The 72,089-nt window shown below is 46.1% G+C and overlaps 1 protein-coding gene and 1 non-coding gene across 2 annotated transcripts; both read right to left on the bottom strand.

Annotated features, from left to right (window-relative positions):
* Positions 1-13,772: 13,772 nt before the first annotated feature.
* LOC135394409 (beta-1,3-galactosyltransferase 1-like) lies at positions 13,773-60,471 on the bottom strand. The gene is made up of 2 exons (XM_064625138.1): positions 60,381-60,471; positions 13,773-18,337 (listed from the first exon to the last, which is right to left on the bottom strand). The coding sequence occupies exons 1-2, from the start codon at positions 60,388-60,390 to the stop codon at positions 17,274-17,276; spliced, it is 1,074 nt and encodes a 357-aa protein (XP_064481208.1). The 5' UTR covers positions 60,391-60,471; the 3' UTR covers positions 13,773-17,273.
* Trnas-gga (transfer RNA serine (anticodon GGA)) lies at positions 16,193-16,264 on the bottom strand. The gene has a single exon. It is a non-coding gene; the product is annotated as a tRNA-Ser (tRNA).
* Positions 60,472-72,089: the final 11,618 nt, after the last annotated feature.

Raw genomic sequence — 72,089 nt, 5'->3', positions numbered from 1 at the left:
ACCATGGAATTTACCCTGCATGCACCATACCATGTCCAAACACGAACAACTGCTAGAGAGCAGCATGTACTGTTTCCGTATAGCACTTATGGCTTGCGTCCTGTGATCGGAAACAGTGGTGTCTTTTTTCTGCTACAACCAGTAAACTACAGTAAAGATTTAGAAATACTGTGTCATACCATAAAGCACTATGGGAAATGGCAGTTTGAAAAACTGGAGAAGACTGTCATTAGAATGGGGGACATGGTCTACGGTGAAATTTTGTAGAGTGTGTGCTGTACCACGTAATGCACTGCAGGCCTACCACAGTATGGTAACGCTCTGAATACTGATTTGCTCAAAAAAGGAATGTGTGCGTTTCTTGTACTAACTTTTCCTTATGCAAGGTTGTAGAAAAAATTTTTCAGCTAATGGGGGAGGGAGAGGACATCATTCTGGAGTCTCTTTGACCTACAATGTGTCGTGTGTGAATGTCATTTTGAAGAGTGTAGGTGGTACAAGACTGTGTTCCCACATTCTTGGGAGTGTTGACTAATAACCATAATAAAGTAGAGGGTACATTTGTTGCTTCATATATTTGTGTCATGGCAAAGTATGTAGAGATACATCTGTCTCAACATGCAGGTGACAAAACTGCTTTTTATGCCTAAACTATGACAAATAGTTGTCTGTTCAGCACCACTAATCATGTGCCGGCCTCCATGACATGTCTGTGATATTCCGAATTGATTAACATGTTCTATAGACATGTGCAATGCTGAAGATGACTGTGTACCTTCTATGGATTCTTGATTCAAGAAAAGTGGTGTGTGATTTGCTAACAGCGCCTGGCTGTACCTTCACAATTCTACATAAAAATATGTAAAGTTTGCCGAAGGAAACATCATGAAGGTCCATAGCGAAAAACCCTGAGACGAGGTATAGGAAGGGACACACACAATGTCTTAACATAGCGTGTTTATGTCCCTTCTTGTATCTCCTCTTCAGGTCTCGCCATCATGGACACTATCACCAGCTCGCTTGCTGTTGAACCGTTCTTTCAACGATAAGGGTCACTTTCATGGACTGGATGGCAGCCAACATTCTGTCAATAAAAAGAATAATGGAAGGAGCTCAATATAATCCTTGGGCTGTGCGTGGTCATTGCTTTCTGACAAATGGTGACTTAGAATTTCACGACAGTGCCTGCAGTGGTAGTATTCTTGTGTTCTCACCCTTGACGCCCATTGTGTGTCATCGGTCACCTGCAATCAACTAATATGCACATAGCTAAAACAAAGTATATATATATTTCTTTGAATACAGTTGGTACAGCACATTGTTTTTTACATGTTCTTTGGAAAATATAAATAAAAAATTCTCTACTCTGCAAGTCTCCTGTCAGCTCTACAGAGCAGCTTGGAATTTCACTAGAAGCCACGTGTGAAACCTAGACCAAACGAGTGGTGAAGGTCCATATAGGTCATAGATAGATACCATTATTATTATTAGATCATAGGTCAGGCTTAGGTCCTGGTTGGTAGCAACGCATTTGAATCTTATTAAAAATTGGTGCAGGAGGTGACCAACATAACTCAGTCGACCCCCGTTTATCCGGACGGTGCCGTTCCCGGCGAAATCGTCCGGATACCGGGGCATCCGGATAAATGAAACGACCGAATAAAAACGTCCTACAGAGCAAGGTTTAATTGAAACGTAGAAATCTCGTCAATGACAGCTGTTACATAGTAGCGTAGGCACTCGATTCCTGCAAACTTTTGCTAATTCCATAGAGTTGAGCCACGCTGTTGCGCTGCTCGAAGAACATCAGTGCGGTCGCAAAGTGTCGATGTCCGAGCCTTGTTTCTCACTGCGTCATCGGCACCGTCTTGCTGCACATCATCGGAGGCAACAGCAGCAATCACACCGTCATCAGTCATAGCTGCACACGCGTCATCATCCTTTTCAACGTCAACGTAGTCAGAAACCGCAGCATCATCTACGGCAGTCGCAGTGCGCCTCTGCACCAGGGATCGCAGCTGAGCTAGGGGAATGTCTTCATCGGCCAACGGGCCATAAGCAGCAGGTTGGAGTTTTCCCCTCTAGAACCGGACAGTTGCTCGAGATATTTTCAAATGACTCGACTGGTCAACGTGACCCAATGCACACAAGTAGAAAAGGGGATCATCGTGCACGGTTGTCTCCCCTATGGAGGAATGTATGTCCCTGACGTGTGACGGGAATAACCCCAACACAGCAAAAAGGGTGACGAAGCGGGGTCAGCGTCCCCTCTTACTCACGGTAGTCCGGATAACTGAAGCTGGATTACAAGAGTTTTCGACTTTCATTCCCTGGAATTTTTGTCCGAGTGCGGAAGCTGAAGTCCGGATAAACGAGAACAAAATACATGCAGGAAAATCCGTTCCCGTGCCTTTTGTCCGGATACCGCGGGATCCGGATAAATGAAGTCCGGATAAACCGGTGTCGACTGTACATGCACCAACTGACTCTCACAAATTTTGTGGTGTTATACTTTTGAAACAACATTAATACGCTGCAGTGGTCTTTTCTCCTTTGTTCCTTTTAACCTAGAAATATTAGGTCTTCGGCATCACCAGCCTTAGTTGCTGAGCATGCAGTTATTTACGTTGAGCACTGCAGTTCCATATTTGTTTCTCTGGACAAGCAAGCCCGCTTCCCCATTTTGATAAGAGTCTTTCAGCTTTGACAGGGCATTTGTGGACAAGGAAAACATTTGAACTATTGTGTAGTTTGCTATGAAGTGCACCGTACAAGGCAGAGGACACCATCAACCATTTCCACCAAGGTTATTTACTCTAATGAGCACTTTCATATAACCGACGAATGGTTCAACGAATGCAGTTCGATGATGATGATGATGATTAGGATTTTCATGGCGCATCGACAACTATGGCCATAATGCGCCAAATGCTGGTGAGTGCATAAAACTGAGTTAAAAATATACTGATGTAATTAAACAAAGACTATGTTTGTAAATAAAACAAGCTGTGGCAGTCTAAAATGGACAAGTTAAAACCTCAAAGCTTATTGAGAATATTAATGTCTTCTAAAAAGTGCAACACTTTTTGGAAAGGCACAGCTGGTTCGTCACCGATTAGCAGGGTCGGGTGGAAAGGCAGGCAATACTTATAAAAGTGTTGAAAGTGTTTCTTGCCTTGCTCCTCAAAAAAAGGACATGTACAGAGAATGTGTAATATGGTCAGCTGGACACCACACTGCACACATATAGGAGGGTCCTCACGTCGAAGTAAGAAGCCATGTGTCAAGTACGTGTGTCGAATTCTCAATCGGGAGGCTAATGTATCTTGTAAACGGTTTGATGGACTTGACCCGGGACTTCTCACATAGGGTTTTATCACGTGCAACTTGTTATCCTTTTGTGTGGTCCAAAATTCCTGCCACTTATGATTGATCGCCCTCCTCAGCAGGGGTCTCAAATCCTGATGAGCGAAGGCAGTAGGGGTGATCTCACCCGACGCCGCGGCCTCTGCAGCAGCCCGGTCAGCTTTTTCATTCCCCTGTATGCCTACATGGCTGGGCATCCAACAAAGGGTCAGGCGATAACCCCTGTTGAGAACTGTGTTGGCAAGATATCGCGCTTGCTGGACAAGAGTGTTTTTTGTTCGTTGCAGTCCACAAATAGCATACAGAGCGCTGAGCGAATCTGTGTAGACCAGTGTTTCCCAAAGTGTGGTCCGCGGACCCCTGGGGGTCCGCGAGAGTGTCCGTGGGGGTCCGCGACCGTCTCTCACATTTCAGTGAGGATTTTTGTCCCCACAAACACGCGCTCGTACATGCTGCCCGATTTCCAAACACCCAGAACTTCCAAAATTGCTGTCTTCAATCGAACCTGACATCAGTGCCCTTGTAGAATCCAGCAAGCAGCACCATCCTTCACACTGAACGCGGTGTTGGAAGTCAACTTCGCTTCTGTCTAGACAGTCATTTGACCATGTTTATGCTTGCACCAATGTAATTTCGTTCCTTGTTATACCCTGTCGCGCATATTAAACGCGGTCTGCAATGCAGTGTACACAGCGCGTATCCCGGTATATTTGTGTGTGTGTGGGAGGGGGGAGGGGGGGTCCGTGAATTGGTTCTCATCGCTTCCGGGGTCCGTCACCGCCAAAAGTTTGGGAAACGCTGGTGTAGACTACGGATAATTTAATTCCATTTTCAAGGATGAAGCGCAATGGAGCGCAAGGATAAAGCGCATCAGGCCAATGATCTCAGCGCTGAAAATTGAATATTTCTGTTGTAAGCGGCTAGCCCTTGTGACGTTCTCCGTTACCATAGCGCACGATACACCGGCTTCACTCTTTGATCCATCTGTATAGAAGGCAGTATGGTCGCCGAAGCTTTCCCTCAAAGTCTCAAACTCCTGCTTCAAAACTACAGTGTTTGTGTTTCTCTTGTTGTACCTTGTTAAGGAAACGTTTGACGGTATAACTAGCTGCCAAGGTGGTATTCTTTCATTACATTTTGAAATTGAAGAATAATCGAGTGTAAAACTGTACAATTCCGCATTTTGCCGTGTTCGCAAGCTAAATGGGCGAATTACTCTTGGCTTCTTCAAGAACATTTGCTGAAAACGAGTCTCCGTAACACATGAGAGTGCAGCGTGCTCTGTGCAGCTAGAAATTTTTATTGCATAGAGGATTCCAAGGTAGGCCCGTCGTCTCTCGAGAGACCACTCATTGCATTGCACATAGAGACTTTGCACAGGCGATGTTCGGAATGCTCCAAGGATTAATCGCAATGCGTGGTGGTGAACAGGATCTATGCATTTCAGAGCAGATTGTCGGGCTGACCCGTACACTATGCACCCATAGTCAAGTTTAGCCCTGACAACACAGTTGTAGATGCGGTGCAGCGTTTCACGGTCTGCACCCCAGGATCTGTGGGCGATAATCTTAAGAATGTTCAATGCCCTCACACATCTAGTTTTCAAGTCCTTGATGTGGGGAACAAATGTAAGCTTTTTGCCAAAGATGACACCAAGGAATTTGTGTTCGCTCTTCACAACAAGTTCTTGACGGTTCATTCTAAGCGAGGGATCGGGGAACATCCCTCTGACTCTCGAAAATGGGACACAGACAGTTTTTTCAGCTGAGAATTTGAAGCCGTTCTCATTAGCCCATTTTACGAGATTATTGATGGTGATTTGAAGTTGTCTTTCACATCTCGATATGCTAGCAGAAGAGCATGAAATTTGAACATCATCCACATATAGCGAGTATGTAACCGAAGGGGGAATGACATTTGCAATGGAATTCATTTTAAGAATAAACAGAGTGACACTGAGCACAGATCCCTGCGGGACGCCATTTTCTTGTACAAATGGGCGTGACAGTGTTGTGCCAAGTTTGACCTTGAAGGTGCGTCCCCGAAGGAAGTCAGTGATACATTGCAACAGTTTACCACGTATTCCAACAGAGTACAAATCCCGAAGGATACCATACCGCCAAGTGGTATCGTAAGCCTTCCGCAGATCGAAGAAAACTGACATGCAGTGCTGCCTTCTTACAAAGGCTTCTCTGATGGATGTTTCCAATCGAATAAGATGGTCAACAGTGGAACACCCCGCTCTGAACCCACACTGGTATTTGTCTAATAACCCATTTTGTTCGAGGTAGTGTACCAGACGATGGTTGACAATTCGCTCAAACGTTTTCCCTAAGCAACTTGTGAGGGCTACAGGTCTGTAATTGGATGGGTTTGAGGGATCTTTGCCTTGTTTCAGCAATGGGATAACTGTAGCCATCTTCCATGATGATGGCATCTGCCCCTTGTCCCAGATCTTATTGAAGAGTTTGAGCAGACCTTGTTTTGATCCTTCTGACAGGTGCATAAGCATGGAATATGTGATACGGTCTAATCCAGGAGCACTGATTTTTACTGAAGACAGTGCTCGCAGGAGTTCCACCATTGTAAGAGGCTGGTTATACGAATGTCTCTCCCCACCTTTGACTGGAAAAACGTGTCTTTCGGATTGTTGCTTCACGAGCAGAAAGTTCTTGCTGTACTGAGAACTACTTGATACATCATGAAAATGTTGACCAAGCACGTCAGCCTGCTCACCCAAGTTACTACATGGAATACCATTGACCTCAAGCAGAGGAACTGAAAAGCCATTGTAGTCTCCTTTAATCTTTCGAAGCCTATCCCATACTATTTTAGATGGAGTTCTTTGTGTCAAAGAGGAAACAAAGCTACACCAGGACGATCGCTTCGCCTGCTTTCTGGTCCATTTGGCCTTTGCACGTGCCTTCTTAAATGAAAGAAGGTTTGCTGGTGTTGGGTATCGACGAAAGATGTCCCATGCACGGTTTTGTTCCTTGCGTGTTTCCTTGCATTCATGAGTCCACCAAGGCTTGGGGTGTTTGGGAAGACATCCAGATGTTTGTGGAATGGCTCGCTCAGCAGCGCCTATAATTATTTGGGTGACAAGATTATTTGATTCCTCGATCGACATTATCTCAAAAGACAAGGGCGCCAAATTGGCTTCTTCTCTGAACACATTCCAGTCTGCCTCCGACAGTTTCCACCGTGGTGGTCGTGTCATGAGACTGTTTGTAGGGCCTCGGAAATGTAAGACTACAGGGAAGTGATCACTCCCCCGAGGATTCTGTTCGACTGTCCAGTCAAGAAACTGGAAAATGGATGGGCTGCATAGTGAAATGTCTATGCAAGAAAAATTTTGTGTTGAAGAGTTCACATAAGTAGGTAGCCCAGTATTCAGAAGACAGAGTGACCCCGAAAGGAGGACCCTCTCCAACATTTTCCCCCGTGCATCTAGTTTTGAACTTCCCCACAAAGGATTGTGGGCATTCAAGTCGCCTAAAATCATAAACGGCTGGGGAAGTTGATTGCATAAGTCTTCGAAATCTCTTTGCTCTCTTATCACTGATGGGGGCAGGTACAGTGAACATACCGTGAGAGTCCTGTCGAGGCGCACTTCGACTGCTACTGCTTCCAAGTCTGTAACGAGTGGAAAGTGTTTTGCAGGTATGCACTGTGGAAGGACTACAGCCACACCACCGGATGCACGTGCGCTGTCTGTCCGGTTCTTCCTGAAAATATTATGTCTGCGGAAAGGATTTAAGTGTTTTTCGTGTAAGTATGTTTCTTGTAGGCAGAAACAGACAGCTCTGTACTTTTCAAAAAGATCGTGTACATCATCAATGTTACTGTAGAGGCCTCGACAGTTCCACTGAAGGAATACCTGTCCCATAATTAGAATGGAAATTGGAAAGAGCAGAGGGACTCTGTACATTGTGTGTTAAGGGGGTGTGACCCTTGGCGGGGGGGGGGGGGGGCTCTGTTTATCCTTTGACTTGCCTCTACCTCGACCTCCATGTTTTTCTCTTTGCTCCTTCCCTTGGGAAGGAGCTCTCTGACCAGTGTACTTGGAAGACTTGACGATGATTTCTGCGACATGCAGTCATCATCGTCAAGCTCCATTGAGTGTGTGGCAGTCCAGGATGAGCTCCCAGTGAGCCCATCCCAGACTGAAAACGTGCCATCAACCTCCGTAGAGATTGTGGCGGGAGCCGGCGGAGGCGAACTCTCCGCAGACATTTCTTGTGTATGGGGAGTGTGGAGTGGAGGCCCACAAGTTTGGGTCTCCACGGATACTCTGAGTGGTGCCACTCCCCTACGCACCACCTCAGAAAGTCCAGCTGTGCTCTTGCTGCCTTGTACGTCAGTTTTTGTTCGGTCCTGATTCGAAGTATATCTTTTTCGTCTTTCCAGCGTGGGCATGACCTCGAATATGCCGGATGGCTGCCTTGACAATTGACACAGTGAAATTCTTTGCTACATGACTCCGGCGTGTGGTCATTACCGGCACACTTTGGGCAAGCTTGTTGTCGGCGACATATCTGGGAGCTGTGGCCGAAACGTTGACATTTAAAGCATCGTCTGGGGTTTGGAATGAATGGTCGTACACGACAGTTAATGTAGCCAGCTTTGATCTCTGACGGGAGTGTGTGTAGCTGAAAAGAGAGTATTACGTGCTTTGTTTGGACTTCCTTACCATCCCTTCTTATTACAATGCGCTTTGCACATACAACCCTTTGATCCTTCAATCCTTCCTCGATCTCTGCTTCCGAACAAGAAAGGAGTTCATCCTCGGATATCACACCTTTCACTATGTTTAAGGTGCGGTGTGTTGTGACCGTAACTTTGATGTCACCAACCTGTTTCACTCCTTGGAGTGAGGTACTCTGTTGTTTTGTGTGGACTTCAACCTGAAGATCCCCAGTGTTTAGCTTTTTAGCATTGTAAGACTTGCCTAGAAGTTTCTCTAGTTCCTTTGCTTGATGATGATGAACTGCTTGTCGTATTAGCACCCCATGAAGATGACGCCTCTGTTTCTTACTGCTTTTGATTTGAGATATTCACTTGGCCCATCGAAAGTCGAGCTTATGCACTGCTACACCATTCTGCGTTACCCTTTCCACGAGGCGACATACCGAGATTGGACCAAAGTTAGCAAGAGCTTGGCCTGCCAACCTAGCCGTGCTTGGAAAGTGCTTGGCCAACGAGCTCGTTTTTGGTACGGATCTGTTCCTTGGCCGACGGCTTGCCAAGTATGTCACTCCGCCTACCAGTATGCAACATTGGCCGTCGTAGTCAAAGTATTGGCCGTCAAAGGAGTCGTTGGCCAGCTATCATCCAACTTTTTGCCAACCGTCGGCCATCGGCCATTGCTTGGTTGGGGAGCCTGGCAATCGCACGATGTGCATGGGCAGAAATACGGCATTCTTTCTCTGAAGACCAGCCCTCTATGCTCAAACGATCACCAAGACTCACGTTGTTGCTCAATCGCTCCCATTCCTGCACTTGTAGTAAAAGCAGCAAACGGGTTGACGTGAATGGCAGCTGAGCGGTTGAACTGCGAAGTTCTCGAGCACATCACAATTTCACGCCGAAAATGATGTTGAGGTGAGTTCGCGGTTGTTGTTTCCATCGTTCAATAGTTCTCGGGATTACCTCGGACGAAACGCTCATCGTAGCCGGCGGCCATAACTGGATTTCCTCGCAAACGGGAGAAGACGCCTGGGAAGTCAGAGAAAGCCTCAGCTTTCATCCAATCAGACGCACGATTCTCTATCTACGTAGATGGAGCAGGTTTATCCCATCTACGTCACAAAAATGGCTGCGCCCATGGCTTGTTTTGGTTTCTTTGATGAATTAATTTTCGTAATAGGAAGACAAAATTGAGAAACGAAGGTGCGTTGCGGGGGCAGTTGGATGTGCTCGTTCTGAATATCACAACCGTTTCAACACATCGGGAAATCGGCGTAGCTGACCTTTAAGAAGCAGAACCGATATACGAAGGTGGTGACAGTGACGGCGATGTCATTATGCCACCAAGCGTCACCAACGCACCAACGACACCGCGGGCCAATTTAACATGAAACTATGCAAACAGTTACCAACGTCGACGTGAACGCCGCAAGCACACAGTTTCACTTTTTGGAGCAGGGAATGACGTTGCAGCGCAAGTGTAGGCGATACATCCCCGGCGTTCCCTGTTCGTGATTTAGCATCAACAACAACTTTATTTGATGCAGCGTTTTCTGTGTACTGTAAATCTTCACAAGCAGTAGCATTTAGAAACTTTTGCAGGTTCGCAATAGAAACTCATTGCTATCGAAAAATTGGTTTTCCATGTTTCCATGTCCTTAATGAGAAGCGGGACATTACACCCTTTCTCCATCGTTTTCTTGTTCAAACCAAACAATCAACCTTACGCCTTTGAGCATAACACTCTTGCCAGAGTTCCTTTCTGCCTTAGAACCCACTCCGCAGCAAAATACCGTGTTAGTTTTTCACGCCCAAATACACTGCAAACATATTTTGAAGCTCCGATCATATTACCTCAGTTATGAATTTTTAAAGAAAAATTATGATGCAGATACGTGAAGCACCTTCTCCAGCAAAAACAAAATATAGAAAACAAAGAAAGAAAGGAAAGTGACAAAGTTTGTCCACGATTTTATGACTAAAAATAAGTACACAAAAAGTTGTCATTATCCTGGTATGACTGTCAGGAGCTCTCAAGTGTTTCAAGATATTTCAATTGCGTGTACTGTGTTTGATGAATGCTGAATGTAAGGAAGAGGGGTTCAGTGGAGCCCCGATTAGCCACGACTCAGCAGTGAGAGCGCCTTCTGTCACGTCTTGAGGGAACCCAGCAGGAGGTTATCAAACGTTATCCAACACAGCCGCTATGGAATTTAAGTGGTGGTGTGATGGCGTGTGCCGGCAGGCATTATGCGACGCCAAGCCACATCTTCCAAGCAGAAGTACTTCCGAGGTACAGGAGGCTTTCATCATGACTTCGTCAGGGCTTGTCAGGCTCTTGTCGGGGTTGTCGTCAAGGTCTTGCGTCGTTGGGTGGCACCGTGCACATGGGGATATCCTCATTTTCATTGACCCGCACTTTCTCCGGACTCCAATTTGAACGAGCATATGTGGGGCGTACTCCGATGAGGCGTGAACCACTCATCTGCCTTTGAGGAATGCACACGAGTCGTGCAGAGCGTTGGTGCCACAGCGGTATCGGCCGCCTCAGGAGTTGCTGGATAATCTAGTTAGCAGCATGAGAGCACACAATAAGTAAAGAAAACACACAAACGCCAGATACGACGGGTGTTCAAGTCAAACCGGGACTTTTCATTTTTCGCAAAAGTAAAATGAACTTACAGGCGAGAAATTAGTTTTATTTTTCAACGTATCCAGCTGCACTAATGCACTTGTCCCAGCGTTTCAGGAGGGCTTGGATGCCAGCAGCGTAGAAATACTTACCGGTGCGTAGCAGCCATGATCGGACCGCATTCTTGACCTCGTCGTCGCAGCTGAAGTGGCGACCCCCAAGGAACGCCTTCAGTGGCCCGAAGAGATGGAAATCGCTGGGGGCGAGGTCTGGACTGTAAGGGGGCAGCAACTCCCAGCCAAGTTCCTGTAAGGTGCGTGTCGTGAGATGCGCGGCATGCGGGCGTGCATTGTCCTGTAGGAGGAGGACCCCTTTGGTGATGAGGCCCGGCCGCTTTTGCTTCAGCGCCTTATCCCTGAGAACCTGGCAGTAATATGCACTATTGATGGTGGTACCATTGGGCAGAAAATCAACATGAACAACGCCAGCCTTGTCCCAGAAAACCGTGGCCATGACCTTACCCGCAGACGGGGAGCTTCGGAACTTCTTGGGAGCTGGCGAGCGCGGATGCTTCCACTGTTTTGATGCGCGTTTAGACTCAGGAGTAAAATGGTGCACCCACGTTTCATCGCACGTGATGATCCGATCAAGGAACGGCTGGCCTTCAGTGTCGAAACGGTACCTTAGCTGTTGGGAGATTTCCAGTCTTCTCTGCCGGTCAAACACGGAGAGCTGCCTTCGGACCCAACGGGCACTAACTTCCCGAAACTGAAGGTGTTCATGAATGATAGTGTTCAACGTTTCCACAGAAAGGTCCGTCTATCGAGCCAGTTCGAGACATGTTATCCGTCGGTCCTTGAGGATCAGGCGCTCCACAAGTTGGATGTTCTCAGGAACTCTGACACTGGGCTCTGAGTCGCCCCGGCCGGGATCATCTTGCACTGATGTACGGCCGTCTCGGAACCGTTTGCACCACTCAAACGCTTTGCTGCGGCTAAGTGTATCGTGGCCACACTGAGCCTGAAGTCTTCTGTGAATTTCAGATGACTTTACGCCTTGATTCACGAGAAACTTCATGACAATTCGCTGTTCGATGTGCGCGCTCACCTCGTTGTCGGCCATCTTGTCCAGCACGTGTCTTCTGTTTTGCACAAACTCTGGACCACCACGTAGTGAACGCGGAGGCCTGTCGCGTGTGAAAATGATGAAAAAGAAGTAGCGCGAGCCATTTGTACACTCAGGATACAGAAAGTCCCGGTTTGACTTGAACACCCCTCGTAAAATCGCGTAGATACAGGCAAGCTGGTGAAGGAACTCCATAGTTATAATGACTGTGTTTTGTTCGCGTTGTCTCTGTTTTTGCCCACGCTCCTGCTTAGTCGCTACGAAACAGCACAAGGCCACCTAAGTGTTCATGGTATGCAGATGATCACAAACATAAGAAAATATGTCTGCAAGTTGGCGTGCATTTTATATTGTGTGCTGGTTACTTGAAGGATGGGAAATAGAGCGTTCTTAGACACACAGAGCAATGAGATGCTTGAACGACAGTAGCCGAGAAATGACGGGAAAATATTGCGCTACATTTATTTGGTTGCGCATCGCGTTACTTTCTGAAATTTATAGCTGCGCTAACATTGCGCTGACAGCGCTAGTCTGATACAATAATAATAATAATAATAATACCTTTATTAATGTGCCCAAGAACAGCCGAAGCCTTGGTGTTGGCGCACGCAGACAATACAGTATTTACAAATATATACACACACATATATATACATACATATACAGATTAGGCGAAACATAACATAACATATTCACGAAGAGGAACGTAACAGGAAGATATTCACACTGATACATACAGTACAGACTTAGATATATACAGTACATAGCACAAAAAGGGAAAAAAAACTGTACAACTTCACGTGTTACTGAGTGAACGCAAGAGGAGAGTTTTAAAAACGTTTGAATGGGAGTTAAAGATATCAACAGAAGGGTGAATTGGGCGTTTGTCATTTGTTGAATACGTACGATCGGATTTGCAGGCATGTGGTGGGAAGTACAATATATTCGTGTGTCGGGTTACGTTGACAGCAACGGCGATATGAAGCTGATGTAATAAAGATGGTGTATCGAGAAAACTGTGTAAGATCTTATAACAGAGCATAATATCATGAAAACGGCGTCGCGTTGAGAGTGGTAGGAGGTTAAGAAATGACATTATCTCACTATAGACATACATTCTGAAGTGAGGGCTTTTTCTCAAAAATGCGCTATGTACAATGTGTAGAAATTTCTTCTGGACAGATTCAATCCGTGACGAGTCAGTGCAGGAAAGGGAGTTCCACACTGGAGACGCGTATTCCAGTCGCGGCAAAAATTAAGGAACGGTACAGGTGGAAGAAATACAAAGTGTGTGGAAAAGATTTCGCATGTATATGTGAGCAAGCCAAGAATTTTGAGAGCTGAAGAGCGTACGTAAGAGACATGACCATGAAAACGCAGCTGGGAGTCGAAAACGACCTCCAAATCCTTCAGTACATCGACACGCTTGATGGCATCGGAACACATGTATGTATTGCATATAATGTTAGTTTTTCTTGAGTAAGTCACATGTTTCGTCTTCAATGGATTAATAGTCATCCCATTTTTAGAGCACCATTCAACCACAGAGGAAATGTCAGTTTGTAGCTTATGAACGTCATTTGGGTCGTGGATAACTTTAAATATCTTCACGTCATCGGCGTACTGAAGAACATGAGAATGAGGAATATGCCCAGCTAAGTCATTAATAAAGACATTGAAAAGGAGCGGCCCCGAAATTGAGCCTTGAGGAACACCTGAAGGGGGAAAGTAAGGAGAAGAAAAGGCACCGTGCACCTTTACGACACAGCATCTGTTACTCAGAAACGAAAGGAAGAAAGCAATGAGGGCGTTTCCGAGACCAGTCATATGAAGTTTGTGAAGTAAAATAGTATGGTCCATCATGTCAAATGCTTTTGAAATGTCGAAATAAATTGAATCTACTTGTCCTTGTGCTGAGACACAAGGAGCCACAACGGACATTAAATAATAATAATGATAATAAAATTGGATATTTTTTTTATTCCTTGTGAATCAAATCAAAATACAAAGCAGGTCCGCCTAAGCCGAATGGCTTGAATATTAATAATAATAATAATAATAATAATAATAACATTTATTCACCACTCTCGTGGATGGGAGTTGGGACAAAAAAGCCCAAAGGACTTGACAAAGGTCCCAGCCCCCCGGCAGCATCATAAACACATCAATAATAAACATGTTTACAAGCATATGTACAAGTCATAGGGTACAATCCAAAAAGAACAAAAAGACAGTCCGCAATTACACAAGCAATATAGCCCCAGTATGGTGTCATTCAGACATGCCCAAATGAGTTCATTGTTAATCAAGATTGAGATAGTAATGAAACAAATCCGCTTTCGGTAATAAGCATAGCTCGTTATTGCTATTGAGCAACTTAACTGTATTATATTGTAATGTTTGATGACCATATGATGTTCTAAACTGTGGTATCACGTAACATATTGGGTGACGATAATTGCACGTGTGGCTTTTATAATGTAGATCGATCACAGTTAGAAAATGTGTGAGCTTGTTTTTTACGGCTCTCGTATAAGTTAGTGAGAGTCTGTAGTTGTACAAGTTGTGGATTTTAATTCCTTTGTGCTTTTCAAATAGGCCCCTAGTTGTATGAGTACAATGTATATTCTCTGCGCAGTGCGCAGGAATTTATTCTGAAGCGTTAAAAGATTTCATAGAGATAAAACTCGAGGAGGTACCCAAACCAACAAACAGTGATTCAGGTGGGAGCCAATACATGCATAGTAAAACAATTCTAAAACGTCTGGCGGAAGAAAATATTTACACTTATTAATCGCACCTAAGGCCGAGCATACTTTCCCGCGAACATGATGAATGTGGGCATCCCACGATAACGTGTCAGACAGATAAACGCCCAGTATTTTGACTGTGTCAGTGATTTTAATGATAGCGTCGTTCAAACGTATGTCGATTGGTACTGACAGCCGGCTATTTCTGGGCCTTAATATGACCGCATTAGTTTTGCTTGGATTTAATTTAAGGCAATTTTTACTGGACCATTCTGCGAGTCTGTGCAACACTGCGTTTGCCTTTGCGGCTAGTTCCATAGTGTATTTTCCACTGATAAACATACTTGTATCGTCCGCATATAGAACGAACCTCGTGTCGGGACATATATTGACAATGTCATTCACATAGAGATTAAAAAGGAGTGGACCCAACAGGCTCCCTTGGGGTACGCCACACGTTACACGTTTTAATGATGATTTAGAGTCATTTACAACAATGCACTGTACCCTATTGCTGAGATAAGACTTAAGCAGGGACGAACTTAAGCCCCGGAACCCGAAGTACCAACATTTCTGGAGTAAGATAGCATGGTTTATACAATCAAAGGCCTTGGAAAAATCGACAAAAATGACCAAAGTAAGTAGTTTATTTTCAATGTTCTCTATTATCATCTCCTTCATCTTTAAAAGGGCCATTTCAGTGGATCGTGATTTACCAAAACCATATTGCGCAGGGTTCAAGACCCAGTGCCGATCAAGGAAGCAACTAATTCTAGTATAAATAACCTTTCCAAATACCTTGGGAAAAAACTGGCAATATAGAAATCGGATGGTAATAGGTAAAGATACCGGCAAAGATACCTTAGCTATTTGCATATTAGATGGGAAGACTCCCGCCGAAATGCACAGGTTAAAGATGTAGCATAGCATGGATGCTATATTAGCAGTCACGCGTTTAACAGGTGCGATTTGCATGGCAAATATGTCCGTACTGTTACTATTGTTCAGCGATTGAATGGAGCTGATTACCTCACTTTCATGAACAGGTGCAAAAAAGAACGTTTCAGGGCACCTGTAGGGTTCATAGCTGCGTGCTGATAACGAATTATCGTTCCCGAAAGGTCGATTCACAAAGTAGCTGTTGAAGCTTTCAACCATGTCTGTACCTCGTAACGTTCTACCCTCGTGTGATATACAATCAGTGGTACTTCTATCATTTTTCCGGTCCATTATTTTGTGAATAGTCTGCCACACATTTTTATGTGTGCAACTATAAAACTGCCTAGTAGAGTATACCTGCTTGGTTTTCTTAATCTCCGACGTCACGTAGTTTCTGAACCTCTTATAAGCGCTCAATTTTTCCTGGCTTTTGTCATTCAAGAATAGTCTGTACAATTTGTCCCGATGACGAATGACTTTAAGTAGAGGTCATCCATGACTTACGAAATTTTTATTTTGTTTTCTAGTAACTATGGGGAAACAAGCCTTATACATTTCACGTAATTTCTCGAAGAAACTGTTATATGCGTTTCGGGCTCTCTTATGTTGAAAACGCAGCCCCAATTAGTGTTTTCTATCGTATCGTGGAAACAATCGAGATTATCGAATGCAACAACTCAGGGAAAAGAGGTGCTGACGCCAGGAATCGAACCTGGGTCTTCTGATTTCCGGTCAGATATGCTAACCACTACACCACACCAGAACGCCGTTTCCCTTTAGCCGTTTCCCTTGAGAGGGGGGGGGGGGGAAGGAAGACCCAGGTTCGATTCCTGGCGTCAGTTTCCCTTAGTTGTTGCATTCGTTGATTTCTGGGCGTTTGAGGCTTACTTGTTTGTATCGTCCCTAATTGTGGTCTGCCTCCGCCAAATCTCGTTGTTTAAATCGAGATTATGTCCATTTATTAATCGGTATGTATGAGGCTCAACTTCTTTCAGCATGTAGTTATCATGTCATAAAAATACCGGTAGGTGATCGCCCAACAGTGTTTGTGTGGTCCCAGCCCTTAATGCGGCTGCTTCGGCATTTGTGATATAAACAAGTCCAGAAGTTAGATAACGTTATAACATTACATCATTAGTTAGATAACGGATATAACTTACAATCAATTTAGGGAATCTGTCGATTTTTGCACGAAAATGAATAGGCGAATTCGTGACATTACTTGCCTACCTTGCAGATACAATGAATTAAACGTACGAGTACATGCGGAAACGCGTTTTTGTTTTTTGACTTGCAACCAGTGATGCAAATTGAAAGGCTGAATTGGTAAGAAACTTGCCGGTCGGACTGTCATGTATTCGAACTTTCGTTTTCTTTCTTTCGGTTCTTTTACTTTCTTTTTCGTTCTTTTCGTTTTCTTTCCTTTTTTTCGTTTTCTTTCCATTTTTCGTTTTCTTCCCTTTTTTTCGTTTTCTTTCCATTTTTCGTTTTCTTCCCTTTTTTCGTTTTCTTTCCTTTTTTCGTTGTCTTTCTTTTTTTCGTTTTCTTTCTTTCTCTCGTTTTCCTTTTCTGAAAGGAATAGCAAGTCGGTCTATGCCTGACTAACCTTTCCTCATATTTTTTTCAATAAACATATCCCCCCCCCCCCCCATTCGAACGTTCACTACAATGTGCTACTTGGTTTGCTCAATCTGTTGCACAACGGACGCTGGGTTACGCGTCTTATTTTCCCCCAGGGAAATCCGATTAAGGACGTCGGGTACCTAAAATGGTCACACGACCCTCACTTGAGTTGTTGGTGGAACCATGTTTTTCCATGCTACTTCTCGCTCTTTGTCATTATAGAAATGGGCAAACATGACCTCTCCTTTTGCCACTCTTTGCGGCATCCCATTTAAGGTGTACTCGCGGTTAATCTCAACATGACCTACCTTCGCCAATTTAGCTAGTTCACCTGTTACATATGCGTCATCTACTGGTATAAAGGGTACAGAAAAAGATGCATTGTAGAGGGCGTCGAGCTTACTAACAGGCAGAAACATCGCAGAACCAGAACAATACGCGGGAAACCTGTTTTTGGGATACAGCTCCTTCGACAGGTACCATGGCGAATTAGGATCGCGTATCACGCCCATATTGTGCCATGTCAAACAATGAAAGTCACCTGTACGCTTCGAAAATGTATCGTTTAGGTAAGCGTCCAGGCGGTATACGTTAACAACGATATCGTCGTCAATTTTAACCACATGTTTCGCTCCTGGGCAGTTCTCTATAGTCCACTTGATGCCGTACACGAACTTGTAGGTTAGGTTGCGATAAGCGTCCACGTATGGTAAAATAACGACGTCACCGTGTTGCTTTGCCTCAGCGCTGATATTCCTGGTGAGTGTATAATCAGAAGTGAGCCCAGTTAAGAACACTAGGGTATTATTGTAGGTGGCACCAAGACGTTCTCTTAGTGTATTTCGATGGTGAAAGTGCGAAGGCGCGGTATGCACTAAAAATAATGTCCTTAAGCCTGATTTACATGCGTTTACCGTAGATGGCGCAGCTGCAAGTTCGTAAGTGATATTTTCGATTGGAAAGGGAAAGCTGCTTTTTTGTAACGCGGTTTCTCTGCCCAGCGGAGCAACTGGATATCTGGTGAACAGTTGGTTAGGCTCTTCTTCACTAGAAGAATGAAAAGCATGCAGCGTTTCGTTCCTAGCTGAAAAGTACTGCAGTGTCCAGTGGTGCAGATCGAAGGAAGTACAGAGGTAGATGATGTTGACACCAGTGAACAGGAACAAGAGCCAAAGTGCAGTCCTCCACGGGGAAGAATTCTTTTCATGGCAACCTTTAACAAATGACAAAGTTATTACAGTTAGTAGCAAATCGTAATCGAAGAGCACATAACATGCAACGTGATCCTAACCGAAATAATTTTGTGCCTCTGTGTTCACCGCCTCAACACCCTATAGTTTCCAAAATGGTCGACGGCCATGCACTGTACCTTATACCAAATATTGTATTTATTTATTAGCACGTACCCCTCCAATTATGTGGCTCCGCGTTCTTTGACTTAATACTGGACGTTGCCATGTAGACGCAAAAAGCAGGTATCGCATCGCAGTGTTGCATGCGTGTGCCGAAATGAATCGCAATATACGGCAGGTTGGTAGATTACTAGGGCACTGCCGAAACTTTCAGTCATGATGAAGCTGACGTACATAGAAAACATAACTTGTACGGCCGTGCTTATCTTTAAAAGTGCAAGAGAATTGCATCTAAAATCGATCGTGGCAGCAATGCCTTATGAAGTCGACCTAGGACGAACCATCCCCTCCAAACAACATGCCGCCATGTGAGCAGGCAGATCGATCGGAAGAAGAACGGCACAACGAGGACGGAGCTTCGTTGACCAAATATGTTGTGGCCGATCCGTGCGGTTCACATTCCACAACTAGAGACTTCACCTTTTCTATCTGACCAGCTTATCCCACCACGTTGTGCATTTGTTGCGCCATGCATTTTAAAGGGACTGTCGCATCCGTTCCGGTCGATTCCGAAACTAGAGCGCTGTCTTACTCCTCGTTCATCACCGACAATGACGCCGAAAATCCGAAGCGAATTAGTGGAGTAGTTTTGTGCAATTTGATGTAAGAGCAGACGCCGGATGTTGAGAGTACGGCGGAATTTCCTGTCTCAAAATCGGAGAAAGAGTCACACGGACAAGTCCAGAGCCGTATATTAAAAGGGAGTCTGGCCATTGGGAGGTGTCACAAAAAGAGGCTCGACCTGTCAATCACAGCTTCGCTCCTCTGATTGGTTTGCTTTTTACCAAGGGGGTCGTCATGACACCATACTGCCACCCAAAATGGCGACGAAAACAAACACAGTGAAGCGGGGATTTCGTGACAAAAAATTTTCACAGACTAACCTGATTTTACGCTGCAAATGTACATCCTAATATAAATTCCTCGGAAATCAGTTTCAACTTATGCTCATCCATCGATATCTAACTGAAAATAATACGTTTTGTCGCCGGTGTTAGGCCTAGTGAACACGGCGATCACAACGAAACCATAACAAAAACGGCGCTGTGCTGTACAATCTTATATTTAACAGCTGGGTTTGATGGATATAAACATTCCTGCCTCTTATATTCCAACTATTCATGTAGATTTGTTTAAAAATCATACCGACAACAGAACGTGTCCCAGCAGGTGGTTCTGCCGGCAGCGGTACAACGACGGAAGCAGACGACAATTCCCAAGGTGCCTTACGCTCCCTAGGTGGCGCTTATCAAATTTGCACCAACAATTCACTACTTTTGCAGATTGCGAGTGGTATCCATTTCAATCCCATCCAATCCACTTGTCACCCAAAATGGCGCTGCCCATGTTGGATAGGGGGAAAATAGTGAGGATAGGCTGATTGATAGCGCCCCATATTTCAAGACTTCATTGGTCGGAAAGCTGAAAAAGTGGGTGGAGCTTCAGGTATAGGCATGACCCATTAATGGCCAGACTCCCTTTTAATATACGGCTCTGGACAAGTCCAATCAGGTCCGCCCTTTTCGCGACTGGCGGGCTAGCGAGCGGGCGTCTGCGCAAGTCGAATCTATGGTCGGCTTGTGGAATGTCGGAATGCTGTTTCCGGGTTAGTGCAGACGGTGTTCGTACAGCTAGGGAGGTAACACCGTGTTCCACGCAACATGTTCGAGTCAGAACTCGCGCTCATAAGCGAAAATTGGCGTATTTACAGAGGATTTTCCACTTAGTATACTGCGATGCAATCGCGAAGCAGACGACCTCGGAGACAATCGTCTGCGCTCCGCTGCCATTGGTACGTCCGCCTACGTCACGATTAGGTTACTATCCCTGGGGCTTCCTCAGATGCAGAGGCAGCGCGCATCTTTAAAACTCGTTTAATATGTAAGCTGTGTTAGGAACAATAATTTGGTTAAGTAGACTGGGAAGCTTGCCAAAGATTACTGTATCGGTCTCGTACACAAGTTTCCGGATGCGACAGTGTCTTTAAAGGGACGGTCGCATCCAGAAACCTGTTGCGACACAAAGGAACGACAATCTTTAATGATCCTGCTAGGCACGGGCAGGAGGTGTGTCGTAAAAGAGTGACGATACCTATAGCAGCTTTGCTACATAGGCCCCCGCCTCAGCGGAACGGTCGTATGATGGTCGCAGCGATGAACTGTCCGGGTGGGGAAGCCCAATGAACGTGACGTGACGAGGTTACTGGTGGCGGTGATGCAGTCGAGGAAGGTTGGGCAGGCGAGCCTGAAGGCAGGGGGGGGGGGAAACTGGAGAAGTGTGCTCCGCGGGGTCTTCCAGAACGGCATGCTTGAGCCGGTCAAGAGAAATGGTGTCGGAGGCGACCATCAATGTCTACGGTGAAGTGTCTACGGTGAAGTGGCCAAGGTCTTGCTTTACGGTGGCGCGAGGAGAGAAGCGCGATAGGTAGGACCTCCATCCAAGGAGTGTGGGAGTGGGCTTTCAGAGCAGACATTGTGAGAACCGGTCAATGATGGTCAGAAGATAATGTTGACCCTGAGACGGTGGTAAGGGTCCCACAATGTCTACACTCTCACGAAAGCAACGGATAAGTTTACGTTTAGATCCAATCTTAGCGTTACTATGCCGGCGTTCACACGGGGCAACTTTTCCCAGCAACTCGAAGCAACTCAAACCAACGTCTTTCGAGCAATTTCGAGTCCGCGTTCACATGCAGCAACACGGTAGCTCCACCCACAAGCAACATTATGGCGACCGGAGAATGTGGGTTCGAATCGAACTGGTGGAATCTTTTTCTTTAGCTGCTGTTTATCAAATTTCAGTCAGTTTTATTGCCCCAATAGATCATTATTACCTTCCAGAAATGGCAACTGATATGTTTCCGTGAGGTTCGTAAAAAAAGAAAAAGTTATTTCTCAGCTGCACCTGCAGGATTTGAACCCATGAATCCACGAACGAAATCCACAACGCCATCGGGAGTCACGTGGCAATGCTCCCCTCGCTGATTGGCCGGTGCACGAGCAACTTCTCAAGTTTTCGGTCGGCGATCGATTCGCAGCAACTCTGAGCAACTCGAGTTGCTGGAGGTTACCGGCTGATAGCAACTGCAAAGTTGCTCATAGTTGCTGGAAAAAGTTGCCCCGTGTGAACGCTGCCTAAGCGTAAATTTCGACAAAATGGCTGACGCTGTATCCATCAAGCAGTGTTTTATTCCTAGTACCCGCAAACGCGCCGCTGTAAGCGTAAAGGGCGGAGTTTTATGCGTAAATGGCACGGGGAACATGATTTACTCTTATATTCTGACGCATAAGGTTTTGCCTTGATGGATGAACTGGGGCTTTGCGTCGCAATATGAGTCCTTTACACCTGTGGCAGCCTCATCTGCATCGCATCGGAACTCAGGCTCGCACTCGTTCCACGGCAGGTCCCCCAAGGTCGCCATTTTCCCATGTATTTGTTCCTATCCCGATGCGTGCAATGCCGGAGGCCGCCCTTAGATACCCCATTGTTACCAGACGTTGGCTTGCGTTTGATTGTAGCGCGCTAAAGATCCAGTTGAAGCACAATCCAAGCCAGGCCAAGTCACCGAAGGAGAAATGGACGACTGCGCCTGCGGCGCCTGGTGTACGACAGGTACGCTATGTGATGCACGCAGCGGTGCACTAGATCCTTCCGATCGCTCAACACGTTTAAAAACGGGACCAAAAGTGAAACACGACACAGAAAGTTGTTATACGTGTTTTATTTGGACATATAAAGACTAGATTCATTCGCAGAAACAACAAAACCATTTGCCGCTAAACTTAGCGCGCTGAAGTGATCCGGAACGGCAACAGTGGGGTATCTAGTGGCGGCCTTCTTCGTTGCACGCTTTTCCGAGGTGAGTTTGGGGGACCTGTTCCACGGGGATTTGAGATAGCGTTCTTTGTCACAACAGTAAAGCTGCTGCTTGTATCGGTCTCCTGCCTAGTCATTGCCTACAAGTGGTGACCCGAACGTCATATATATATATATATATATAAAGAGGGGGAAAAGCCATTAAAAAAATAAGTAAATGATGCTAGACGTGTTTGAAATTCAAACTTACAGATTAAAATGGCTTCTATGGCTGCACGTAGAGAAACAGATACTCATTGAACGATGCGACAGCACCAGAGGACACGTGTTTCGCCGTGTTTGCGGCTCGTCGGCCCTGGGTAGCTGCGCATCGTTAGGGATTGGCAAACCAGGGGTCACTCAGCGAGCGATATACACCTGGGAGGGCTACTGAGCACTCCTCAATGCCACAGTGCAAGCCAGTGAATTATAAAGAGGGGGAAAAGCCATTAAAAAATATATATATATATATTGACGCATGTTGTTCTTCATTTGTTATACGGGCCCATAGGTCGGCATTTTTCGAAATATTCATTCAACATCACATCATGTCCGGCCTAGCCCACAGCCCATAACATCACATCACCATCACAGCCCGTCACATCATAACCCATCATTCGAGATCACCATCACAGCTCATCACATCATAACCCATCATTCAACATCAACATCACAGCTCATCACATCATTACCCATCATTCAACATCAACATCACAGCTCATCACATCATTACCCATCATTCAACATCAACATCACAACTCATCACATTATTACCCATCATTCAACATCACAGCCCATCACATCATTACCCATCATTCGACATCACAGCCCATCATATCATAGATCTGAATTCAACTTCAGAACTCGTTCTGAGTTCAACTTCGTTGTGTATGATGGACTGGAATCTGAACTGCAGGGACCGGTTATGAGACTGAAGGCCTTGTATACTGCGCATGCTCGCGCTTCGACGACGACTTGGCTTCGGGGCTTCGGTGACCGTGCGTCCCGGCTCCTGGGCAGATGTCATCTTTTGGGTGGCGGCCGTTTACAGTGACGTTCGTAAATTAAACAGGTGTTGTGTTTGTGCTGTTGCAATGGTGGGCGGGGCTTGGCGGGGCGCCCGCCCACTTCCCGGAGCGAGCCTTGGCTGGGCGGGGTGGCGATAGGGTTGTACTGAAAGCTCGAATGCAAGGACCAGGTGCGTAGGGTGAGGATTGGCGAGTGGCGTGGCAGCTGGTATGCCGCTGTCCTCCTAGTTTGCGGGTTGTTGCGCAACGCGCCGATCGACTGCTGATATCGTTACATTAGAAAAGGCATCGCAGGTCTTGGCCTTGGTATCCGGTGGCTTTATGGTATCAACTTTCTTGGCACTGCACGGCTGCTCATAGAGCTGGCATATTTCCGTCTTCTACTACGTATGTGGAAGGTGGCGGTTGCGTGGAGAGAGGCGGCAGCGGTGATGAAACTGCTCGCTGGTGCTCGGTTGTCGGTTACGCTGCATCGGGGAATGACCGGGATCCCATGATGGGAAGGAGGCATGTCCCTATTGAAAAATACTTCAGAAAATCTCATAGAAACATAGCATTCCTTCAGAATTTCTCACAGAAGCGTCTTCGTCTCTCAGAATTTCCTACAAAGGATGCAGATTCGTATACATGTCCTCACAGGCACACCAATGTGAAAATATCCTGTGGGATAATTCAGGGTCTGGCCTGGTGATTTCTATGAGAAAACAGCGTGATTCAGAAACAGCGTTTATTCCAACTGCCAGCAAGTTAGTTAGTCTGCTTTGAAACGATGAAGCGCATGGACGCAGCTACGCATTTCAAGCAAATATCGCCTGGAATTCAGGATTTTCGTCGCTTTTGAGGTATATAGCATACGTGTGTGTGTGGTATATAATCGTCCGTACTATGCATTCTCATTCTTTATGCGTCTTTACCCCTGTTCGCACGTATTCTGTGGATCGGAAGGTAGGATGCAGTGAGATGGTTATAGCAACTGTGCTTTGGGAAAACGGTATGTTACATATTTCTATGCCTATCTCTCACGTACACACATGTTGTTTTAACCGTGCTTTTTAAAATGCTGTTTCTTCTAGGTTAAACTCGGAAGCAGCGGCAGCCAGCGGGAATTAATGTTGAATTCCAATGGCAGATTCGGAGCGCCTCCGGAGCAAGTTTTCAACCGCTGATTGAGTTCAGATTCAGAAGGCATATTCAACCGGAACTCTATGTGACGTGTCACTTGTCGCTTGTGTTTCCCATTTCCTGCCTCTGCTTTGCCAACATGGCCGCTTCGCAATGCGTCTTCGCCGTGACTAGACTTTCGCGTTGTACGTTGGCGATTTTGTTTCATGAACGGAGCGATAAGTCAGACATTACAATGGTTACGTTAGGAGATTAGAAGGACCTTGATGTTGCAAAACATGGCGTTATAATGGAACATGAGTACCTTCTTCTTCTTCCTCCGTCTCTGGCCTTCATCCACCAAGGGAGATTGGCCAGGGCTAAACTCCAAGTTGGGCGAAAGTGTTCCAGTCGCAGATTCGGATGACTTGCTCTAGGCCGGATCAAGCCGCTCCATTGCAGAGTCTGCCACTTGCTCCGACTCTGCCATTGGAATTCAACATAACGCATTGGATCCGAGTTCGTGGTCGTAACCCATTCTCGTCTCGAGAAAGTTGGATGATGCTTTTACGCAAGAAAGCCTACACGTTCCCAATGTGCGAAACATAAACTTGTCATAATCACATGAAGAAATTTCTTGGTCGTAGCATTGGACATTTCAAGTACGTGTACAATGCGTTGGGTCATGCCTTTCTGAACTTATTGGCTGGGCCATAAATGTTCTGCAACATTCCTTACAGTGACGACATGCGACTTACTCTCAATACTTCTCAGCAAGTAAGTATGGGATCCTTCAATTATCATACGTGGCAGTGCAGCTTTCAAAGGATGTTTCTTGCAGGGTGGCCCATTACACTTTCTCACAGGCTTTCTTGCGGGTCTCGGGGCCTGTAAGGAATCCTGTGAGAAAGCCTCACAGGCCACCCTGTAAGAAGCCCTGTAAGAAAGCTGCATTGCCACTGCCTGTAAGAAATCCTCCCTGGAATCCTACAGGATCCCTGTAAGAAACTCTGAGAGAAATTTTGTAAGATTTAGTCTCATAACCTCATAGAAATTCCTTCAGCAGTCTGAGAGGTTTCTTTTGTAAGGTATTCTCAAGTATTTTTCAATAGGGGTGCCAATAGAGGGTGCAGGGGACAATCGTGACTTCGCCCCTGTTTTTCTGCGTGCGTTGAGATTTCCTTCTTTTTTTCTTTTCCCAGTCGAGAGGTTTCGACGTGCTGCAGTTTCAACTGGGACTTTTAAACTGGCCTGCTTTAACTGGGCGTGCATTGCGAATATCTAGCAGTGAAACGGCAGATTTTCACGCAAATTCATCTTTGTTTTCTCGCTCTCTCTATATATAGTGTCGTATCTCAACGATAGAAGCACGTTTGGTCTTGGTTCGGGGCCGATTAGGGGATTCTATAGTGCGTATAAATGAATGTTTCATACGTTACGGCATATACGGAAAATACTCGCACAGCGCGTATTTTGGGATATTGCCATCTGCTCCAATTGCCTTTGTGTGTGTGCGCGCGTGTGGCTGTGTGTGCGTGCGTGTGTGTATGTCTTGCTGTATTTCCAGTGCACTGCACGGAGTCTGACTCTGGTGGGCCATACTCTGCTTCTTCACTTTCTGTATACAGTTAGGAAAATTACCGCGTTCACACTTCAATCTGCACTACCGCCCTCAGTTGCTCTGTTGGTAACGTGTTCACTTGCTGAGCTCATGATCGCGGGTTCAATGCTGGCCGAGAATGGTAGCAATCTGGGAGCGAAAAACATTGCTTCCAGCACCGGTGTGTTAAAGATTGCTTTGGCACGTCTAAAGTACCCCGGGTTGTCAAAATTATCAGTAGCCCCACCCTGCTGTACGTGCAGCATCTCTTCACACAAATGGCCTAACTTACGATGTGCGTAAATTTACTCTCAATTATAATATTATTCAATATGCACTGTGGTGCGGTGCAAAAAAACGATGTCTGTGGTGCATACCTTCTTTGTTGTATACCTTCACACCAAAAACGACGAAAAACAATACTTACATTAACAATATTTAATATATTTAATACATATTTTGAGGTGCATAGTTGCATGCATACCTCTGCAGAGTTTTTAGTGCATATTTATGAGCACTCCTTTATTGATTATCGATGGGTCGCTGTTCATGTATCACGGAATCTTCCAACTGAATGTGTGAACACGGTGGCATCCTTTTGCAACAGGTAATGGAATAGGCCTTGTCTTGTGGATTTTCGCTGCGTTGTGTGCACTGGCGAACTACCTCAAGGACACACGTGCTAAAAAATCTTCTAAATCATTCAGTGCTTTCACACGTCAAGCGTCCTGGAACAACTGGTCGCACCAATGCACATACGTGCCCATTTTTTACTTTCTACTTTAGACATAAGTCGTAATGATTATTTTCAGATGTCATAATAAGAACCTCTGAGCACCCGCACAGTCCGCCTCCAGAAAAAGAGGTGGTAGGCGATAGCACGCTTGCCTCCCTTGGCACTTTCCTCCTCCAATAGAACTGCTTTGTCCACCTCGAAAAAAATCGTGTGAACGCCCATGGGCAGCCGTGATTGCTGAAACGGCCGACACGTCTCTCCCGTCCGCTTCCCATCCACGCAGCACTGCACTGGGTTCTACATTCAACCGCTCACAGTCGGCTTCAACCGGCGCGAACCCTCTTTGGGGGCATGTTTTGTGCATCCGCTAGTTCGGCGGTACGCGGGCCTGCTTTCCCTTTGAGCTCTGATACCAAAGGGCTTTCTCGGCTTGAAGCATCGTTGGTTTGGTTTGATATCGTCTATATGACGTGGGCCGAACAACATGAATATCATGTGAGTCACGCTCCATGCTAAACCTTGAAGAAACGCGCGCGCCCAGGCGCAGTTCCTTTGGGATCGTCGTAGTGATCTGTGATCCTACTCCAGAACCGGAGCGTATCAAAAACTCGACGGCGCTCGAAAGGTCAGGCCGGACAACGGTTTCGGCAGTTCGAAGTGTCTATATACCGATTCCATTGCCACGAAGTGTATAAATGTCCAGGCGTGAGAGCACACTGTACGTGAGGCTAATCGTTCTACAGGTATTTTCTTTTATATGAGTCCTCTCTCTTGCAGTGACTTCATTGACGTGTCGAATACAGTTCACTGACCATACCTCCGGACCATCACAGTCGTCACTTTGTTTCCTATTCTGTACTAAACCTGTTAGGCTGTTACTGACAGAAAACTATTCTGACCGTCGTACTCTGAAACAAAAGACAAGTTTCGACAAAACGACGACAAAAGACGAAACCACAAAAACAAAATTGTGTGCAATGAAAAATTGGGGCTGCGTCCCGAAGCTGTTTAGAATATTATACTGGGTTGTCGGCTGTACGTGTGCAGCGTACGCGTGGTTATAAACCAAAATTATGCCACCCAGTTTCATGCCACATTCCACTGGACAGTTTTTCATTTGTGCAGGCATTCTGCCTTTGAAAAAATGGCGAAAAAAATCATAAGGCGGAAGCGTGGTATGCTCTGGTTTCCCAAAACGACGTCGGGCAATTGATGCTGTCATTTTGTTCACGTGAAAGTGACTTTCCCCGAGTTCATACTGCACAATACCCGTCCCATTTTTTCGCGTACCCGCTCATTCGCCCAGACACCAGGAATGTTTCATTGCCAGCAATGATAAAAAGAAAAGGAAGGAATGCCAAGAGACTGATTTTCATAACCGATTTAGCCCGAACGCGCCGCTTCTTTATGCTCTGGAGCCAACCTCCACAACGAACCTGCTCTAAAGCGATGCAAACCAAACAACTCGAGAACGCCAAGGTCAACCCTCATTTTCTGTCCCTTACGGATGACATCCAAGTGCAGCACTAGAGAGTCCCCAACTCTAAATACAACGCTGAACGGCAAGCCCTTCCCCTCCCACACATGATACATCCGATATAACAACCCGCCGCTCTTAGTGCTGGAGCCATCCCCACAACACCACACGTGCTTTGAGGCTACTCAAAACTAAGAGCGCGAGCGCGCCAAGGTCAGCCCACCTCCCCTGCTCCTTGTTATTCATCCAAGTGCAGCTCCGCCCAAACGACCGATACCCCGACTCCAAAGCCTGAACATAACGGTGAACTGCAAACTCCCCTCTCCCTCCCACCCTCCCACCAGAAGCAAGGTCACACATACAACTGAAGCCTTCCCGCCACTACCGTTAAGCTCAGATTATCACAGGGCACGAGAACAGGTACGCCGAAAATGGGGTACTATACTCATGTCTAGTCATGCGTACATGCAATGCATACTTCTATGGGCAATTCTATGCACCCCTCCACCCACCCACGACTAATGTCAACCCCACACCCTAAACCGCAGATTTTAACTTGAAACACCCATCGTAGCGTCTTCAAATTCAATATCTCATCTTCGCACATAATCAACATCAAACTCAGCATCAAATCATTGCCCGTCACTCAACATTACTGTCACCATCACATCATTACCCATCATTCAACATCAAACTCAACATCACATCATTGCCCATCATTCAACATCAAACTCAACATCACATCACATCATTGAATCAATTCAACATCAAACTCAACATCACATCACATCATTGAATCATTCAACATCAAACTCAACATCACATCATTCTGAGTGATGTGATGGTGAATGATGTCGGTGATGGACATCATGAGTGAATTCGCCGACCTATGTACGGGCCTGCCTTCTGAGAACGCATGCACGTATGTAGCGCCGTGTGCAAACTGCCAAGCGTCTTTTGTCTTTTGCTTGGATAACCGACACTCTCGTGGCTTCTGGCGTCTCATAGCCTCACATCATGGATCATCCAACAGCAATGTCAGTCGTCACGTTTTGGGCTCGGTGTCTTGAGTTTCATTAAATTTCACGGACTTCATTTGTGTGAAACGTATGGAGGAAGAAATGGCACCGAACGAGACAACTTCGTACGATTTAGTGGGCCGAGCACGCGGACGCTGCCGAAACAGTTTACGACCATCCCGGCTACCTCCACGCTGCAAATTCATATGCGTACGCCCATTGTCCACAGAGCCTTATATATGGCCATCTACAAGCGGATGATGTTGTTATAGGTGAGACTCCTTTCTCTTTCGTTTTTTTTTTCGATGTGCGTTTCCCGCCATTTAAGCATCTGTGTTAATGATTCCTTAATTCCTTCTTGTAATAGCAGATCAAATGATTATTGCGGATTATATCGCAGCACGATCTGTTGACAGGAAGCAAATGTGATTCATCTGACTTGTAAAGACTGGCCACGATTTTTTATACAGTGGTGGTAGTGGTGGTGAAAAACACGTGTTGAATGCTATTTGTTAGAGAGCTAAAAGTGATTTATGTAAAGTAATGACAGTTTATGGATAAGGCCACAGTGTGAAACAGAGCCAATTTCGAGCCTGTCCGATAATATTCTGCCATGCGCCAAGAACGCGCCGCTATTGGCGGTTTCCCTTCTTCCGACTTGATGGGGAAGCAATCCCCGGTCTCTTTTGCCTTATAAAAGTCGCAACACAGCTTGGCCATTTTGACACAGCACATACCATGTGCGTGATCAGAGAACACGCTACTTTGGAAAACTTAGCACTATCGCCACAAGTGGCGCTGAACGCCGTGATCAGGAGCGCCCTCTGGCCCAGCCCAACAACCCTATGGGGGTTTGGAGGTTTTAAGCGTTTGGAGGTTATGAGCATTTGGTGCTTATGAGCTACTACCGTTTTCCAAATACTCCAATATTTTTACGAGGTGATTTTAATTATCCGTCTATTGTATGGTCTTCTCGAAAAGTACCTGAAACCTGTGGTGACGCTGCCGATTTTATCAAAGTGTGCAATGACTTCAATTTAACGCAATTGGTCACAACACCTACGAGAGTTGTTGGTGATAGTGCTAACGTTTTGGATCTTGTCCTGACTTCCGATCCCTTTAAAGTATACGACCTTGTATACTTGCCCCCATTAAGTGATCATGTTGTCATGCACTTCTTTATTAACATTCCATCAAAGCCTCGGTCTAAACTTGTTAAAACTATACGTAATTACAATAGAGCTGATTTTGACGCCATTAATCGTAGTCAAGAAAGCTTTTCTCACGTTTTCCTATAGGGTTTTTTTTCTAGTCGTACACTTGAAGAAAACTGGAACACGTTTATTGATAGACTTGCTAAGCTTGTCGACGCTTATATTCCGATTGTTAAAATTGTTTCCTCACCCGAGTCTCTGTGGTTTGACAAGGCCTTACGGCGCTTAAGAAATCGGAAGCGGAGGCTATTCCGAACAGCTCGAAGTACAGATAGCCCATGCAATTGGCAGAGGTACAAAGAAGCCGTCAATGAATACAAAGTTGCGATTACTGAAGCCAAACAATTTTTTCCCCTTCAACGCTTCCAAACTTGTTGCAATAAACTAACCCAAAACAATTTTGGCGCACTGTGAACAAACAAGCCCACCTACCAATAACGCTCACTGATAATAGTGAGTTTTAGTGCGTCGTACGTTATCGCCTTTGCGTACGTAAGGGATAGCGTGGTGGTTCTGCGCACTGCGCGCAGCCTTCTTTATGCTTTGCGCGCGTGCACAACCACCAACGCTATCCCTTACGTACGCAAAGGCGATAGCGTACGGTACACTAAAACTCTCTAATAACGGTACCGCCATACCTGACTCTGCAACAGCTGACACATTCAACAGCCACTTTGCTGATATCTTTTCTGCTGAAAATACCGATAACCCTAGTTTGCCGAGACCGCGAAACTTCTTGCCTATGGATGCACTGATAATCGACCCGTTCGGTGTGGCCAACGTAATAGACAGGCTTAAACTCTCGTCAAGCTCGGGTGTTGACAATATCAACACTAAACTCCTAAAAAGCACGAAATTGCACTCGCAATCATGCTTACTAAACTCTTTGAACAGTCGTTGGAGGTGGGCGAGCTCCCGAATGCGTGGAAAATCGGAAAGGTCATCCCTATTTATAAGTCAAGCAACAAGTGCACTGCTGCTAACTGCCGTCCCATATCACTAACGAGTATACCGTGCAAGATATTGGAACATATCATCTGCAGTCATCTATCCCATCACCTAGAATAAAATTATTTTTTCTGCCCCTATCAACATGGTCTTTGTAAACATTTTTCTTGAGAGACTCAGTTGGTATCTTTCATTCATGATGTCCATCTCCTTTCAGACAGAGGAACTGATGTTGATTGTATATTTTTGGACTTCAGCAAAGCATTCGATAAGGTCCCCCATAATCTGTTGCTTTTAAAATTATCCTTACTAAACATTGAACCTAATGTGTGTCCTGGATTCAGCCTTTCCTTATTGGGTCACAATTTGTCACAGTAAACAATGTCACCTCTGCCTTAACCCCTGTCTCATCCGGCGTCCCCCAGGGTTCCGTCTGAAGCCCGCTACTTTCTCTCATATTCATTAACGATTTACCTGGGTGCATTTGGTCTTCCATTCGGTTTTATGCCGACGACTGTGTAGTCTATCGAGCCATAACTAACCCCTCTGACTCTCATATTCTGCAGTCAGATCTTGACTCCCTTCTTGACTGGTGCTCAGCTTGGTCCATGGAATTGAATATTAAGAAATGTAAATGTTTAAGGATCTCGCGCTCACGTAGTCAGCCACCCATTTTCCATGCCATGCTGTTTCCATATAAAATTAACGACATCCCTCTCGATCAAGTATCTGAATATAAGTATCTTTTTGTTCATATCTCATCGGACCTCTATTGGAGGTCCCATATCACGCATATTTGTAATTCAGCTAACTTTTCTCTTGGCTTCATCAGACGCTCATTCTACATGGCCCCTTCCAAGGTTAAGCTACAGCTATACAGATCTCTTGTGCGACCAAAATGAGTACGCATCATCGGTATGGGATCCTGGAACTGATAACCTCATCAAAATGTTAGAATCGATACAAAACCGCGACAGCCGTTTTGTACTCTCAAACTACCATCGTACATCAAGTGTCAGTGTAATGAAAAGGTTTCTGGGTCTACCCCTGTTAACATCTCGTCGCAAGAATGCTTGTTTGTCACTTTTCCACAAGGTATTCTATCATAACGATCCCATTCTCTCGACTGGCACAGTCACTTCCGCCCCCTCCGTCGCGCCTGCTATACGCCCCACCTTTGTGGACCCTCGTGCTGCCTCCGACGGACCTGCATATTCCCGACATGTCCCGCAAAAACGACACTCCTGTCCTCGCTGCGCGCCAGTTTGCTCTTGACCATTTGAACTCGGTCCGCGGTCAACGTAAAGCAATTTTCACGGATGGCTCGGTTGTGTACGGCGCGTCGTCTGCAGCTTTCTACATGTCTCACAGCGACACTGCGCAGGCTTTCAAGCTGCCGCATGAAACTTCATCCACTGAAGCGGAACTGACAGCCATCTATGAAGCGCTCAACGCCATATCCGGTTCACAGGCCGACTCGTGGTCCATCTTCACGGACAGCAAGTCAGCATTGGAGACCTTGGCGTCGTACCGCTGTGCAGTGCTATTTGCGATCTCCGCACGCTTGTAATCGCCAGATACAACGAGCTCCTGGCTTCCAGCCACAGCGTACGGCTCCAGTGGGTACCCAGTTACGTCGGGCTGCCCGGAAATACCCGTGCCGACATTGCTGCGAAACGTGCCCATACCACGGCTGCCTTGAGTCTCAGCATCCCGCTTTCAATGTCAGCCTGCCTGCTCCAAATACGTCGCTTGCGCTCTCGCTGTGTCCAAGATTTCATAGAACGTGCCATCTCGCCCAATACATTTCGGCACTCCATCGACCCGAAAATGCAATACGTCCCTCCCCCAAACATCACGAGGAGGGAGGCGTCTGTTATCCACCGTCTGCGGTTAAAGGAACTGTAAAGTGAAATTTGACCCCCCCCCCCCCCCCTGTTTCTATGTGCGACCTGATAGTGTTTGCCTGTGTGATGCCTCACATAGAGGCTAAGCACTCAAAGCGCGTTAATTATTACGCAGCATAAATTGGAAAAATTAAATCGGACGGTAGGTTGCGCCCCGCAACAGCTAAAAAAGTAATGATGGGAGTACTCCCGTCACGTGATACCTAAGTAATACACAATGAACTTATGACCAGCAACTAATCTCCAATAAACACTACTTTTAGAATCACAAGAATTACTGGGACAATTCTTCAGAATATCGAAGAAACAGTATCCCAAAATACTGTCAGCGCGGTCAGGTCGCGGTACTCTGTTTGCTCTCCTCCCAACCATATCGCACGGCCTTGCGAGGTTTGTGTACGCAGAAAAGTTCATTTCCTGCCGAAATTAAACAGAGCTTCACCTGACAGCGATGCCAGGTATCTACTGTAATGTTCGGGGATACACCAAGTGTGCTCTTTCGACGAGGGACGTTGTGTACAACAAGATCCCAACGGAAAATGCACGGACCGAAAGTTGTTGTAAGCGCTTGGTCAAGACATTCGTGAGCCTTGCTCAACCCATTTCTCTGACGAGTCGTACGAAATGGTAGCAGCGGACGGTCGAAACCTCCTCAAACGGACTGCAGTGCCGACACCAGTGTTTCTCCTTGTGACGTCTGACGATGCGAACACCAGTGCACCCAGGTATGTATTTACCGATACACAGGAATAATACATACATGTGGTTCACTTCAAATTCAAATCGATTTTTGTGATGCCTACGCTGCGTAATGTACCAAACGCAATATCCCCCTTCTCCTGGGGAGTCCTGAGCTCTCGCAGGAGAACATGAGTGTTAAATAAATTATGCGCTATAGATACTGACCGTATTCTTCATTTATATCAGCGACACAGGCTTCCATCGTGACTGACAAGAATGTGAAACTCGGAAGCAAAAGCGTGCAAACGCAGGATTTACCGTCAACACCTCTCAACCTTTATCCAGTGATGAATTCAACACCACTGGTGGAACCAGCTGTTGAGTCATTCTGGAAATCTAAAGACAACCGTTTTGAATGGCCTGCTGAAAAGTTTGAAAGTTTGCAGATACTAAACGCTCCTCTACTTTGCAGTGTTGTGCCATCTGCTCCACCAGACCAGAAGAAGTACATCAAATGTGCATCAAATTCAGAAGTTCCGGTGCATCTAACAAAGTGGGCACAGATGTTCGCGTCACGCTTCTCACCACAAAAGCCGAGTGCCCAAGTGAACACAATTTACCTTGGAAACGTCAGCCAGAAGTGAACAAGATGGCTGCGGGGAACGTCTTGCTGTCTGGAACAATCCTTTTCAATGGGGCCAGTGCAGCCAAGGTCTGAATTCATAGCGCCTCCTTATGTTTTCACAGATTCAAATGACACCTTGTAGTATTTGCTATTGACCCTGGTTACTCGAGCTGATTAATAATTAAAGTCACCTTAAACAGACCTCACCTACAACACCTACCAGAACAGTTGCAGGCTCCCTTTCGCGACACAGGTAGGATTATGAGAACTCACTGCCATAAGAGACTGAAACATTCGAATAATCTTACTGAAACACAAGCTTTCGAATAGAGTCCGTCCGTCTTTAGGTATGATACAGACACACATGGTACGGATATTTATACTGATGTACATTAGAGAAAGGGAACAAAAATGGTAGAGAGGAGGAAATCTAAATTCTTGGTAGAACGCATTGAGGGCACGAAAAAATAATACAAAGCAAGGCACACAAGCTTTCCGGACATAAAAGGTACATGTAGTAAAAGGTAAAAAGAACAAGCTTGTACAATTGCAATATGCAATTGCCATGCGTGCTTGGGAATGCTTAGTGGCCACGTAGTCCACAAGATTCTTATACTGATAAAGCCATGAACTCGATATGTTTTATAGGCAAGGCGATAGCCTATGTTCTCTTAGAGATTATGGACTGGAACGTGTTTGTGGCAAACAACCGTGCACTGAACCGAAGGAACAAAAACATATATCCATTGCGTTACTGGAAATTGATATGAACACAGTATGGAGATGTCCTCCTCCATTGTTTGCTTGTTTACTGCTATCACTTGTATGCTCCATAAACACAGTGTTCATGATGTCTGTAGAATGTATTTTACTCTGTAGTGGCTGTCTGGTGATTACAGAAGGGTATATGGCAGACCTCTATTGTGTATGAAAGGGATACTGTTGTGATCAAGCAGTGTTCACGACCAAACCATCCAGTGTACCCTTTCAAGATGGAAGGCATTCAATGCTGCCTACGAGCACCTGAAAGAAAAGTGAGAGCTTCATCTCAGTGAAAGCGAATAAACATACACATGGTCAGACAGCACCTACTGCATCACACGTCAAAAAGGCAAAACCTTTGTATGCTTCAGAAGGAAAGTTTTCCCTTATGGCATGTACAGCACGTGCTTTGAGGACTTTTCTGCAGTGCTTTCCTAATGGTCCCCAGAGCCACCTGGTAAGCTGTTTGTAGGCAACGTAACGAAACTTCGTGCATGTACCATGGGCAGCGTAAAATTATGATATGTAACTTTAGTAATAACAAACCGAAGGCACACATGAATGAACTCACTTGTTCACTTTTCTGTTCCTGGTAATAGCGCACCCGTCGCTTTCTCTCACGTAGCAGTAGGATACCTGGAGCAACTCAGTCTTCAGCCACAGTACTTCAAAGTACAGATTTCTTGAAATGCAACCGCTGCGCTGCTTTAGTAACGTCTCATTTCGCGGCAACAAAGGCATTCTTCTGTGTCTGCATCGGCACGCATTTGCCGCAAGGACACCTGAACCGAAAGAGCAATGCCATATTTCCGCTGCGAGGTTCTTAACATTTTCATTACACATGAAGAGTGTTTCCCACGGCGGCCAGTTGACGGCAATGACGGTATTTCATCCTCCGTCGACGATTCTGCGAATGATATCGTGTCATGCTGCGTCTCCCGCGTGCACTCGTAAGAACAGAAGTTTTGCGGGCGTGACTGCTGGACTATCGCAAGCTCGAGGGCATTCAAGTTTGGAAAAATTGACGTCCCACGACGTGAACCTCAAAACAACATTACGCCTTCGCCACAGACCGGGAGGCGGATTAGAAAGGCGACACTAGCCGTAGCCGACACGAGCCAACCCAGTGTTGTTGCTGAGGGAGTACTGAGCTTTGCGCTCGTATGCAATCTTTGAAATTCGATTACTCAAAGAAAAAAGGGATTTAAAAAGAAATATTTCGTAACTGAGATGTACTCTTCCTAGGCTTACATAAAATCATAAGATAACCCTGGGTTAAAATTCACTTTACAGTTCCTTTAAGAGTGGCTAGAACGCCAACACGGCTCTTCCAGCTCAGCACGCTTGACACCCCTACATGTGCAGCCTGCTCTACCGAGGGCAACACTTCCCACCTATTCCTCCACTGTCGCCTGTTCGCCGCTCCCCGTGCCACTCTGATGGAGCGGCTAGCTGCCCTAGGGCTGAGGGAGGTCTCGCTGGCAACGCTACTGGGCCCTCTGCAACGCCCCATTCAGTGGCGCGTCGGAAGGGAACTCGTACGCTTCCTTACTGACACAGGGCTCGCGCTGAGCCTCTGACTGCGCCTCTTTTCTTTCGCTCTTTTCGTTCTTTCTTTCTTTTTCTTCTTTGTATTTTTCCTCTTTTGTAAGCGGGAATAGCAAGTCGGCTTCTGGAGCCAGGCTAACCTTTCCCCTCTTTCTTTGTTTATTTTTATTTTTTGCAATAAACCTATATCCTCCCCCCCCCCATTCTCTCCTCATACATTTCATCTGCCACTTACACCCATTCCGCATACCTTCTGTACTAATGCCTTCTCCGACTCCTTCTTTGTTCGCTCCGCGTGGGAATGGAACAGGTTGCCACGCGCTGTTGCTTCCATCCAGGACCCGCCCACCATCAGGGACACCTTATCTGATTTATTTGATGACTAACTTTTGTGCTATCTTATGTGTCACTATCTCTACGGAGTCTGTATATTGTTCTATGTTGCCTTTTTTTCCTTTTGTTCTGATTTGCTTCCCAATGCTGTACAGCCCCTCCCCTCTTCAATGCCTCATAGCTCTGAGGGTATGGAAATAAATAAATAGATAAAAGAGTAATAAGAGTAAACTGCTAATTCCTAAAATAAGAGTAAAAAAAGTGACTAGATTTTTTACCTTTACTATCCGTAAACGCATTAAGCGAGAGTTCATGACGAAGAGAGCAAGAGTAAAAAACACATCGTTTTGTAACGCTTACTATCCGTTTGTTTCGAGAGAGAGTAGATGAATATGGTCGAAGCGCTTGTCAGAAGCAAGAAATTCAGCTGGAGGTGTAACTGTATGACGTGAGATTTTCGATTGTTGACTTCAAATGCAGGATCTCACCCAGCGCTTAATAGCGCTGTGCATGCGAGGCCAGACACACCGGTCTGAGAATAGTTTCTGGATGGCTCGTATGCCAGGACGGGCCATGACGTGTAGGTGGTCAAAAATGAGCTGGCGGGCAGGGAGTGGTACGAAGGGTCTGGGTTTGCCGGAGGTGAGGTCGCAGCACAGGGACGAATGTGTTCCAGGGACCTCGATATAAACCAGCTGCGAGCTGGATTTCGAAGACATACGGAGTGACTGGAGTTCTTCAAGTTGCGCAATGTAGTCGAGAGTTAACACTTTCCTTACCGCGCCCATAGAGCGTCGATCACCGGTGATCGACGGTTCAAGAGCCGCGCTACTTTGCCTCCAAAGCAGATATGGACAAGTGGTGGCATTTGGTAGATACTATGAACACTGCACAATGAGCGTCGTTTTCTCTTTTAGCTTTTTCCTCGTGGTGGTGATTTCTAAAGCTGGTTCTACGCCAAGGAGGCAGTGTGGAGATTTTATCTTGGTCGCGGCGTCGCCTTCCCGCGGCGGACCTCTTTTGCAAATGCGCAACACTCACATTTGAAGCATATTTGGATTAGATTTCGTTTATTACAACGCAAATAACGGCTCTAAAGGTGTTAGATAATCCGATTTTTGTCCTGAATGTGTGGATATGTATACCTTGCACTATTGCTGTTCTTCCTGTCTCAAAACTAACCGGGAGTAATAGAAAATGGGTGAAATAGCAAAATGTGGTACAAGAACATACGTGTGGACATACGTGCTGAAATAATCTTTTAAGTCATTCAGTGCTTTCACACGTCAAGCGTCCTGGAACAGCTGGTCGCACCACTGCGAGCTACGTTTCCATTTCTTTCTTTCTACTTCTATTCTGTTTATTCTGGTACAAGAACAGAAAAGTTGAGCATGAAACTAATGTTTTCTGCAGCAATTATGATGTTCATTTCTGTTTCTGTCATTTAACAACATGGGTGTTGACGTTATTTTCCACAACTCAAGAACTTCTTGATCCAGAGTGTTGATATTTGCAGGCATTATTTCTGACAAAATTTGTCACATTATGTATATTTTGGTACATGTAGATTGATATTGTTGTCGTTCAAGATCCAGGCGTATCTTCATGAGGTGCCTGTGTTTGCACAGATTTTGTTTGTGTGCCAAAATTTATTTTTGAAATACACGGATAGCTTTGTTTCTGAAACTTTCATCATTCGATAGGGCATTCATTTGGCTACATTCTCCTATGTAGCAACATATTTTGAAGTGATACTGTCAGCCACAAAAAATATATTTGTCAAGCCACCCAAAATGGCTATTTTTGTGGCGGTAAGGAAAGAATTAAGGTTGATTCGCCATGGGAGGTCACAACAGATGAGCCAGACCGTCTGAGTGCGTCAGCCACGGGATTGAGTAGACCGGAGAGATGACGAATGTCCGTGGAGTACTCCGAAACGAAAGGAAGATGCCGCTGTTCTCGAGAGGTATAGTTGGTTCCGGATGAGTGGATGGCGTAAACAAGTGGCTTGTGGTCGGTAAAGATGGTAAAACGATGACCCTCGATGAAATGCCGGAAGTGCTTTGTCCTCAAGTATAGCGCCAGCTACTCGCCGCCAAACGTGCAGTAGCGTGTTTCAGATGGTCGAAGCTTGCGGTAGAAGAATGCTATCGGTGTCCAGGCATCAGAACCATCCGGAAGGCGCTGCTGAAGAACAGCTTTTACAGCCGATGCGGAAGCATCAACCATTAAACAGGTTGGGGCATCTGGCCGTGGGTGTGCAAGAAGGGTGGCAAAGGCTGATGCTTGCTTGATTTCGCGAAGGCGTCTGAAGCTTCGGCAGTCCACACGAGAGGATGAGACGTCCGCGTTGCGGTACAGAGGTAACTATCAAGGGGACGCAGAATGCCGGCGCAATGGGGGATAAAGCGGCGATAGAAATAAATGAGTCCTAAGAACTGAAGAAGCTTGCATAGCGAAGTTGACTGGGGAAACTCCGTGATGGCCTTTACCTTGTCCGCGACCGGGGTAATTCCTTTGGAAGAAATTTTGTGTCCAAGAAAACCTAGAGACGAGACTCCAAACTCGCTTTTGTTGGCGTTGATTATGATGCGTGCTCGGACGGTCTGGCGAAAAGTTGGTGAAGGTGGCTGTAGTGCTTTTCGATGGAGTGACTTGCTACGAGGATGTCATCGATGGAAGAGAAGACAAAAGCCAGGTCACGGGTGACAGAATCTATGAAGCGTTGAAAAGACTGTGCTGCATTTCGCAGACCAAAAGGCCATTCGAAGGAATTCGAATAACTCGAATGGGGTTGCTATAGCAATCTTGGGAATGTGTGGTTCTGCCACGGGAATTTGATGTTAGGTTCGGACTCGTCGACCTTCGAAAACAAGGTGGTGCCGTGCAGGAAAGAGGTAATGTCTTGTATGGGCACGAGATGTGTGGCGATGCCGATAGCAGCTTTGCTACAAACCCATCTATGAAACAGATGCCACCCCAAGCAGCACACAATATTAGGCCCATATTGGCTGATCATTGGCGATACGGGTCCAATATGGGGCCCGTTTCGCAAAGATTTCCCCCATATCGCCGAGTTTGAGCCAATATTGGGAAACTCCTGGGCAGAAACATCCATGCAGAAACCGTTCATCGTTGACGACGGGCGTTTTCTACCACAGGATTCCGAAGGATTGTGCGCGAAAACGAAAGTGCATCGAAGCACTCGGCTATGGAATACGGACATCAATCAGGACGTGTTTGCTCAGCTCATTTTGCTGCCGATGTATGCGAAGGTGGGGCCCCAGAAGAAGTGTGAAAACGTCTAAAGCAAGCCGCAGTTCCGTCACCAGTGTTTCGTGCTTCACAGAAGTGACGAGCTCAACACGACGTTCGAGGTATGTATATGCATCACACGTGTATAAATTAACATATATGCATGAGCGACGTATAACATGCGTAACTTAAAACACCTTTTGTGCCCTAGCAGAAGTTTTGCACTCATGTACACCGTCGTTTGAGTCGTAACTACTCAAGTAGGACTCTCACACGTGTATGTAGGGTTCGTCACCGCTATTTGCAGCAGAATTCGTCGACATTTCGTTGGCTTAGATAAAACGAAAGAAACCTTTTTACTTGTGGTTTCGTTCTATTGAGTTTCGTCTGTATACTTTCTTGATTGCTTTCTGCTTCTCTATCTGCTATAGAATGCAAGGCGTGTTTGCAGTATTGTTTGCAGTAGTTACTTTTCTTTCAAATCTGCTTCTTCGTAAAGATGTGTTCAACAACCTACCTCCCCACTCCCACAAAACGCCCGTGGGTGCACATAATACTTCGTGAAGTATGAACATGTACTGTCATGACAATACAATGTAAATGGGGTGACTTATTGAAATGAATTGGCTTCCTTCTGCTTCATGCTATGAGAAACAGAGGAAGGCACACAGGACTATGTATATTGACACGGGCAGCACAGCGTGGCGATGGCAATGATTTAATGGACAGAATGATAATGCGCGTGACATGAGTCGCGTAAGATGAGTCCTCATTGTCATCGTCACAATACCCCCCCCCGAAGTCGTGACCTCCTGGGCACGATGGTCAATGTCGGTCGATGGTCAATGATGGTCCAGTGGGCGAAATATGAAGTGACGCTGTGCTGCCCGCAGTAGTAGCCCGGTGCCTCCATGGTAGCGGTGCAGCCTTGATGGTTGGTGGCGACGTCAAGGCACAGGGCTAGGAATGACGTTCGGCACAGATGTGGACGATGGGGCGATGGGGCGATGGGGACGCTGTGCTGCTCGCTGAAACGTCGGTGGTCCGAGGGCGGGAGCTGAGCCATCCCTGGGTGCTGCTGTCACGGGCGTCGGTTCTCAACGGGGCTGGGGGCTTCTGGTCAGGTCGGGTCATCTTTGGTCTCGTAGGTCTGTCGGCAGGTCGGGGCTGGGGTGTCGATGGCCATGGCAGCAGCAGGTCGGTTGGGGCGAGCCAGCACCTCCACCAAATGATACGGGCAGCACAGCGCGGCGATGGCAATGATTTAATGAACAGAATGATAATGCGCGTGACATGAGTCGCGTGAGATGAGTCCTCATTGTCGTCGTCACAATATATGTAAAATGACCACGGCAAGGCTGCTTCGAAATATTATAATTGTCTCCTATGTCGTAACTGCCATAAATGCACTCTTCTTTCTGTGTCCTTTTCAGATTCTGATCCCAGTGTTTTTTCCTTTATTTTCAGTTGCAAGTTCTCACCAGGGCCCACCGTAGGACCCTGTCCGCAGATCATGACATGGATGGCGTAGCCGAACAACGTAGACGGGGGACAAACACATAAGAAGTGATGATTTTCTAGTTTCTTTTTTTTTCCAAAAGAAGGGCACTTCTGATGTAGGGTGTCCGCCAATTTGGTCGAACGCCGTTTGGTCGAACATCGTTTGAACGAAGGCGTTTGATCGAACGCCGCTTGGTCGAAAGCCGTTTGATTGAAAGCCGGTTCACCGACGCCGTTTCTTAGAAAGACGTTTGTTCGAAGGGAGTTCAAAGCTGCATGCACTGTGTCGTCCGCACCTCAGTGTCCGCACCGCTGCCCCAGGTTGGGAGCAGCCGATAGTCTGTGCTTCTTCTGGGCACCCTTCTTATTGCTGGCGACATATTTAAAGGGAACGGTCTGAAACGGGATAGCCATATGTGCGCGAAAGCCACTCTAAGTCTGTGAATGCGAAGAATGAATTTTCGCCATGGTACAACGAAAGATATTAAATTAACAGCATATAAAACCTTAGTTCAACCTCGTTTAGAGTAGAGATGAGTGCGGGTATGAAAATTCGTACTCGCACCCGCACCGCACCCGCGAGACCACGACCCGCACCCGCATCCGCAGCAATATCATTGGTGCAACTCGCATCCGCACCCACCCACACATCCCGACGGGTACCCGCATACCCGCAGCCCAATGCGCACGCATGTTTCAGTTATGCCGTATGATCGTCACAACACGAAATGATTTATTGATTCTGGGTACACTGTCCGTTAGCGAGGCAATTTTTTCAACAGTCAGACGCTGTGGCAACAGTTGACATGGTTGCCAGCTTACTAACGCGAAGCAAACCAATCGTCGTGTCGAAAGATAGCCAAAATTAACCCTACGTGGCAAACATAGCGAAAGAGTGACAATAACAACAAAAACAATGGTGATGAATGGGGAGTTTAAGCGCCAGGGGCGATATCCTACCGCATTTTTATTGGCCACACTACCAATTTTTCCGGTCTCATAATCAGCCGGACTCTCGCCCTTTCTATCTCTCTCAAAGAATAAGCATAGAACGTGGTGCCAGTAAATGAAAAAGTTGTTATCATTTCGCACACCACGGAAGGACTGGATATGGAACGTCTTGCAAAATATTTTGGGCACAACGTTCGCGGTAAATCGGGTCATACACCAAAAGCCGACAGGCTGGTTTGGTGCCTGCGGATATTGTGGGTACACCCGCGTAATCCGCGGAGGCAGTGCGGGTCAACCAGCGCCTTACCCGCAACCCGCGCAGACAGGTAAATGTGTACCCGCGAGGAGCAAACTTGCGCGGATACCCGCGTGTATCCGCGGGTATACTCGCACCGCACTCATTTTTAGTTTAGAGCAGAGAGTCGAACCGAAACGTTTAACGGTCCTGTTCGGGTTTAGGTTCGGCGATAAGGGTTCGGATCTGGTTCAGGTCCAGAAGGCAATTATAATAGTTCAAACCAGTTCTTTCCAAACGGTTCGGTGCCCGAACCGGTTCAGGAACGACGGGTGCGAATGAACAGGCAGGTTAAAAGAAGCTTCTGTGTGTGTGTGTTACAGTGTTTGAAGTGGGCAGGAAGGCGTCAGTGGTCATTCAGGATTTTGAAAGAGTTTGTGCGACATCAAAGACAAGATTAGTAGCGGTTACAAGAAGAGCATACCCATGAATTACTGGTTCGGGTTGACTTTCCCCGCACGTAGCTCTGGCCGCGGAATCTCACCAGGAATATCTGTCAACCAAGCCTGCTACCTTGGCCTTAGTCATTTAAGTAATTGAAATTATTCGTTACCAGTCAGGATCGCGAATACGCGTTAATCAAATAACGACGCTTCATGGTATGTAGCTGGATTGGAATAGTTCGATCGTGAGCTCGGGGACTTTATGTGTAAAGGGCACGTTATTGTGTCAGCACTGACCGCCGCCGTGGTCGGCGTTAGCGTGAAGTGTCTGTGAAACAAAGACAAAGCAAGTGTAAACAGAGAGTTCGACTCATTTTAGACCCACTGGCGAGTTTTAGATACTGTGTCAGTACGGTCGTTTTTGCTTCTTTTATTTTAAATCCACAAAGAAAGCCAACTTGGCATGTTCTTTTCATTCTGACCAGCATGAGTGTGGCAGGTGCTTTACTTTCTAGTACCCTAGGCAGGCGGCAAACTTAATGCTTTAAACGGAATGACAGTAACTTCATCTCCTGAGCAACCATCGTCTTGAATGACTGCGTTTTTTCAACACGCCCAGGCTTTCAACAAGCCAGGAGAGAACGACGCCACACAAGATTATAGTTGGTGAGGAGGTGAACTTACCGCCGTTCCGTTTCATTAAGTGTGGCTAGCGTATAAGGAGCTTATGTAAGTTCACACGCGCATACGTTGGGAATATGCTGCAGCGTTGTATACACGAATACGTGCTAGAGCTGAGCTCAGGTAGTTTGTTTTCGCAATGCATTACGTGCAAGAGAACAGAAGAAGAAAAGGAAAAAAACGAAGGGGAGAATATTTGAAAGACCGAAGGTCGCACAGCCGACGACATATACGTCGGTTGGTCCGCGTATTGTATTTATATACAGGATGCCTGCGATAACGGTAGAGATTATCTCGAAGACATAGCGCTGTCAAAGAAAAACTGACAGGCTTTTGTTGCAAACGGACTGATCTTGAAATGCAGCGCCAGGACACCCTGTGTATAGCTGACTCTGACTAGTATATTATTATAATATGTCACTTAATGGCTACTACCCAGAACTGTCCCTAATGTCCTGTTGACCTTTAATTCTTATATATATTTATGTGTATGTCTTAGACGTTAGTAGTCCTGGCACTTTTCAGTTACTATCTGTTGCTATTTCGTGACTCGAGAAGATCCAAATCATTGTTGCAGGGCACGACTTTTTCGGCAAGAAAGACGATGTCTACGAAGCTAATAAATGAAGAAAAAATACGAAAAATAGTTTTTGTGTTCATGCACAACATCCAAAGTTTCGCACTTAATTCCGTGTGAACCGTTATTTGAACCGGAAACCGGTATTTTTTTACCGGTTTAGTTCCGGTTCAGCTCCAAGATGGCGTCGACTCTTTCGGTTCGGTTCAGTTCTGGTTCGGCCAAAAATAACGGTTAATAACGGTTTTCGGTTCGGGTTCGGGTTCGGTTCGACTCTCTGGTTTAGAGTAATGCATCTGCAGCCTGGAATCACTACACATACACGCTATCCGAAAAAATAGAGAAAGTACAAAGATCTGCTGCCCTGCTTATCTTGTCTAGGTTTCGAAATACTTCTTCGGTTACATGTCAGTTGCAAGAACTAAATTTAGGTTCACTTGCACATAGGCAAAAGTAAATAAACTAAAACTGTTCTTACTCCAATACAATGGTCAGTTGATTACAAACAATAATACATTGTTAAAATTTGTCCACATTCGACAGGAATGAATCATCAAACAATGCCATTTATTTATTTTTAATTCATTTGCCAAAATGTTTAATACTTGACATCAATTGTTATTTGACATAGGGTTGGGGGTATTAACAAGTATGGCATGTTTAGTCACTATATGTCAGAACGGAAAAACCTATAAGGGTGTCGAACGGGTTAAGGGTCAACAACCCAGACCCTTGGACTGCTTTTTGGACAGAAAAAAGTGGGTTAGCACGAGGAATGTGTTTACAGGCAAGCGGATTACACACAGTTAAATGTTCCTTAGGATAACGGCATTTACAACTGCAACTTTTTTTTGTCATTTTCGATACTCCAAGTGAACCAATAAAAAAAATCGATCAAATGACCGCTGCTGTTTCGATCAAACGGCGTTCGATGAAATGGCTTTCGACCAAATGTCCCACGTTTGATCAAACGGCTCTCGACCAAATGGCGTTCGATCAAATGTCCCGGAACCCTGATCTAGATCAAACTGAGGACGACCCCTTTAGGTGTATTTCGGGGTACTGCAAATGAACTTCATTTCAGATACAAACTCCCAAATCACAGTGTACATCTAGTCCCAATTATGTTATTATTACAGCTTCTGGATTTCAACATCAATTATGCACCCTCGCACGTACGCCGGCTGTCCACGCCAAGGTCAAAGTAACGTGCTTCACTATAGAGAACTATAGTTCTCTGGGACTACCTGCACCTTTGAACAAGACGGGCACTGCACCAGTCCTTCGTTTTTAGGGCGATGTACGAGGGGCGTTCAAGTCAAACCGGGACTTTTCATTTTTCGCAAAAGTCAAATGAACTTACAAGCGAGAAATTCGTTTTATTTTTGAACGTAATCTTCAGCTGCTATGACGCACTTGCTGATACCAGCAGCGTAGAAATCCTACCGGCGCGTATCAGCCATGATCGAACCGCATTCTTGACCTCGTCGTCGCAGCTGAAGTGGCGGCCCCCAAGGAACGCCTTCAGTGGCCCGAAGAGATGAAAATCGCTGGGGGCGAAGTCTGGACTGTAAGGGGGATGGGGCAGCAACTCCCAGCCAAGTTCCTGTAAGGTGCGTGTCGTGAGCTGCGCGGTATGCGGGCATGCATTGTCCTGTAGGAGGAGGATTCCTTTGTTGATTAGGCCCGGCCGCTTTTGCTTCAGCGCCTTATGCACATCCCTGAGAACCTTGTAGTAATATGCACTATTGATGGCCCAGTGGTACACTGGGCAGAAAATCAACATGAACAACGCCAGCCTTGTCCCAGAAAACCGTGGCCATGACCTTCAGCGCCTTATGCACATCCCTGAGAACCTGGCAGTAACATGCACTATTGATCGCACTATACGCATTATTCATATCGAGACATTTTATCCGTCGGACCTTGAGGATCAGGCGCTCCACAAGTTGGATGTTCTCAGGAACTGTGACACTGGGCTCAGAGCCGCCCCGGCCGGGATCATCCTGCACTGATGTACGGCCGTCTTGGAACCGTTTGCACCACTCAAACGCTTTGCTGCGGCTAAGTGTATCGTGGCCATACTGAGCCTGAAGTCTTCTGTGAATTTCAGGTGACTTTACGCCTTCATTCACGAGAAACTTTATGACAATTCGCTGTTCGATGTGCGCGCTCACCTCGTTGTCGGCCATCTTGTCCAGAACGTGTCTTCTGTTTTGCACAAACTTTTGGACCACCACGTGATGAACGCGGAGGCCTGTCGCGTGCGAAAATGACGAAAAAGAAGTAGCGCGAGCCATTTGTACACTCAGGAGACAGAAAGACCCGGTTTAACTTGAACACCCCTCGTAGTATTGTTTTTGTAACGCGACGCAACGTGGTGAGTTAGCACACCCTGACGGGAGGAATCATGTGCTACGTGACCTTCTGACGCCATCCACTGCTGCTGATGGCCCAATAAGGTCGAAACAGCTGTCCAGTACTGACGTGTCGACGTTTGAGCACTTACAAACATATGCTATGCGTACAGCCAAAGAGCTCCGGCTCTTTTTTCCCCAAATATACATCACTGGCTTTGCACTGGGCTTTCAGTGGTGAGTTAGCACACCCTGACGGGAGGAATCACGTGCTACGTGACCTTCTGACGCCATCCACTGAAACGTTGCCTGCCTGCGTACTGCTGATGATGGCCCAATAAGGCCGAAACAGCTGGCTAGTACTGGCGTGGTGACGGCTGAGCACTTACAAACATATGCTATGCGTGCCGCCAAAGAGCTCCGGCTCTTTTCTTACCTCATATACTTTGCACTGGACTTTCAGGGGTGAGTTAGCACACCCTGACGGGAGGAATCACATGTTACGTGGCCTTCTGACGCCATCCGCTCAAACGTTGCCTGCCTGCGTACTGCTGATGATGGCCCAATAAGGCCGAAGCAGCTGTCCAGTGCTGGCGTGGTGACGGTACAAACAAATGCTATGCGTGCAGCCAAAGAGCTCCGGCTCTTTTTCCCCCTAATATACGTCACTGGCTTTGCATTGGGCTTTCAGTGGTGAGTTAGCACACCCTGACGGGAGGAATCACGTGCTACGTGACCTTCTGACGCCATCCACTCAAACGTTGCCTGCCTGCGTACCGCTGATGATGGCCCAATAAAGCCGAAACAGCTGTCCAGTACTGGCGTGGCGGCGTTTGAGCACTTACAAACATATGCTATGCGTGCAGCCAAAGAGCTCCGGCTCTTTTTTTCCCTAATATACTTCACTGGGTTAGCACTGGGCTTTCAGTGGTGAGTTAGCACACCATGACGGAAGGAATCACATGCTACGTGACCTTCTGACGCCATCCACTCAAACATTGCCTGCCTGCGTACTGCTGATGATGGCCCAATAAGGCCGAAGCAGCTGTCTAGTACTGGCGTGGCGACGTTTGAGCACTTACAGACATATCCCAGACAACAAAACGTCATCCCACAAACGGCCCAGGGATATTCCTCTATGGATATTCAATATCCCCCCTGCATTCCAGAAATGTCCGTGGGTTGGCATATGCATGTCCCAGTGGTAGGCCTTTGGACATTCCCAGCAATATCCCACGAATGTGTCACGTGGATGTTAATGGCCCTTAATGTACCTACCGTTATTTGATGTGTCCGCACCACCAGACAGTGCTCGGTGCAGAAGTCCCAGGCGTTTCGTACATTTCGCTGCATTTCTCGATCGCCACGCCGACTTGCACACACATGAGGACAAATGATGAGTGTAATAAAAAAGTGCTAGCCGAATCGAGTCAGTGTGTAGTGCTCTGGCAAATTTTATTTACTACGTCCAATTTTCAATTACACTCAGTTTGCGTGCCAGAGGTATGACTGGATGACACTCTCTACCTCGAAAGCGTTTACTTCTCGGAGCCTTCTGTTTCCCTCACCGCATCTGAGATATGAAAAGAGAGAGAGAAAAAAGCATGTCTGTACATACGTATACATGGTTGTCGTTTTTATCCGATTTTTAAACACATAGGTGCTGAAAGCTGCACAGGTACCATTTCTTGTAGTTTCTTCACACATGAAATACGGCACCTGCCAAATTACGTCAAACTGAGGCAAACCTAAAGGCAAAACAACCTGTGTTGAGTGCAGGGAGAACTGCCTAGAACGATCATACGCTGTGACGCAATAATTCGCGCCCGTACTCGAAACTGTTATACAGACCGACTACAAAAACCATGCCTGTGCAGTTTTCGTACCTGTTTCATACAGATTCGATATTATTGTGTAAAAGAGAATGCAACCTGCTTTGAATATTTAGCACAATCGTGCTATTGCTTAGCTTTCAAACATCCTGACGGAAAGGAGCAGGAAGTTCTTAAAGCGAAAATGATACCAACAAACAATAACAATAAAACAGTAAGAAATATTACTGACAATGCAATGCCACCACTACTGGCTTCATAGGAGGTCAGCAAGAGACGCCGTAACGAATGAGGCTGCACAGTCGATATAAGAGCATATCTAACTATGAAGCATTTCGGTATTTGTGAAAAAGTTCATATGGGAAGCACAGACGGCAATGCTTACGCTTATTAACGCCAGCGGTCACTTGTTCCAGTAAGGACCGCACCCAGAAACGCCTACAAGAGAGGTATATTTGAGAATTAACTTCCTGTTGTAGCCAGACAAGCCACAACAAGCGTCAGTGTGTACTGGAGATCTGAAAACGAAACAGCGCTTGTGGGGTGGGCACACACTATATGCATATATAGTGTGTGCGTTCATAGTGCGTCTCCATTTCAAACCTATCGCATTCAATCGCATAAAGGACCGCACCCAGAAACGCCTACAAGAGATGTATATTTGAGAATTAATTTGCTGTTGTAGCCACACAAACAACACAACAGCAAGCGTCGTGTGTACCTCTAGACGAAACCGCGTTTGCGTTCATAGTGCGTCTCCAATTCACACCCATTGCCTTGAATTGCGGAACGCAATATCACTGTGTTAGTTACTACGTTATTACCCAGCAGTAAACCCGCACTGACTCTACCTCATAAGGACACAGTATTTCTTCGCTAGCATTCCTATAGCGGCAGAAGATTGTTTGAAAATTGACACTCTGAACAATGTGGTTACGCCTTTATGTAAACAAACACTGCATTTGCTTTCTAAGGCTCTGTATCTGTGCGTCATGTATACGATATAGTATGGAATACTTACTTTCACGAAAGACGAAACCTCTGCGTTTGCGTCGTAATAAAGCAGTCCAACAGCCGCGTCCACTCCCGCGTTTCACATCAACCAGCTTTCAACTGACTGAACACTGAACTGCGTCTTGACTTGGCTTCGTCGCCGAACAGGCAACCGCCGTTCGTCTTCCGGCTCGAAAATTGTCATGTGAGTACCGCCCGCGCGAACCCCACCACTTGCCCCTCGACATTTCCTTCCCCCACAGGAGTGAAAGGCCCGACCGCGGCGTTCTCGGTGCATTTTTTGGACATATCTTTGTGGATGCTACCGGAAATGCCGTCTTCGGCAATCTCCGAACATTCTTTGGATATATCTTTGCGGGCCTTCACATGGAATGCCGGCTTCGGCAATCTCTGGATATTGTTTGGACATATAAATTTTGTCGTGGTTGTCTGGGATGCTATGCGTGCAGCCAAAGAGCTCCGGCTCTCTTTTCCCCTAATATACTTCACTGGCTTTGCACTGGGCTTTCAGTGGTGAGTTAGCACACCCTGACGGGAGGAATCACGTGCTACGTGACCTTCTGACGCCATCCGCTCAAACGCTGCCTGCCTGCGTACTGCTGATGATGACCCAATAAGGCAGAAGCAGCTGTCCAGTACTGGTGTGGCGACGTTTGAGCACTTACAAACATATGCCTGCGTAGAGGCATCTCCAAAGGATACTGAGGCTGTGCTCCGTGATCTTGACCGTGATCTTTTTTGTGTGGGCCCGTACGAAACATCCATGAAAAGCCTTCATTGGGTCCCCAGTACTATATCACCCAAAAACTTAAACACGCTCCTAGACCTAGAGTACAAAGGAGCGAAACACTTTCGTGACGGTGACGGACATACGCCTTTATCCATTGTCATTAGAGACTATAACAACCGACATTTGCGCCTGAATGAAACGACCGATCCGACTGACGCGTATGAGATTACGAGTTGTAAAACGCGGGATTTCGCTGAAACGACCACACGCTCCGAGACGTTTCGTTTTATTCTGCAGCTACGACAGATTGGCGTCGCGAGGCATGGTGTCGGCTGTTTGTATCAGTTGTACCAGCTGAGTTACAGAGCATGTTACAGTGGGATTGCCAGACGCTAACTACTGTTTCGTACAATGTCTATCGTCTCCGGGAAGTTGCTGGATATAACGACGTATTGAGTAGGGCATTGCACACGCTTCAACGTCCAATCTTGCCGTGCTGCTTGGCATTTGGTACACGTACCCAATACGGGTTCGTCCCATTTTCTACATTTTCAGCCAGTATTGGGTGAGCATAGGCAATATGGGGCCCATATTGCCATTTTCCACATATTGGCTCAAACTTCGCCATAAGAGCTCGTATTGCCAAGTGAGCCAATAAGGCGGAAGTCATGGCAAAATGACTTCCGCCAATGCTCAGTCAATATGGGCCCAATATTGTGTGCTGCCTTGGATGTTATTTGTTCTACGGCTATATGTAGACCATATTACCCAGTTGCATCCAATATTATTCGGTTGATGGCTCTATGTAGACCATGTTGCCCACTTTCATCCAATATTATTTGTTCTATGGCTATATGTAGACCATATTGCCGACTTACAGCCAGTATTATATGGTCGACGGAAATATATGTAGATCATATTTCCAACTCTCATCCGACGTTTTTTTTTTGTCTGTTGCCCTTCCCCATGCTCGGGGACACGTTGTTCATCGTCCAGTGTACATCAGCTCGCTTGCACTTCACTTCTATGTTTAACGTTATTTGGTCGACGTCTATATGTACATCATATTGCCCAGTTGTATCCAATATTATTTGGTCGGCGAATATATGTAAACAATATTAGCAGTTTCCAGCCAACATTCGTTGGTCGACAGCTATATGTAGACCATATTGCACAGTTGCACCCAATATTATTTGGTCGACGGCAATACATGTAGACCATATTACCAGTTTTCAGCCAATATTCGTTGGTCGGTGGCTATATGTAGACCATATTGCCCATTTTCATCCAATAATGTTTGATCACCGGCTATATTCGGACCGCATTGCTCGCTTCCATCCGATATTGTTTGCTACTCGGCTATATGTAGACCACATTCCCATATTCAAGAAAGATCGCCTGTTTCATGGCTATATGGCAACCGAATTTCCAGTGACCAGCGATGGTTGATGGCAACCTTGAATCAACATTCCCATGCAGCAACGATTATTGGAAGAATAATGGTAAACGTGGTCCTATATAGGACTGGTACTTTCAGTGTCCCGACAGCAATGGACCAGGGTAGTGTGGTGCCTAGGTAGTCAGATGATGTGGACACCATTCAAAAGTTTTGGTTCGCAGCTGCAAGACTGTTGATTGAAGATGGGTACCTCAATGATATTACGCATGGTATTGTAGCAGCACTAGTGCCATCGGATGATGGCAGCTCAGTTTGAACGTGAGCGCGCAGTATAACAGAATAACACGTTGAATTGAAAGAGTGTGCTATAACAAATTGTGAGTGTGAATAACAAATTGAAAGGGTGTGCTAGAAAGACAGGTTACCAAACAGGCCTGCATCTGCCGCATACATGAAGAAGTAGTGTGTAATACATACGAAAAAGTAAACAGAAGATACGGTGCACCTGTGATGATCAATCCTTGGCCCCAACTTCTACTGAACTCTGCTATTTGGGACAAGAGGTCAGCACTCCGCGTCAGCGAGGGGTCAGGTACCACGCACGCACTTGTGACTCATGTTCGCCCTATTCCAGAACAGCTCCTTGTTTGCTCAGATTACAAGAGAAAACACTGATAGAACATAACATGGTTGCTGTCCTGAACAAGGGAAGACAAAACCGTTTATATTTCTCTTGTTTACTTTGTTTCAGGTTTCTCAGCTCTGTTAAGTATTGCAAAGCATATGTAAGTCTGAAAACCCCAATTTCTCCCCAACAACAACAACAACAACAACACAACAACAAATAAATTCATGATAATGAATGGGAAATTCGCCACATAAGGTGCGGCCCACTACCCCAAGGCACAATGGGCAGGATGAGATGTGTCCTGATGATGAGGTGATGAACGATGCTAAATAGGGTCGATAGTCAGTGGAGTCAGTAAGACATCAGAACGGTAGGCAAAACCACAGCACACAAAAACACACACACAGCACACAGGTACGCAGGCACATCATAGGGTAGAGAGGAGACCAGTGTCCCGGAGAAAAATCTTGAAATACTCAAGAGCTTGGCGATGGTCGATCTGGTTAGACCAAGGGCCGAGAATGGTTGCCAATGTGAATGGTGCAGCCGTGATCGACTGCAGGCGACACTGTAGGCGCTGTTCTTTGGGAGATGTAAAGATGGCAGTCGAGGAGCACATGCTTGGTATCCGCCAAAACAGCACAGCGAGAGCAGAGCATGGGCGGTCGATCAGATGCTTGAAATGGGGGGTGAATGCAACCCCGAGACGAAGCCTGTGTATCAGCGACGCAAAATGGCGAGGCACACGCGAAGGCATGGTGAAGCCAAAGTCAGAGTCCACTTCACGCGTCAAAACTCTCGATGGAACGTCCCGAGACCATTGCGCATGTGCGAGAGACCACATCATTTAGGAAGGCTCGCCTGTCGGCTTTGGGGAGCGTAATCCGTACGCTTGATCGGGAATGATACGCAGCTGCTGCAGCCTCGTCAGCCTCTTCATTGCCGCGGATGCCGCATGTGCAGGAACCCATTTGAAGTAGACAGAGTGCCCGCTGATCTCAAGACGGCTTAGTTCCTCCAGTATGTCCACAACCACAGGCGCAAGTGATCCACGAATATCCATGTTCGCTGTACACTGGAGAGCTGCCTTGGAGTCGCAGTATATCACCCAGCTGCTGATAGCGGCGGATGGAATGTGCTTGAGGAAGAACAAAATGGCATGCAACTCTGCAGACATGGATGGAGGTGCGGTGCGAGAGACGGTATGCGTGACACGACGACATAGTCGGAATTGTAAAGGCAGCAGTGAAGCACTGTAAGTTGGTCGACCCATCTGTGAATACTGCAGTGTGCGAAGGGTAACGGCACTGCATCATGTCTAGGGCAAGTTGTTTCAACACGGGTGCTGCAACGTGATCCCTCTTGCTCCTGAGCCCAGGAATGGTAGTAGAGATCGAAGGTATCGAAAAGACCCACAGAGGGGACCTGGGGACGACTGATCTACCAACAAAAGCCGGTAGCAACGGCTTTACAGCAGCCATGCAGCGAGAAATGTTGCTATGCCTCCGCCTTTTGAGCTTCGAAACCAAGGGGTGACGACAGTGTTCCGCGACGAGGCGTAAATAATGGCGCACAGTTTCTCTGAGACGCAAGACCTCTACTGGCAGCTCGCGGGCCTCAGCCACCAACATGCGCGTTTCGGCGGCGCGGGGTACACCGAGGCAGATCCTCAAGCTTCTGGCCAAAATACACCGAAGCCTCTGTTCAGAAGTTCTTGAGATGCCGTGTAAGACCAGGAGGCTGTAGAGAATGGTTCCCCGAACCAATGCCCCATGAATCGATAGGAGCGCTTCCTGATCAATCCCCCACGCAGGGCCAGCGAAGTGAGAAATGACATTGGTCCAGCGTTGAACTTTCGCTTCCAGGTACCTGATATGGGCGCTCCACGAGAGATTGGCATCCAAGATAACACCCAGGAATTTATGGCACTTCACTTGGCTGAGTGGCCTAGCGAAAGAGGGAAGGCGCTCATGCGTTTCCGCGTGAACGGAAGCAATGTCTAATGAGTCTTCTCAGCCGAGATGTCCATGCCAGCCTTGGTGAAGTAATGCTGAACAGCATCCAACGAGTTTTGAAGGCGGCGTTGAATCGCTGGCCTTGACTTACCGATGGTCCAAACGCACACATCGTCTGCATATACAGAGAGCTGAACTTTGCGATGAACGCAACGCTTGATATCAGCCATAGCCAAATTGAAGAGGATGGGACTTAATACACTTCCTGGAGGAACGCCTTGGGGCAAAACTGTTTTTTGCGTGTCACGGTACAAAGTGCGGACGAAAATGGTTCTGTTGGACAAGAAGTCAGTCACCCAGCCTCCCCAACAACGTAGAGCAATAAAAATGAAAAACCTCGGTGTATATTTTGAGCACTTTTGCGTCTGCAGTGCTATTATGTGAATTAAATGTTTTGACAAGCCCGTTGTGTAAGCTGACTCACTTTATCGTGACTAAAGAACGAAAATCCAAAAGGGCTGCCAGGTACACGTACACAGAGAGAAAAAAAGGGGGGAACTGGTGTACCGAAGAGGGGAGGAAAGAAAGGGGGGGGGTGACGTTTCGAGCGAAGGCTCTTCTTCAGACTAGAGGGACGGAATGTTTTTCTCTCTTATCGTGACTAAGCAGCACAAGAACGCGGACAAAGAACGAAGACAGGGCGACTCTCAACAGTAGCAGTCGTCCTGCCTTCGTTCTTTGTCCTCGTCCTTGTGCTGCTTAGTCACGATGAATGTACACCAACCTTCCCGCCTCCACACACTGACTCACTTTATTTCGTACAATTTCTATTTACAGGGCTGTTGAAGGTAATTTTGAAAAGTATCTCAGTCACAGTATTACCAGAGACTCTTCAAAAATAGTTTGGTTGTTACATGGTTTTACAGTATGGAAAAGTATCAACATATCTGACGTGTGCAAATTACAATTGCAAGGAAAATAATATTAGAGAACCAGCCATTTAGCCATTTTATAGCACTGTTTAGTTAGCCTGGACTTCCACCTGATATTATCAAGTATCTAAAACGGTGAACTCCTCAGTTGGCCTAAATACACTGATGAAAATGCATATAATCTTCTACTCGCCATGCAATACAAGAAGTGAATATATTCTGACGCTTACGCAGTTACTTTCCCTAATACTGATAGTTAAAAACATGGCATCCATCAGAAACAGCCGAACAGCAGCAGGATTTGAACCATTTGAGGCATGTGTTGTGTTTGTCCCTTTGTGTATTCCAGCCTCATAACAGGTACTTTCCATTGTAATAATAATTTATGTCGTGTAACCACTTGGAAAGAAAACGGAAAATGAATGAGTAAATAAACTTGCAACGAGGAAGAACTGAAAATGTGCCGGCAACAATGCCTACTTATATTTCTACAAGTGTGGAAGTGCAAACACCCTTGCAGGTACATGATTGGAAAGCAACCTAACAGCATACACAGCACAAGCAATATCCATCTTGTGAACTGCCTATAAGAGATATAGCGGAATTTCCTGCAGTTGTAAATGTTTTTCTTTCAGCATTGCGCTTAAGTAGCATGTAACAGAAGTATGCATCAAAATAAAAGCAAATACGAGTTTGTAAAACTCACTTGTTAACATCGCAACCACGTACGTTCTCATACTCCTCGCTCTCTTGGATGTAGGTGCACGACACTTACATGCGCCTTGGTGTCGAGGCACAGTATTAAAAAAATATTCGTCGTTGGTGGTGATGTTGCCTGCTTTCCACATACGTTCTCTACGTTACGAAAGCACCAAGTCTGACCCACCGTATCAACTGGTTTGCCCTACCCGAAGGAACACCTGCACGACGAGAAGACATCGCGCTTTTTTCGTCTCACATAAGTGTTTCTCCTCGATACATGTCGATTTCAGTCACAAGTCCGTGTTCGCGGCACGGTTAGCTCTTGCCACCTTATTCTCTTGGTAAGGACGGCGGGGACTGAGCCGATTCTGTGGAAGATTCAGATGATTCTGCCGCGACGCACAAACTTTCAGGCATGCTATCGTACGAACATAAGCGTGACAATTCGAGAATGCGAAGTTCTAGTGCGCTCAGAATCGGAAGGTGCGCCAGTGTCAACGCAGTTGCCCACAACTGTTTTCGGTTTCGCCGGACTTACAACTGGGAGCCCGCGTATTGCATGCGTCCTCGACAGATGGCGTGGTGATGAAAGAGTTGCTAGAGTTCCTAGAATACAGACAGGAACCCTAAGAGTTGTCAGACTGACAGTTTCCCACCAGCTCAATGGACAAGCAGTGTTTTGCACATTTGAACATTACAAGTTACAAGCTTCCCGATGAACATAAAGTTTCGATGGGTTCATATTCACTTTTTGGTCGTTTTAAATCAGCTGGCTATTGAGGAGTTCTTTCCGTAGGATTTAAAGGATGAACCTAAGCGCTCTCTTTCTCCGATTTGTTGTCCCATAGGTGTCCCAAACTGTACTAGCATGCTCAAGAATCAATCGACATACGTCTCGTAAGCCGCCTATTTAGTTTGAGGGTTGCGTGCTTTAAATGTCTTCTCAGAACCCAAAGTTTATTTGACTGAAGCTAAACTTTAACTAAGATATTTGACTAAACTCTGATTGGATCAAAGTTTATTTGACGCTTTCCGGCAGATGGTCTTAACGTGAACATTTCATTGCAAGTCGTACATACATACATGGCATGACTGATGGACGTTGTAATTAGAACTCGGAGGTTTTCTCGTACGATATACAGTCAGAACGGGACATTTCTTTATATTCAGGTTCATCTCCCAGGATGCGCGCCGGTCGCTAAAGTTGTTCAAGCAATCGTTTAGTTTTCTCTGATCTTCTCTATTCGTGATATTGGAATACGTTACCAGTCATCGGAAAACAATGAAAGTTTAACTGGTAGGCCTCCTTTAATGTAACTGAGATATATAAGAAGCAGTAGGGGACCCCAAGACTGAACTTTGTGGTACGTCCAACGCAACACGCCGTACATCAGATGCAAAGTTTCCAAATGTGACATACCGTTTTGTTAGGCAAAAATAATCTCTTAGCCAGTTCCGTATTTTATCATTTTGCAATGGGGATTCTAGTTTGAACAACAGTCTATAGTGTGAGACAAAATCAAACGCCTTGGAAAGGTCCAAGAATATTACATCCACTTGTCCATTCTGATTTATGACCAACGCGATGTCGCGCACCGTATCTAACAATTGTGTTGTTGTCAACCCATTCCAAATCTATGTTGATATTGACTGAATGATGGGGTAACTTCGCCAATAATCCTGGTGGTTACCGTGGTACAGGAGGCATCTCAGTGAAGACTACTGAGGGATGCACGGATGTTTTCTGTGGGGGTAGTTCTCTTAGACTACCAATCCCAGAGCAAGAGGGTTAGCACACCCCTCCCCCACCATCATCTGTCCCCTCCCTCTTTCACCCTCCCCTCTTCTTCCACCCCAGTGTGCACCGAGCCGCCACTACAGAGCAAGCTGACCGCACCTTCCCCCTACATCACCTCACCCCACCCCACCAGATACTGACTGAATAAATTGACTCGTTCAAGACACGAAATAGTGTGAGTGAAAATTATATGTTTAAGAATCTCACTACTTGCGCGCAATAGCGATATTGGCCGATGGTTTGAATGATCACACATTTGTTCTCGACTTATGCACTGGAACTATTTTAGCAATTTTCGGTTGATGGGGCACAGCACCACTGGATAGTGGTTGTTGAAATTGAAAAATAAAAATTTACTCGCCCATTCGGCATACCTCCTTAATAATATGTCAGGTAGGTTATACAGACCTGGGCCTGTTTTGGGTCGAGCTTTTTATTATTATTATGATTGGCGGTGGTGACGAGAACGGCTTGCCGTTGTTGACCTCACTCATGTGGGAATTGTGGGCAATATCATAAAGCGATGAGAATACATAGGGCCCACGAATCACGCAGAGACAATCACACATTCAACCGTTTTGCTCCAAGGACGAAACCTGATAGGAAATTAAAAGATAATTGTGTTAAACACCCTGTCGCTGGCCTGACGAGTGAACAAGAAGACCAGAACTGCCACGTGGTTAGGGTAGCCAGTCCGGATATTGCGGGTTTGAGAGCCACCCTTTTTTATATATTCATCTTGCATTCATGCACTACCCCTTCCAACAAAAATATACGAAAAGATCCGTCAACAGCGAATTATCGATGTATAAAGCTCGTTATTTGCGGACAAGGATATGTTACACAGTCACAGCATCTTGGACGGTCAAATTGATGCAAGTGGGAACATCACTGAGCTGTAAAAGCCACATTGAGTCACATCCGATGAATTAATGCAGCGTTTTGATGAGAGGTATTTCGTGGCATCCAGAAAGCGAGCACTCGGTCAACTCTCGCTTGGATAGATGTGAAGGAAATGTCAGTTGCCCATTGGCAGGAAGTCAGAGGTCGAAGAATGGATCGACGGTCACCTCTCAGCAATGCAATACTGTAGAAATACGGCCTCGGAACCTGTTTACTTTACTTTCCACAGTAACTTTACTTTTCACAGTGCAATACTCGTCCGACTGCTGGAAGGAACATTTGCTTCCGCGTTGCTGCCGGCCTAGTCATTCCCCACGACACCACCATTGGATGGATAACTCTTGTGTAACCTACCTTATGCGCGTGTCTGATTCCACCTAATGATTTTTTCTGTTCTTTTTAACGCGGCATGCATTCTAAGAAGATGAAATTTGCCGATCAAAGAAGAGCAAATCTGATGAGCGCGCCCTCTTCTACGGCAGACGTGTTCACCTTTTGCGTTTCCTCTCCACATCCTTTCGCAGATAAACAAACAAAAAAAAGGACATTGACAAATATTTCCATTGCTCTGAGCGGGGCCAAAATATTAGCTCCTACAATACCTGCAATAAATGAAAACTAAGAAAACGGCTAGACTTTCCTAATTGTTGAATAGAATGCGCTTTCAGTGTGCATTAAAGGTTCGAGAGTTTGAAATCAATTACCATGTAACCGGCTTCTGTGTAGTCACGGAAATAAAGAAAAATGAGATATCATGGAGATGTTTGCTACATAAACATGGATGCCGTGACACTTAAAGTGATCTTTAAACATTCTGTGTTTCAAGTCGATGTGGTTCTGGGGCGGCAAGGAAATTGAATACAACAAGAAAAAGAGGTGTGAAACCGTTGACGTGTTAAAAGGAAAGACAGAGTAGCGAGCCTTCTGAGTAGCGAACACGTCACATTCATACTGAACCGAGAGCGAAAAGCACACCGGGCGAGCTCTGTGTTTTTGCTCTCCGTTCAATATCTTTCCACCCTGATGTCATATTCATCGTTTCCAGTCCAGAAAGAGTCACGTTTGAGCGTAAAGCTTCTCAATAATTCCTAAATTACACTAAAAGAAGAAATACTCACAGGTTAGCATTCCAATTGTGTCCCTTATTCGTAGATATTCCTAACGCCAAAAGCGATGCCGTGGTTGTTCGTGTGCTACGTGACAGTGGACTCCGACCACCGGACCTGATAACGGGCGCGATTACGCAGGCGTTATTGAAAAGACTGATTATCTTCAGTGAGCTGTCGTTCCGATATAGTGGAAAGAAACGCGTCGAATAATGCACCATACTCTGAGCCTGGCAGGGTTTTGTATGCTCATATCCTCACCGGCTTTCGATGTTACTGGTCAGCTCCGGGGAAAATTCGTTGCGACAGATCGTACCAAAAACGAGCAGGTACAAAGGTTGGTGCCCAGTGAATGTACCTTCAAAATAGTTTGAAGGAATACCTTGTACCTACAGAAAAATCGATTTTTTCCTTTGCCGTCCTTCGTCCGCTTGAGCTTTCGCTTTGACTCTTCTCGGCTTGCTTATTTGCTCGCAGTTTCGCAATTGCCAGCAATCGCCAAGCTGAAAGCGAAATGGCGAAATCATAGAGTTAATATAGGAAGACTGTAGAGAACGTATATGGCACGCCGTCAATAGGATTCCCCTACCCCGAGCGTGACCGACCGGGCGCCGCCAACCGTTGGTCATGGACAGTGTTAGACGAATTTCTTCCCCCTAACTGCCTTGCTCCGTTTTGTTGCCAACCCTGTGCAGTCACGTGGGATAGCAAAGGGGGAAACTGGCCGATGGAGGGCACAACGTTTTTTTTTTTTACTTCCGTGTTAGCGCCGCGAAGCAACGGCGTACAAACGTGGACAGATGGAGAGAGGACAGGAGGAAGGAATGGGGGACAGAGATGTTAGTATGCGTCCTGGGCCGACTCCAGGGGGAACTGTGCCGACATTCGTCTGGAAAGTCTTCGGGAAACCCAGGGAAAACCTCAGACAGCACAGCCGGTGACAGGATTCGAACCCGTGTCACCCCCTAGTCTTGGCGTGGAAAGCAGCCACCCTAACCACTATGCCACGGTAGCAGGTAGGGAACAACGTCTAGCGTAAGAAGCGAGGCATCCCGTGTAATTGCGTTCAGTACGTACGAACCTTTGAGATACGAGCAGAATTGAGTAGTGCTATTGGAATCTCAAGGTAAATCGCTCTCATATCAAACGTGAATCATATTTTATCTGTGAGATTGTCTGCGACACCACCAACCCTTTGCTTTCCACCGACACGGATGAAGATGTTAGCGCCTATCGACGTGTTGAAGTGGCGTCTGTATGCTTTGCGGGCGAAATCAATAAATCGTTACCCATCGTAACGAAAGTAGGCATGTATTTCTGAAGACAACAGTAATCCAAATATGAATAGACACAGTAAACCGTCACCTTCATGCTGCTCTGCGAACCAACGCGAACCGGAAATGGCAAGAACGAAACCACCCGCCATTTCATGCTCTGGTCTGTCGAGTTTTGTGATAATAAAGTGACGAACGAACGACTGCATACAAGCAAGTGATGTAGTGGGAAAGTATTCACTGCTTATTTGTTTAACAAATACATATGAGGTACGCACATAGTACGCCGAATTTAGATAGCAAGTGATGAATTTAGGAAAACGAGCGCATCAAGTTTAGCGGAATGAAGCAGCCAACGGAAGGCAACGCCTTCCATGACCAACGGATGGCAGCTCCCTTGTGGTCCGATAGATGGCAGCTTCCTTGAGCGGGTCCGACCCCCCTTAGCGAAATCGCTGGGCGAAATCGAGAGGCGTCCGTACGTAGGAGCAGTGGCGTGACTAGCGGGGTGCAGGGGGTGCGGTCCGCAACGGGTGACTGGACGGAGGGGGGTGGCGCGTCGCTCCAGTACTTCCACTCCTTCCCTTTCTCTGCGGCGCGATAACGCAAACACCACAAGCCTTCTGCGACTATGTGTACTTTTTTTTGCGTGTGGTATGATATTGCTCTACGTATATTGTGTGTCGCCAGGTATGGAGAGGGAACCTTTGGGATGGGATAGGATGACGCAAAGAGCTCCCGCACCGAGTGACGCATACATGACGCCACTGCGTACGAGCACCGTTCTCTTCGTTAAATATTGATCGTCATCGTTTCCTTTTGGCTGGTCAGTACACACAACTTCGTCTATGTAGTGTCAGTTTGTGAGAGCTCTGTGTGAATGCCGTGCTCCTCGCTGTACAAGCAGGTACGCTAAAAACAAAGCTGTTTCGTACCAATTTCCCAATTGATTTCGTGCATGATTCGGTGGTACTAAACCAGTGATTGAATTCACTGAACTTATCAAGGCAACAGTAGTGTACGCTCGAAGCATTTTGCGCCAGAATGTAACGAGGTCGTTTACCTGACGGTCTATTCGGACTCGAAAAGTCATTGAAAAGGGTTGCGGCACCTGCCTTGTTCGACGACGACGACAAAGAAAATAGCATCCCAGTAAGCCATAGATGTCCAGGCGATGTCCGGGTAATATCCCGATCTGGATGTTTGGATATCCAGGGATTATCTCAGAGAGCCCGTAGATGTTGCATGTACGTCCTGGCGACTATGGTTTGTCCCACTTTTTCCACAATACAGGAACATCCCAGAGACGTAACTTCGGGATATTGGGATATTCACACGACGTTCTCAAATCCTTGATTTTAATTAATTTTTTTTTTTATTTAACTATAATGCCAGCCAACTGAGGTCGGCCAAGGCATGAATGTACATACATCATTCAACGTACAACAACATTTCACTAAGTCGTATATGTAGCATGTAATCTATCACAAAAAGACTGCGACGACTGGGCACATACAACACTGTTTGGAAGAGCATTCCATTCAATAGCGGTGCGGTGAACGAAAGCATACTGGTAACAATTCACCCTCGGTCGAAAAGTGTCTACATGCCGGCAATGGCGAATTCTGCTCTGTTGAGTGGAACTCAGCGAAAACAAATTTCGATAATCAATTTTCAATTCGCCAGCTAAAATCTGAAAAAAACATCTTCAGTCTATGCAATTTCCGACGGTGTGCCAACGGCTCAATACTAACCTGTTTGTATAGAGCAGTAACAGATGAACGCATATCGTATGAGCCGCAGATAAAGCGATGGGCGAGCCTTTGCACGCGTTCCAACTTCGTAATATTGGACACTGTGTAAGGGTCCCAGACCACGTCAGCATACTCAAGGATAGGGCGGACGAGTGATTGGTACGCTGCTAATTTTGTCGTACGGGTACTGTGTCGCATGAAGCGTCTAAGGTACCAGAGACGCTTACTTGCTCTTCTCGTGATGTAATCCACATGGTTATTCCAAGGCAGGTCTGAAGATATAACTCCGAGATACTTGTAAGTATCGACAACACGGAGTGGCACGTTACTTAGCGAATAGGAGTAAGAAAGGGGGCAGCGTTTGTGTGTAATTGTCATTTGAACACACTTAACCGGATTCAGATTCATCTGCCATTCCGTGGCCCATTCAGATATGCGATCCAGTGAGTCATTAAGTACTACCTGATCTTGCACAGAGTTTATACTATTGAACACAATGCAGTCATTTGCATACAATTTGCAATGTACTGATACACGTCTGACTAAATCATTAATGAAAATAAGAAAAAGTACGGGACCGAGGACGGAACCCTGCGGTACCCCGGAGCGCACTTCTGCCCTGGACGAACAACAACCATTGACGACAACAAATTGCGACCTATCCTTCAAGTAAAATTATAACCAATTAACTAAGCGTTCGTTATTGATAATATAAGACAACTTCTTCATAAGTTTAACATGGCAAACATGATCAAGTGCTTTCGATAGATCCAAAAACAGAACATCAACCTGACCATTATTATTCAATACGTCGGCTAGTGTGTGAACAGTTTCAATTAGCTGGGTAATAGTTGAAAACCCACGCCTGAATCCATGCTGAGCATTGGTGAAAAAACCGTCTTGCTCTAGATAACAGATTATGTGATTACAGACATAATGTTCTATTAGCTTGCTGCAAACCGGTAGTAACGAAACCGGTCTGTAATTGAGAGGACACAAAGAGTTCCCGGACTTAAAGACAGGTACAACGTGTGCACACTTCCACTGTGTTTGTATCTTGCCTAGACACAAGGATTTGTTGAAAAGCAAACACAGGTACTTGGCACACCACATCGGGAACCGTTTTAAAAATGCAGCAGCCAGGTCACCTTGACACTGTGATTTTTTTTTTTTTCAGACAGATTTAACAATGACACCAAAATTCCTTCATCAGATATAACAAGATCAGGAATGAAAACAGTCTTATCAACAATAGTCAAGTTCGTGTCTCCATTGTCTGTTATAAAAACATTTGAGAAGTAATCGTTAAAAACATTCGCTATAAGCCCTGGATCATCGGTCTCGACATTATTATGCGTGATCCGATTAATGCATGATTTCGGACCTCTTAGGTAACGCCAGAATTTTTCGGGACTTTCTTTAAGGTAATTATGCATGGTAACATTAAAAAATCTAAATTTGGCAGACTTAATCTCTGCCCTCAGTAATTGTTTCAATCTAGATAGACATGCGCTGTCAACCTTACGTTTCCGCATTCTGGAAATCCGCCTCTTTAGCTGTAAGACCTTTCGAGTGATCCAAGCGTTATTTTGCCGCACTTTCTTAACTCTGTATGGTACGAACAGCTGCACACACGTGTCAACAAGACCCTTGAAAGTTATCCAGGCCTCGTCTATGTTATCGCAATTGCCCAACATGTCCGCGAAACCGTCAAAATTGAAAGCAAGGTAGTCGATAATACTTGTATCATCAGCGTGGTTAAAGTCATAGAAGGCTTTAAAGGCAGGGGACGAGCAGACACGTTGTGCCAGTTCGCATGAAATAGACACTATACGATGATCTGATATGCCATCATGTATATTCACGGAAAAGGGCTTGGAGGCGATTCGAGAAGATAAGAAGACAAGGTCCAGAATAGATCCACCGCTTTGCGTGATACGTGTCGGACTGTGGACAATCTGGGACAACATTGACGAGAATATAAAATCGGCAAAAAATACTGTATTAGCACAAGCCCACTTAGAGGAGTACAACTGTCCCAGTCGACACAAGGCAGATTAAAATCTCCGCCTATTATAATAAAAGGATGAGTAGAACAGTACTGAGAGTAGAAACGAGCCAGTGAAGAAAGAACACTAATATCAGAGTTAGGAGCCCTATACACCACGCCAACAATCATCTCCCCAAACGGAAACAAAACTTTCACCCAGAGTGATTCAACGTTTTGAATTTCAGGCATCGGGCTATATTGAACTTCTTTTCTGAGAACAATAGCTACTCCACCACCCCTGCTGGACCTGTCCTTTCGTAAAAGGACATGAGATGGGGGAACAATCTCTCTATCCTGGACATTCTCATGAAGCCAGGTTTCAGTTATCAAAAGTATATCAGGGTTATATACCAACAGTATCATTTCTATTTCTTCGGTTTTGTTAACCACGCTGCGGGCGTTTATCGTTAGTATTTTGAGTCTTGCGTCATCATTGGTTGGGATCGAATCTGCCTCGAAAAATCCTGAACAGGCAGCCTTCAGGCCAAATCTCTGGCGTATTAATCATTTCAAAATCTTCAGCGCTAGTGGTCAAACAAAATGAGGAATAAGTATTTACCCTCGTTCTGAGTTGCACACAACGGAAGGCTTTGTCACCAAGTGCAGAGCGTGCCACATTATTAATATCGTCAGTTGTAGTTGACGGGTTCAAACGCGTTACAAATAACGACCTTTCTGGCGGCGGGCGCTGAGCGACTCTCAGAGTCGATGACTTTGCCGTACCCACAGATGGCGAGGGATGACGTGGAGGACCACGAAAGTCACTGTTGTCACTGTTTGGATTCTGTGTACGAGGCGCTGATGGCCGGTGTAATTGGCGAGAAGACACCCTCGTGAACGCGGCACTGTCGAGCGATACATGAGGGCTGTCACGGTTGTCACGGGTTGAATTCTGTGCACTAGGCACAGATGGCTGACGAGAAGACAACATAGGGAACGCGGAACTGTCGAACGGTACTTTAGGGTTGCGGACAGCTGAAACGGATTGCGACGTGCGGCGTTGTAGAGCACCAGAGCCATTATCTTCTTGGTCTTTGGCTACCGAGTTGTCCCTCGTAAAACCGGGAATTGTACAATTTCCAGCGAAGACGTCCGCATATGAAGCTCTGTTGGACGAAAACAACGGCTGGGTTGCACGGAGACTATCAACACGTTCCAAAAGTTCAGACTTTGTCTTTGCAAGCTCTATCCTCAAAAAAGCTGTTTCTTTCTCGAGGGACTGAACGGTACGACAAAGCTGCTCGTTTTTCTGGTTCATATCGTTAACAGTGTGTGTTAGCGTGTCTACCTTTGCCAGGAGAATTGCCAGCACGTCGTCCTTGGAGCAAGTGTCGGTTCCATCATGGGCAGATGCAGACGAGGCAACGGTAACAGGTTCCGTGGCATGCAGGGAGGGCGTATCAGGGCGGGTGCCGTTTGACAAGAGTACAGCATCTAAAGAATTTCTTCGCTTGGAACAGCCAGTGCATTTGTAAATGCACACATCGTTCACAAAGAAGAAGTCATAATCCTTAGGCGCGACATTGGCACACTTAGCGTGGAAGCATTTTCCACAGGGACCTGCGCATATAAGTTTCTTCTGTTTGCTGGATACAGACAGAGAACAGAGCACACAGACGTCCGACCCGCGCGACATCATGCGGCTGCACTCATGCATATCTTGTCCGTAGTATCCTGTCAGGTCGCCTGTGGCACCTCAGCCATGTATGCATCGCTCTCCGTTCAGCTGTGAATATGATTGTGTTCTTTCAGAGATATTGCACTATGCTATCCAGTGCGATGCCACACCTTCTGATGAGATATACCAAAATGCTTTTGTCACTCTACATTATGACTAGGTTTGTGGCTGTACAAGATTCATCACAGTACAGCGACACTGTGACCAGCATAAGTGCCGTACCTTCCACGATGCTTGCATAGGTTGCTTTGGGCACTGGGGGAAACCGCAGTAACCTCCATTTGCTAACTGGGTGAAGCATATACTGAAATACAAATCGTTGAGGCATGTTCGTCAAGTGTTGTGGGGCGTGAAAAGTTTGTAACGGTGACGAGGATGCGTCTTCGCGATTCCTGCGCATCTGCATCGAGTCAAAGTATACTCCACAACATTCCAGACATCGCTTCCTGTCAACTACTGTGTTTTAATTCAGGTTATCGTCTCTATAATGTGATTACCTGCTAAATGCATCTATAAAACGAATATGATTCCGCTGTTGCTCGAATAGTGGTACGTAAATACATTGCTGCTAGTTATTTGCAACAAGTTTTTACTTGTTCGCCCTACTCTCGCGCTCAGACAAGTTATTTTTGCTTGCTGCCAGCACTATGGATTTGGGCACTATGGAGCACATATTTTATAAACGTCCAACATTCATTCGTATATATATATATATATCTGGACGACACGCATCCTGGTAACGTTTCTCAGCTCGTCTGGATCTCCGATGGATATCCCCTGGATCTGCAGGTTGCTTTCTATGAGTTATTTAAACATCCTGAGCTTCATATCCTGCAGACGTATATAGAACATCTGTTGCTTGTCGGAAAACACCGAAACTCGAATGTCGTTGTTGGATTCCCACAGAGTCCTGTGGATGTCCAGATATTCCGAACTTTCGCGACCTTGTAGAAATGTCTCAGGCATATTAATGGTTTTCTCAGATCAAAAGACCAAATTTGCAGGTAAATGCCCGCAGGAACTTGCACACAATATATGAAGATGTGAATGACAAATGTGACTGCTTAGCCCTATAGTCCGTGGCTGTATGTAAAACTACGCGGTTTCTCAGACAAGTTGGTTGCGAAATTACACGAGTTTGAAGAAGCCTGGGTTTGGCCACAGAGAAGACGAAACAGTCACAGCCGCTGAAATCACAAACAACTTGAGGGTTGCTGAATTGAGACACTCTGTGTCTCTCTTGACTTCCCCCCTATGTGATCACGCTCAGCCTTCCCCCAACCATGGAACTATCCCATATTGCACTTACATGGCAGCATTATTATTCCTCTTTAAAAGCCGGGCTGTGTCTGTGAGTGCTGTGTGTTCAAGTTGTAATGTAAGGTTACCGCGTGCCACAACTTCTCATTGTATTGACTGCAGCAACCGGCAGGCCTTCAAAGGGTGCTCAAGTACCTTGACCACCAAGGGACTGAATGGCAACAATGAGGCCATTGAGGGGTGCGAGGCCTTTGAGGCATGTGAGACCTATGAGGCCACTCTCCAATGAAGCCTGCTATGAAGGCACTCAACAATGAGGCCATTGAGGGGTGCGAGGGCTGCTATGAGCTAGGGCACTCACTAATGAGACCTGGTGGCCTGAGGCCTATTAGCAGTAATCACGCACTCATATAGTGTTCTTCTTCAGTGTCACTGTTCTTCTTGGGTGGTAAGCATGTTCATCACCGATATGCACAATGAAGTGAAGCCCTTAATGAAAAAGACTCATCTATCTGTGAATCTTCGCTTTGACGTGTGGCCCGCTGCAACAGGTAATAACCCACACTTCCCTTGTAGTTCGCGCTCTCATAACACACATGTGCAGTCCAGCCTCTGTATGTTGGTTGAAAATATATTTCCTACTACAAAACGTACACTTGGGGGCAAGCTTTGCTGTCTACACTGTTCATCACATTTGTCGCTTAAATGTGCAGATACCTTTTGCACTTGTTTTAGCAATGTTAGCTTAATTATAATCTCTCCCTTCTCCTTACTCAGACCACAGGAAAAAGGTACATGCAGCAACACTGGTGAAGCAACATCCGGTGCTACAAAAATCGTGCCACAGCATTCTAAACCACGTCTACTGGTGCGCATGGACAAGCAATGATGAGAAGCTGGTCCTGATAAAGTAGCTCACGATTCTATGGCGTATCGTGGAGATTTGGATCGTGGTGTTACACCACATATTCATGAGTATCGAGGTCTTGATGTAAGATGTGCACATGGACGGAGACATTGGAGAGCAGATTTGGTTTCATGAAGGTGATTTGCAACATTTCACGCTAGCAGGGATTACTAAGCAATTGTCCTGCATTCCTCCCTTACAGGGACTGAACCATTCGAGCAATTGGTATGCTATAGTGTTAGCTCCACATAGGACTCGGCTCAGGTTCGATCAACAACTTTAATTAACTAAGCCCGTACAAACGTTTACAGAGATCACACACTTGCGGCCGCGCTCCACGCTGTCAGGTCGTCGTTCTCTTCTTTTCCTTGCGCGTTCATCAATGCGCCTGTAGCCTGTCTTCTTTGTCTTCTACACTCGGCCGTCCTGAATTCTTAATGTCCTCGTTAAGAGTACACAAAACAAGAACAAACGTCTAGGCCCACCCAAAAAGAAACATTACTTCTTAAAATGTAGTTTTTCAGTCGTGCAGGAACTGCTCTCATCCTACGGGGGCGTCGTATTGCAAGAGGCTCCTCGTGTGGACTCTACCTTCTGAACTGTCATCGTCGTCAAGATGAGATACGGAAACCGTAGTAGACCACGGCTTGAGCTGAGACACATGCGCAGTTGTCGCAAATCTACTTCGCGAATGTTGGTCAAGTATCTGCTACTCGATATGTATCTGCGGGTAGCACGCCGGTTATCACCAAAGGGCCTCTATATTTCGGCTGAGTTTTTGTCGGCTGACCAGTGTGCTGCGGGGCGGCCTTCATGAACACTACTTATCCCACGTCGTACATTCTAGCTGGATAACGGCGGTTGTCATATGCTGCTTTACTCTTTTCTTGCTCTTCTAGCAGTCGTTCACGCACTTGAGATATTAGTTCATTCGGTTATTTCCAAACATCTTCATCGCCCGTTACTAGTTCTTGCAGAGCAAGTCCATAGAAAGCTGGTATGTACCCATGCAGCATTTCAAATGGAGTCTTTCCAGTGCTCTTGTTTACTGCGTTGTTCAAGCTCCATTCTGCTTGTTTCAAGTTGGCGTCCCAATCTTTGTGGTCGGGGTCTTTCATAGCTGTAGTGATAACGGGTAGGACTGTGCGGTTTACTCGCTCAACCTGACCATTGGCTTGAAGATGACGCGAAGAGTTTAGGACATGTCGTATGGCCCTTGTGACACAGAATTCTTCAAACGCCTGCGATGTGAAACAGCTTCCTCTGTCCGTAATAATGATTGAGGGCAGTCCTCTTTCAAGAATGAATTCTTCCAAAGCTCGCAGCACATGCCTGGATGACGTGTCTCTCGTTGCAAAAAATCGTACAAACTTCGTCAAATTGTCAACAATAACCAGAAGATGCTGGCTTCGTCTCTTACTTGGGATAAATGGACCCATATGATCTAAATGCACAATCTCAAAGGACCGTTTACCAGGAGGAATGGGATTAAGTAGCCCTTCTTTTTTCCCACCAGGAACCTTGTTGAAAATACACTCGAAACACTGAGAAATGTGCTTACGCACGTAGCTGCGCATGCGGGGAAACCAAAATGTCTCTTGAATTTTTGCAACAGTTCGGTCCACTGAAAAATGTCCCAAAAGATCATGGCAACGCACCACGATCGCTTTCCGCATAGACTTCGGTAATACGAACTTCGTTTGTCTCTGGTTGTCCGACAGAATGATCCTCATTAGTCTACCCTCTTTGAGAACGTAGTCTTTCACCCTGTTCTCTTCTTCCGGTGTACGGATTTCCTGTTGTTTTTCCACTATCGCGATCACTTGTCGTAAGTCCTCGTCACCTCTTTGCATAGCTAACACTTGGTCCTCCAGACTGCAGGTCAGAAATATCTCGAATCGTTCTTCCAGAAGATTGTTCATGGTGTCGCTTGGGGACTCCACAGGCTCTATACTCAAGGAGTCTACATGAAGCATTTGGGTGCCAGGTCGGTGTCTGACGGTGAAGTCAAACTCTTGAATGAGGTCGTACCAACGAGCAATCTGGGGTCTCTGTGTACGCTGAGCGTTCAAGTAGACAAGCGCTTGGCAGTCTGTAACCACGGTATAATGAATTCCGAGTAGCAGGAATCTCAGACGATCCACGGACCAGATAACAGCCATAAGTCCAAGCCTCGTTGAGTGGTATTGGCTTTCAGCCTCTGTGGTCTTCTTGCTGACACAGTAGACCAGATGCCAGTTAGTCCCCTTCCGCTGCAGCAACATTCCGGCGACCCCCTTTGAACTAGCATCAGTATGCAGTTCTGTTTCTGCCTTGGGGTCGAACAACTGTAGTACAGGTCTTGAGGTGAGGCTCCTTCTTAAATTCTGGAAACTTTCTCCTTGATCCATACCCCATACGAAGACCGCATCCGTCTTTGTGAGCTTCGAGAGTGGCTCCGCGATAACAGCATACTTGTGAATAAATTTGCGAAAGAATCCACTCAGACCCAAGAAACGCTTCACTTCATGTACTGTCTTAGGCGTCGGAAAACATGCGATCGCATTTGTCTTAGCCTCTCCCGGCTGTATCTTATCACCTTCTAGATGAAAACCCAAAAAGTCAACACTGTCCCTTGCGAAAATACACTTGCTGAGCCGTAGAGTGAGACGTGCGTTTTTGAAAGCCTGTAGAACTTGTCGTAAACGTTGAACCGTGTCGTGCCAATCTCGTGCTGGGATAAGTACGTCATCTAAATAGCAGAGCGCTAGTCTTCCTTTCAAAGGTCCTAAGACACGATTCATGAGTCGATGGAAGAC

Source organism: Ornithodoros turicata, chromosome 5 (genome assembly GCF_037126465.1).
Source record: "Ornithodoros turicata isolate Travis chromosome 5, ASM3712646v1, whole genome shotgun sequence".
In the NCBI taxonomy this organism is placed as follows: Eukaryota; Metazoa; Arthropoda; class Arachnida; order Ixodida; family Argasidae; genus Ornithodoros; species Ornithodoros turicata.
Note: the sequence above shows the minus strand (reverse complement) of the source record. Positions and strands in the feature narration are given on the sequence as shown.